At 47.0% G+C, this 60,948-nt stretch overlaps 1 protein-coding gene across 1 annotated transcript; it reads right to left on the bottom strand.

Annotated features, from left to right (window-relative positions):
• Positions 1–4,629: 4,629 nt before the first annotated feature.
• On the bottom strand, positions 4,630–60,319 carry Ak4 (adenylate kinase 4). Its single transcript, XM_028870241.2, is given in 7 exon segments — positions 4,630–4,839; positions 5,837–5,939; positions 5,942–5,954; positions 8,721–8,893; positions 24,319–24,438; positions 59,652–59,897; positions 60,237–60,319. Coding segments are annotated over 6 exon segments (669 nt in total). The 5' UTR covers positions 59,797–59,897; positions 60,237–60,319; the 3' UTR covers positions 4,630–4,724.
• Between the last annotated feature and the right edge of the window lie 629 nt (positions 60,320–60,948).

The following is a 60,948-nucleotide window of genomic DNA, read 5'->3' as shown; positions in this document are numbered from 1 at the left end:
TCAGGGGCAAAAATCTATGTACATTTGTATCCTTACAGCCTAATCAAGTTTGATAGGAGAACCAGTAATAAGTGGAAGACAAGTTGAACTCCTAGGCTCAGCTCCCTTAGGTTACGTCGTCCTATAGTAATAAACTCAACCCAGAGCCAGCAAGATTTCAACAGGCAAAAGTGTTTGCCATCAAACCTCAGAGCCCAAGTTTGATCCCTAGGACCCACAGTGTAGGAGAGAACTGACTCCCACAAGTTGTCCTCTGATATCAGTGCTGTGGGATGGTCTGTATGTCAAGTGTTGTTCTGATTGGTCAATAAATAAAACACTGATTGGCCAGTAGCTAGGCAGGAAGTATAGGCGAGACTAGTAGAAAGGAGAATTGAGAAAACAGGAAGGCAGAGGGAGACACTGCCAGCCGCCGCCAGAACAAGCAGAATGTGAAGATGCCGGTAATCCATGAGCCATTTGGCAAGGTATAGATTTATAGAAATGGATTAATTTAAGATATAAGATTAGTTAGCAAAAAGCCTGCCATGGCCATACAGTTTGTAAGCAATATAAGTCTCTGTGTTTACTTGGTTGGGTCTGAGTGGCTGTGGGACTGGCGGGTGACAGAGATTTGTCCTGACTGTGGACCAGGCAGGAAAACTCTAGCTACATATCAGTGCAATGCAACAAATAAAGTCTCTTTAGCTTTCAAAAAACCAGTTATTTTCAGCTGCTACTTGCCCACTATGGACCGGGTGGGTGTATCTCTGCTCTAAGTTTTCCCTTGAGGAAACCATGGCATTGCTCACCTCACTAGAAGGATTTCTGACTCTCCATCATCAGCTCTGAAGTGGCACAATCTGGCTACCCTCATTTCAGTGACTTCAGCATGGCAAATGTCCATGTACAAGGAAACCCAAGGAGCAGGGATGTGACCTCCTCCACAAACAGAGCATATGACAACCTACCACATAGCCATCCTATCCAGATGGCCTTCCCTGTCCCTCCTGGGGCCATGAATGAGTTTAGAACTTGCTTCCAGCTGGTTTCAGCTGCACGAAGCCCCACAGAGAGGAGGCCATACCAGGGCTGGGAAAGGCCAGGGCTTGTGCCTCCATTTTCTCAGAGTTCTTCTGAAAGAGCAGTAGGTACTTTTTTCATGGTCCCGACCTCCAGCAGACCTTACAAAGGCCTCCGGCTCCAGCTTCTGTAAAAATGGAAACTAACAGGCAAAGGGCAGGGCGACCAGAACACGAGGGTCCCCAAGCCAGGCAACAGCGGGGAAACCAACGGAACTGGGAGCGCTGCCTGGACCGCTACGTTGTTTAGGTTACATTCATGGTTCGCCTCATTTGCAAATTAGTATGAATGGAGCCACAAACAATATAAACAGACACAAAAAAACAAATGAATTGATGGCATATTAAGCAGAAAAACGTTTATTTCTATCAAATCGAATAAAAATCAATCTTCAAGCAAGATAACAGAAAAATCAATTAATACAATGAATAGTTAGGATAGCATATACAGAACACACCCAGATACTCTGAATTAAGCACATATGCCAAAATCAAGAACACCAATTATCACATTGAAGAGAAGCTGACCTGTCGGCTCCTGGGAAACTTAAGCCGCCATATTTTACAGGCCAGTGAACCAAAGACAGACAGGTGGTACTGATTTAGAAGACTGCCTTGAACTTCGGGGGTCACAGTGAAATGCCATCAGAGTTCAACATATTTCCCCCCAGAAATCTATTCATCTCAGAAACAAAAATAAAATTCAGTAGTACAAACTCTCATAAAACTAGAAAAGAGCCCGGAACTCTAACATTGCTTGTAGCTTCCCCAAAGACCAAGTTGTCCATTTTCTTCCCTGTTCCCCAGTCCCAGAGAGGTGATGATCCTTTCAAGGATTTTAAACAAGAACTTTTTGTTGACTTCCTATAGTTGTTGTCACTAGACTCTATGAATGTCACATGTGAACCTTTGCCATCTGGGCAGTGGCTCAGCCTCTCCCCTTCACACCCAGCTACATACTGAATGCTCAAACCAAGGTGTGCCCTGAGGCAGAGGTGATGGCATTTATTCTGGCAAGAACTGTGCAGTGTGCCACACCGGAAATAAGGAGCAGCATTTATGGCTGACTTTCATGGTTTAATAGGTGCAAGCTTTCTTCATATGGCTTCATGGCTTCCTGACACCTGGAACAGAGGCCAATCCGCCTGGGTCTGAATCCAGCCTGCCTCGGTGCCTTATATTTAGAGGACCCTTCTAGCAACTTCCTTTGCTTAAGCAAAGAGGGTAAAGAAAGTCTCCCACAGCCACTCTAATGATGGCTGCCACCCTTCCTGAGCCCACAAGCAGACCTCACCAGGCTGTGGTTTCTGAAGCAGGAAAACCTGGAACTGAGTCATAGCTGCACTGTTTACTTGTATCAAGACCCTGGCAAGACTTCATAACCTGGACTCCTTGTCTGCGCCCACCTCATGGGATGCTGGGAAGATTGGCCAAGATGCTTATAGAGGTCCTGAGAGTGCAGTCCACTCAGAAGGCCTCCTTCATAGCACCTTTTTGTTCAAAATACTGAAGGAACGAGCATGCAGGGTTTTCCAAGCTCTAAGCAAGAGGATTGATTGTGGGAAGCAAACTGAAGAGCCAGGCGGAGTCTGTGATTCAAGTCAGACTGGAGTCTCAGGAGCCACCCCGACTGAAGCCAAGGCATGCGTGGCATAGGAAGGAGAAGATGCCCCTTTCCCTCCACCTTTGCAACACAGTTTCAGTATGAACACTCTTTCTGCAAAATTGTTTAGAAAAGAACAGGTGAGCCTGGTACAGAAAACCAGGTCTTTTTTTAGGTCAATGGACATGACAATCAGCAGACCTTGGAAAGATGGGTTTCTGCCCCTTGCTGGTCTCACCAGAAGACAGACACTCCTGACCCCTAGTGTCCCGTGGTGGCTACCATAGTCTATTGAGCTTGAAACGCAAAGAAAAAAATGTTTCTCCTGACCCCTACCAAGTGACAACCAAGTGCAAGCTTCCAAAGTGCCCAGAATCAATGTGACAATGTCTGGATGGTCACAGACCTGGGCCAGGCAGCACCTGCACTTCAGTTAACAATCCGACTTCTCTGTGTGGAGAGCATGAGGGATGCTGGTCTGCATTGCCACTAAGGCAGACAAAGAATGTGCACATGGCAGTACAAATGAGAAGGACTACAGGAGTCCAGGCGGTACAGCGAGGAAGACGCTCAGGAGCACACAGGATATGCGGACGGCAGTGACTGGACTGCGGATTCACAGGACGCCTTCAGAATGTAACGTTTCAATACCACTAAAGTGCTAAGTCCACCCCACACCCCGCCCCCACACAGACTAGGAGATGTCACACTACATCACCAGTAATAAAGGATGCTCCCTGGGGACAGGCGGGTGCAGGACACCTTTTTAAGGCAGCGGGAAGAAATTTCCTCATTCTTCCCAAAAGAAGAGTAAGAATTATATACAAGGTGGCCAACAAGTCTGGAAACCGGGGAAGTCTTTTAACAAATGCTTTATTGACATGATGATTGACAAAATATTAGCATCTTCATTTCTGGACTTTATGGCCACCTATAGACTGCATCTTTGGAATCGGAAGAAAACAAAAAGACTCTGCGTTCCCATAATGGTAAAGCTGTCTTTCCAGTGCAGGCGCAACGTACATCTAGTGCAAGACGCTCCAAGCCCACAGGCTTGTTCCCTTTGCTGACTTCTTACCATCTGTTTGGATCACTCACAGAAGAAACACACTGTCAGCATTAATATTTAGCAGCATGTTCAATATTCATCTTGCCTTGACTAAAGAAGCCTAAACCATCTCATTAGTCCAGTGATTTCCATACGATTACTACATCTATGCAGAAGATATGATTATCCCACATTTCCTTATGTGAGCATTTCCCTTGTTTTTGAGAATTCCCCAAAGACTTTGGGAAATCTTTTTTTTTTTTTTAAACAATAAAAGGTACAGAGTAGGTTCAAGACAGTCAGAGCAGCTGTTTAACCAAGTAAGCTTTCTGCCTGGCTCAGATCCCAGGATGAAGGGACTGAATCCAGTCCCCTGGTTCTGTTTGTAGAAAGAGGAAGTTAGAGGGATAAAGGCAGAATACTATGCTGTTCCTGAATCGCCTATGGAGGAGGGAGCAAGCAGACGAGAGAAGACACAGTCAGCAGAAACGAGGGTGTCTAAGATTGGAGGGAGAAACCGTCACTGCGGAGAAGCAGTCACTGAGCGCAGTCAGCATCTATTCAATTGTCATCACGAGGGTATGATGGCAGAGGACAAGCTGGGACCACAGTCCTTCAATTTCTCAGGCTGACAGTGCCGTGGTTCAACAGCCTGTGGAAGGTGGCAGAACCAGAGATTCCTGCACCATCGCATGCAGAGGCTATGAGAGCAGCAGCACGTGGCTGTCAGCCATCTAGTGTGGGGTCAACACTGGTGGAAATCCAGTCTGTACTCACTTTCCCGTGAAGGGCGGGATGCACCTGCAGAGCTATCTCTTCTTTTCAAAGGTGGGAGGGTTCCTTCTCCATGAATTCTTTCTGCCCACTAGATTTGCCTCATGACTTCATCACTTAAACTAGAAAAGATGCTGCACGCTATCTCAGCTAGCTCCTAATTTGGCCAGGGCACCAGGACTACACGCATGATTGAGTGAACGACCATGTCTTCTTGGTTCTTCCGATGGCGGCAGGCTCAGTATGCTTCTTTGGATCGAATAGGTGCGATCTTGTTTGAGAAAAGCGTGTAAACATAAGGCCATATTTTGTTAGTCTCCGTCCCAGAAAACTGGTGGAGCACTCCGCGGCTCCTGAAAGACAACCCAATAAACATCACTGAGGTTGTTTAACATCACAGGACAGACAAAGATCCAAGGTTCTAACCACCCCCTGGTCTGTTCATAGTTTTAGAGCCAACCCTAGTCTACGTGAATCACTTATTTACATGATAGAATGTCAAAATATCTGAGGCAATTAAATAAGATACTGAGGGCCGGGGGCAGGGGTGGCGCTCAGAGATGGAACACCTGCAGAACATGCATTAAAGCCTCAACTGCCGAAACCCACCCAACCCCACCCAAAAGAGAAGTCCAAACATAATACAGACAAAGATACCTTTAAGTCTTCATGTTCTAATAGTTCCTGACTAAACAGACTGTACCTCCCATATACCACTTGTGGTGATGTATTGTGTCCCCCAATAAAATTTATCTGAGAATCAGAGGAAAAGCCAGCCACTATAAGTAAACATGGAAGTCAGGCAATGGTGGCACCTGTCTTTAATCCTATCACTTGGGTGGGAGGCAGGGTGTGAGTTCAAGGCTCATCTCTGTGAGTTCCAGGCCACACTAGGGAACAGAGCCAAATGTGGTGACACACAACTTTGATCCCAGCACTAACCATAGAGGTCTGTCTGGAGGTCTGTACAGACAGGAAGTGATGAAGCTGGGCTGAGAGAGCCAATGAGAGAACAGAATGATATAGGCGTGGGTATATATGACGTAGCTCTCTCTTTGGAGACTGAGGTGTCTTGTGAGGTGAGGTGAGGTTAGCTTGTGGCTTGTCCTATTTCCCTGATCTCTCAGGTTTTCACTCCTCTATCTGGCTCCAGGTTTTTATTTAATAAGACCACTTAGCAATTCATCTGTAACATCACTCTGTCACTTCACCCACCGTCTGGGAGGTGTGGGCCTTCAGACATGGTTAGCTGGAAGAAGCATTCATATCTAGCTCAGCCCAGCGTGCCTCCCATCAGGCCTCCGATGTCCTGGTTGGACCCGACCGTGAATACACTAGACACACACTCACTTGTACAGTTCGATGACTGGTTTCGCCGCATCCTTGTATCGCCGTAGCCTGGCAGCAACTGCTTCAGGTTTGTCGTCTTCCTGTTGGACAAGTGGCTCGCCGTGACGTCATCAACCCCCTGAAACACCAGAGGAGCCAGTTAACATGGCCGAACACCGGGCATTTCCGAGGTCAGAACTTTCTTCTTAAAAACCCACACGATCAAAGTGAACTCCAACCACACCTGCAACATGCCCGGGGTTTGTCACGCTGACCTCACGTCCCGAGAAGGGCGCTAAATCTTCCCTAACTATTCACATCCTTATAAACACGCCTCAGTGCTACCGCTAAATGGCATTTTCAACTCTAAATCCTGGGAATCCTCGCTAAACAACATATCTCCACAATGCCATGCTGGTCCCGGCTTTGTTTTCTAAATTCTGGCTTCTTATGGGGGAAAAACTGGGGAGCTAGCAAGGTGGCTCCCAGGTGAAGGCCCTGGCAGTCAAGCCTGATGACCCTGGACCCACAAGAAGGAGACTCCTGCAAAATGACCTTAGTCCTCCACACTTGTGCCATGGTACCCAAACAAGTACACATATATTTGTATATGGATGCAAACAAATATACCTGTAATAAAAGGGCAAAAAACGTTGGGGGGGGGTGGAAATTGTTTCCATACCGTCTCTGCCAGCTTTCAAACTACTATGGAGTAGTCTCTGAAACTCATGACATGTCCTAATGTATATCAAAATAGGTGTGACTCGAATACCCAGGACCATCAGAGACAAACACTCTAAAAAATGATCAATTTAAATATATAAAATTTTCAGTGGCTGTGGTTGCACATGCCTTTACTGCCAGCAGAGGCAGGTGGATCTGTGAGTTTAAGGCCAACCTGATCTACATAGTTAGTTCCAGACCAGCCAGGGCTCCAAACAATAAACTTCCTTTTTGGTACTCTGAATCCTCTGTGAATTATAGCTACCTATACACGGCACTGCAGAAGCATTAGAATTCTGCTCCCAAGCCCCCGGCTGTTCTCTCTGGGGGAAGCTGCAGAAGTGAGCCTGTCAGAGACAGGCTGGGGAGGAACCACAAGGCTCAGGCCACTCACGTGGACCAAAGAAGCTGCCCATGACTTTAAAACACAGTGAAATCCTGCTGCACCTGGGGGCTTCAGATCTTACATTGATGATGCATGATAATGCACGTCGTTATCACAGGGGAATGTCAGCACGGCAGAAGGAGAGGCCATGACTGATCTATGTTTTACTGATGGCCGCCATGCTTAGAACTCATTGTAGAGTACCAGCAAACACAGCTGATGCTTCTAGAAGTAACAGAAGGACACTCGGGCAGTATTCTATCCTGGGGAAGACACCAGTGGCTGGTGGAGCTGGCCATTCGCTCCACAGCCGTCTCTGGAAACAGCATACATTCTCATGAGGGGTTCTTTCAGGGAGAGTTGGGCTTTTGAAAGAACACACTAGCAAGTAAAGCTTTCCAGATATTGTAAGAATTGATGAGCACATCATAACAGGGCCAGAACAGGGGCCTTTGAGATAGGCTTCTGCTTTCCTGTCTGTGTTTTCAAACTCCTTTCTTCTCTCCCATTTTATTTTCCGACCCCCTATCTTGGGTTACACTTCAGCGGTAGACTGTCCACCCAGCCACTCAGAAGGCTAGGACCAGTCTGGACAACACAATGAACCTGGGTCTGTGAAATAAATGACGGGAGGAGGAAAGCAATTAGCTAGGACAGGGAAATAACAACAACAAGAAGGGGGAGAGATGGGGGGGCTGATGCTTACCACAAGTGAACTGGCATCCTTAAGGGCAGTGTTGGCACAATGGCAACCAGCAGTGGTGATACCACCCTAAAGTAACTTTTGGCTGCTTCCATCTATATTCAGATACCACGCTACCTATTCCAGTCCAGAAAGGACACACTGAGTTCTGTATGAGTTCCATCAGCCATCATCAGGGCATCAGAGGGAAAAAATGAACAGAAAGACAAATCCAAGTAGTCTGAACCAGGCATGGTGTGCACACCCATAATCTCTCAGGCATTTGGAAGACCAAGGAAGGCTAGAGAACTCTGAGTTAGAGGTAGCCTGGGCTACCTACTGGGCAGAGGAGGTGGTTTAATCTGGAAACAGAGGTGTACTTCTGTGGTAGGATACTTGATAAGTGAATACAAGCCTCAGGGGTTCTGATCCCCAACACTGGAGGGCAGAGAAACCACCATATTCATTCTTTTTAGCAATTCTGTGTAACCTAAGATCATTCGGATGTTGTCCAGTTTATCTAAACAGTCCTATTGAGGAACATTACATTTATTTGCTTTTTGGCCACTATAAGCACTGAAATATGCACAGCTTTTTCACTTGCTCAGGCTATCCTCACAAATGTACCTTGCCATACGGTTCTAAGGATCGCCTCAGTACTCTGGGCCAGCCTAGTCTAGTCTACATAGTGAGATGCAGGACAGCCAGAACTATATAAAAGGGGCCCTATCTCAATCAATCAGTCAATGACCATGAATAGCAGGGTGTGGTGAATGCCTTTAATCCCAGCACTCAGGAGGCAGAGGCAGGCAGATCTCTCTCTAAGTTCCAGACCAGCCTGGTCTATAGAATGAGTTCCAGGACAGAAGCTCTGTCTCAAAAAATGAAAATAAAATAAGGAGCCATCAATAGTTAAATGAAATTCATGAAACAAAAGGGAGAATGCAGCTTTGCCCTGGTCTCCAGCAGGGCTCCGTCTTGTTAAGCCTCAGTCTCAGATCTCCCCTTTGACTACTACTGAATTTCAACTCTTTCTGTGCTTCTTGACTGTGTAGATTTTTTTTTTCCCTGAACAGTATACCCACGTCCCCTGCCCAGCACTCAGCATGGCTTACCTGCACTTGAGGCGGGTTGAAGTCCAGGTTATAGACTCTCCCGCTAGAAGGGTGGACCCATCGCCGGCTCAGACGATCCTTAAGTGTCTCAAAAGGAATATTCAAACTGACCACAAGGTCCACATCACAGATTCTGTCCAAGGCTTCTGCCTGTACTAATGTCCTCGGGAACCCTAGAGACCGAAACAAACAAACAAACAAACAAAAAATCAACTGCAAGACATTGTCCACTGAGCATGGGGAATAAAAGTCTACATAATCCAAAAGGAGAAAACGAAGAGTCTGTAACTACCTCTGAATGCTCTTTTATGGCTCGGGTTACATGCTTGATCTAGGACTCACATGACTGAAAGCAGACTGCACTAGCCCTGCCTGGGCTAAGCTCTCTGCCTTAACCACCGCCATGTGCTGTTGGGCAAGCTGTACTTTATTTCCTCTTCCGCAGGAGAGTGCAGGCTCCTATCTGGGGCCTTTTAGCTTACAGTCTGTTATTTATTCTCAGGTTACCACAAGTAACTGCAGGCATAGCCTTGAAATCCTGAACCAATAGATGCCTTTACCTAGATATTCACCTGCATGGTCTGTATCCCGTAACCTAACAATTCCATATGGCACACTTGAAATGTGACGGGGAAAATGACAAAAAACACTCATGATTCCAGTATTTGGGAGGATATACCAAGAGTTGTGAGTTCCAGGCCAGCTTGGGAAATAAGTGAGACCCTGTCTCAATAAGGAAAAAAAAAAAGATTTCCCCGGGCAGTGGTGGCGCACGCCTTTAATCCCAGCACTAGGGAGTGCAGAGGCAGGCAGGTCTCTGAGTTCGAGGCCAGCTTGCTCTACAGAGGGAGATCCAGAAAAGGCACAAAGCTACACAGAGAAACCTGTCGGGGGTGGGTGGGGTGGGTGGGGGGGGGGGAATTCTTGTTTACCTAAAATACCTAAGCCTGACTGATGTGATGGAACACACCTCTAACCCCAACACCGGGGAAGAGAGAGGTGAGCTTTGAGGCTAGCACAGTCTACAGAGCAAGTTCTGTCAGGGCTATGTAGGGAGACTATCTTTAGTTAAGCCTGATTGAGAAGTAACTAGTCCTTTGAAAATGATTTGTTTGCTACAAAAATTACAGATCTGTCTAGTTTTCTTAATGTGGGAAATTAACAAAATATAAATCTGGGCTCATGGGCACTGCTGGTGTTGCTGTTGCCCCCCCTCTCCCCCTATAAGGTATGAGGAGACTTATGGGACAGGGAGGTCTAGCCAGCCTGCATTTTAGTTCCTGTCCAAGCATTACATAAACAGCAGCAGTGGCTAGAAGTAGCAGGCCTTGGACAGCCTCATCAGAACAGGTGTGGTATCCTAGAACAAAGGCCCTGGAAACAACAAGATTTTCATAATACCAATTCTTAGCCTCAGCTTTAGGGTTCAGGCCTAGAAGAATGCAGATTCCGAGGGTGGTAGGTGGTGTATCCTTCAATCCGGTCTGCATCACTGTCTCAAGCTGGTCTGAACACACTGAGTCATGCAGATGTAATTCTAAAATCCTAGGCTGCCAAGAACACAGCGAGGCAAAGTATGGTGAACCTGGCTCTTTCACCTCTGGTGGCACATGTATGTGTGAAATGAACGTGACGATAGTGTCAAGACCTGTCCATCAAGAACATCTACGATGAGCTATTCATATAGACAAGGGGAGGGCGATTAAAGAGATGTATGCATTCTGCTTCTCTGATCTATATAGTTAGTATTTGATATCTATTGATCCATGTTCCTGTGGTGATAGTGTTCCCCAAAATATTGTGCACCCTAATATACTTATCTGGGGTCAGAGAACAGAACAGCCACAATATTAAACATAGAGGTTAGGCAGTGGTAGCACACAACTTTAATCCTAGCATTCCAAGAGGCAGAGATCTGCCTGGATCTCTGAGTTCAAAAACCACACTGCAAACAGCCAGGCATGGTGACTCACACCTTTAATCCCAGGAGTGATGGCAGAAAGCAGAAAGGTAAATAGGTGTGAAAACCAGGAACTAGGCTGGTTAAGCTTTTAGGCTTTGAGCAGCAGTTCAGCTGAGATTCATTCTGGATGAGGAAACAGGATCAGCTGAGGAATTGGCTGTAGCTTGTTCTGCTTCTCTGATCATCCAGTGTTGACCCCAATACTTGGCTCCAGGTTTGTTTTTATTAATATGACCTTTTAAGATTCATACTACATACTCCCTTGCAACCGAATGAGACTCAAGTTCCTGGAACAATGACTGAATTGTTAGGACATTGGTTTGTGAAAAGTGCCCCCTACATAAATTCCTATTAAAAAAATATGATCCATGAAAATCTTTGAAGAGGAAAGTCCATTTACCAGCCAGGTGGTAGTGGCACACGCCTTTAATCCCAGCACTTGGAAGACAAGAGGCAGGCGGATCTGAGTTCCATAACAATCAGGACTGTTACACAGAGAAACCCTATCAAGAGAGAGAGACAGAAACAGAGACGGTGGGGGGGACGACATTTAAGAGTAACCATTTCTGGGGACGTGGAGAGCAGCTCAGTAAGAGCGAGGCTGTAAGACTCTGGATTCAAAACCCACAACTTGCATTTACAGTGCATACACATGCAAGCCAAGGGAGGGGCGATGGGGGAGACAGAGGGAAGGAGGAAGGGGAAAGTGGATGGAAAGACAGACAGAAAATATTAATCTGACTGAACAGCCTACTATTCACAACGGTAATCCCAGAGAGACTGCCAACTCAGTGTGGGACTTACCCTACTAAACTGGGTTGCTGACAGAGCCTATGAGACCCGTGTAGGGCTTACTTCTGAAGTGCCCAGGATGCAGAGACACCAGCTGGGCAGGGGGGCTGAAAGTGGATGGGATGCACGTGGACATTTGGTCAACAGGTGGCAGCATTGACAATTTTTCCCTGAGTAGAGAATTACAACTGGGCAGGGAGGTTGACCCTGTAGTCCACATTTGGGAGGCACTGAGGCAGGAGGCCTGCTGTGATTTCCAGGCCAGTTTGGCTAGAGAATAAGCCCAAACTCAGAAATAATAAATATCAGGGAAAGGGAGAGAGAATTACTTGCTAGCTGCCTCGTGTCCGATTAAGTCTCTCAGCGAAGTAGAATGAAGAACCAGGTGCTCGCTTACCTCTCTCCTCCAGCATGGCTTCACGGCTTCACAGCTTACAGGAATTGTCTACCTTGCTCTCCCACACCTATCACCACTCGCCCCTTAACCCAACCAAGAAACCATGCGCGTGCCCAGTCGAAGCAGCCACTCTAGATAGAAAGCTGAAAGTACCACACTGCACCACTAACCACAGCACCACCAGGTCTCTCGGATCCTCGGGGATTTGTGCGCCCCGGTGAAGAGTGGCTGAATACCTTCTGGCCCCTGGGCTTGGGGACCTGGCCTTCCCAACCACGCCACCGGCTGGAGGAGGGTAGTGGAGGGCAATGGAGCAGGGTGCATCAGCTTTTCTAACTTGGAGTGACCCACAGAGAGGTGCAGAGCCAGGGTCTACTGCCACATTCTCAGGAAAAACAAGACTTCTGTCTGGTGGAAAGAACTGGACATCTATCTCGGCCTTGTGGCACCTACCTTGTGACAAGTCTCCCCTACCCATCAAGTCTATGGTTACCTCTGACCACCCCAACTGTAGGCTGCTCTTAATCATGAGCCACAGGGACCAACTATGGCTGTGGGAATTTCCCCAGTCCTACCTAGTGAGGGAGTACAAACTGTTCGCATCAGTCCAGAATCCTTAGGAACCACAGTGAATCCTGTTTTGCAGAGACCCTCTCCTCTGCCCCTTATGTGACTTTCCCATGTTTACCTGCGCGTGTTCCTAACTCTGGAGTCCTTCTCATTCCATCCTTATTAACAGACAGTGAAAGAGTACGCGGCAGCTTGGCAAGTCAGCAAAAGAGCTGTGGGATTTCCGGTGCCTACTGTGCCAAGCACTCGAGAGTCCCTCAGCCCTGGCGCACTGCGAGTGTCCTGGGATACATGGAGACACTCTAGAACAGCCATTCTTATCCTGCATGTCAGATATTTACATTATGATTCCTAAGAGTAGCAAAATTACAGTTATGAAGTAGCGATGATAATTTTATGGTTGGGGTCACCACAATTGAACTGTATTAGGGCCAGAGCACTAGGAAGGTTGAGAACCACTGCTCTGGACCCTGAGGCACTGGGATATGAGAGAGGTGCGATTGGGGCCCTGCACATCTCTTATAAACCAGTGTAACTTAGCAAAGTGAGAGACAAATGCTGGGGCAGAGGTGGCTTTCAAATTCAAACACTGAGCTAGACGGGACAGTACAAACCTGAATCCCGGCACATGGGAGGGTCCTGGTTCACTTTTGAAAGCAACTTAGGATGGAAGGGGTTTATCACTTGGTTTACATATCCCATAAGAGTCCATTATTAGCTGGGCGGTGATGGCGCACACCTTTAATCCCAGCACACAGGAGGCAGAGGCAGGTTGAGTCTCTGAGTTCCAAGACAGCCAGGGCTATACAGAAAAACCCTGTGTGTGTGTGTGTGGGGTGTGTGGGGGTGGGGGGCGACCATTGAGGGAAGTCAGGGCAGGAATGGAGGCAGGAACCATGAAATGCTGCTTACTGGCTTGCTCCCAGGCCCACATTCAGCTGTCTTATACTTCGTAGGACCACCTACTCAAGAATAGGACTGTCCACAGCAATCAACCACCAAGAAATACCCCCAACGACATCATAGTCATCGAGAGACAATTACTCAACTGAGATCCCCTCTTCTCAGATACGTCTACATTTATATGTCACATTAACAAACTAACCAGCACACCAAGCAGGAGGACCAGAGCTGTATGTCATGAGGCCAGCCTGGTTATGAGACACTGTTTCAAAAAGTCTTCAAAGGGACCTTTGTCAAGTAAAGGCCAATTCTCGTTAGGCAGGAATTTTTGGAGAATGTCTGCCTTGAGATCTCCTGAAATCCTCCAGGAAGGGTTTTTGCAATATAACCAAGTCCTCAGTCTTTACTTATATTTACATGCATGAGTGGTTTGCCAGGATGTTTGTGTGTGTAGCACATGCATCCTGGTGCCTGCAGAGGCCATAAGAGGTCTTGGATACCCTGTAGTTAAAGATGGTTGTGAGCCATCATGTGGGTGCTGGATACTGAATCCCAAGTGCTCTGCTCTTAACCACTGAGCCATCTATCTACCCAGCCCCAAATCCTTGTTCTTAAACCAGTTATTCTAATACGGAACCTCTTTTCCCCTAAGGAGGGAGGATGCCCCTTGTGTGGAGGCAAGAGCTACCATCTGCAAACCTCTGTATAAAGGCTCCTCTGTTTAAGAACCCTCTGTTCTCTGTGCACAGACAAGTCGGGGAAAAACTGGTCCCACTGTGCCTCAAGACAAAGGGACAAATGATTTTACCACAGGCCTATTCATTTCTGTACAGGAACATAGCCGGCCGAGCATCCCACGAGGGCTCAGTCACTGGCTGCAGGTGAGGTCTTTTTCTGAAACGGACATGACGTTCAGAAAGAAGCCTTTGCCTCATAGAGTAACCCAGACACAGTGTCTGCCTACACTGCAGGGCAGCAAGCTGAGAAACCAAATATGCAAATGAACGTGATGCCACGTGATTCTGGCAAAGAAAGAACCAGACATGGTGACAGCCCTATATTCCTAGCACTCAGGAGGTGGAAGTAAGAAGATGAGGTGTTTAAAGTCATTCTTGGCTACATTAGGGAATCCAAAGCCTGGGCTACATGACACTGTCTCAAAAACTGAGGGGGAAAAAAAACCACAGTACAAATAATATTGATATTAATTAATGACAGTAACACCTGCCTACAATCTAACCATATTTATGTCCAGAACCCCTTAAGAGTTCCATGCTTGTGGGCCAAGTGTGGTTGTGCATGCTGGTGCACACCTTTAATAACAACATTCGCGGAGGCAGAGGCAGGCAGATCTCTTGGTTTACAAAGCAAGTTCCAGGATAATCAGGGCGGTTACAGAGAAACCCTGTCTCAAACAAACAAATGATTTCCATGCTTGTAATCAATACTTATAAAACCTATACCAAAACCAGAACTCTTTTATGAATGAGGAAAAATAATTCAAAAGCAGCTTGGCTGCCTCGCGTGGTGGTGGTGGTGGTGGTGGTGCATACACCTTTAATCCCAACAGATCCAGAAGCAGGTGGACCTCTGTGAATTCTAGGTCAGCCTGGTCCACAGAGTGAGTTCCAAGACAGCCAGGGCTAAACAGAGAAACCTTGTCTCTAAAAACCAAGAGAAAGAAGAAAGAAAAAAAAAAATTCATGGTGCACACAGACCTGCATCAGCTACTTGGAAGGCTGGCTAAGGCAGGGCAGTGGGGGGCAGCCTGAGCAACGTGACAGGTCTTGGGGGAAAGAGCATGTGGTTGAGAGGTAGTGAACTTCCCCAGCATCTCATGAATTAATTGACCATGATGGAATGTGCCTCTGTTATTCCAGCACTCAAGGGGTAGATGCAGGATCAGGAGTCAAGGCCAGCCTCTACTATTATAGGAAACTGGGAACCATCCTAGGATACAGAAGAGTCCATCTCAAAAAGGGGGATAGGAGATAAAGAGAAAAATCCAAATCAGGTATCACCACGATGTCTCTTCATGCCCCCACTGAATGTAACTCGACAATTATTGCTATTTAGAAAACCAGTATCTCGTCTCACTAAAACGAGTCTCTCGCCCCTAGTGAAGCTCTGTGCTTTCCCTCAGCATACTATTTAAATGGAAATAAAGTTATTTCTTTTGAGAATATGAACATATTTAATGACCTTGTTAGAAAGCAGAATCTTGGGGACCAAAGAGATAGTTCCACAGCTAAGAGCACTTGATGTTTTTCCAGAAGACCAGAGTTCAGTTCCTAGTACCCATATTAGAAGGCCTCCTCAGGCACATGCTCAGACATGGCACACACTTAAACATACACACACAGAAATTTGAAAGATAAATTCATTTTGTTTTGTTTTGTTTTGTTTTTCGAGACAGGGTTTCTCTGTGTAGTTTTGGTGCCTGTCCTAGATCTTGCTCTGTAGACCACGTTGGCATGAACTCGGAGATTCACCTGGCTCTGCCTCCCAAGTGCTGGGATTAAAGACATGCAACACCACCAGCCCGGCAATAAATTAAATTTTTAAAAAGAAGGACTTGGCAGCTGGGTGGTTCCAGGCCAGCCTGGTGCACAAAGCGAGATCCAGGGAAAGGTGCAAAGCTACACAGGGAAACCCTGTCTCAAAAAAAAAGAAAAAGGAACTTGGCAAAAAAATTATCTGATCAAGCCAGGTGGCAGTGGTAGCATTCACCTTTAGTTCCAGCACACAGAATGCAGAGACAGGTAGCTCTAAGTTCAATACAGAGTGAGTATCATCAGGACAGCCAGTGCTGCAGAGAAACCCTGTCTCAAACCCACTGCCCCCCCCCCCCAATTATCTGATCAACTTTAATACACAAAATAAAAGATGTACCCATCTGGGTGATAGCATCGTGGCTACCTGGTTACAAAAATCAACCAAACCCAACAAAGAAAGTCTGATGACAGTGATTGGCATGAGAAAGGTCCCTTAAAGGTTCATGAATTTGAACAGTTGGTCCCCAACTGGCAGTTTTTGGGGGAGTTTATTGAACTTTTTAGGAGGTGCAGTGAAGTATGTTCCTAGGAAGGGGTAGAATTTGAGAATAGCCTTCTCCTCCTTCCCTCTTGTTACATGCATGTGATGTGTGTCAGTCAGCTCCTGCTGCCCCACCATGCCATGCCTTCCTCTCACCATGATGTGCTCCATCGATTTGGGACCATAAGTTGCAATAAACCCTTTCTTCCTTAAGTGACCATCAATCGTGACATTTTATCACAGCAACAGAAAACAGCACTGATCCTTCAGGAAAGAAAATCAAGCCCACAGGAAGGAGACACAGGAAGGTCTACATGTGAAGAACAAGAGAGAAAAGATTGACACCACCAACAGGGTTAAAAAAAGAATGTGGCACAAAACAAAAACACCTTTCTTTTTTTCTTAATTTTCAGGGGCTGAGAACCAAACCCAGGGCCTTGTGCTTGCTAGGCAAGCGCTCTACCACTGAGCTAAATCCCCCACTCCGATATTTTTTTTATATATGGTCTCACTATGTAGCCCTGGATGGCCTGAAACTTGCTAGGTATAACCTAATTCAGAGAGAGCCGCCTGCCTCTGCACCCTGAGTGTGTGCCTGCCTCCATGCTGGCTTAGCCATAGTCAGTTAAGCACCACTGCTCAAATTCTTCACCATAGATACAGAAAAACTTTGTGTGTATGTGTGTATACACACACACACACACACACACACACACACACACACACACACTGTACTGGGGCCTCCAGAAATGTGACACTGAGACTGTTCTAAACACAAGCCCATGACTTTCCGTAATGCCAGTTCCATTTATCTCCTGAACATGGATGTCACCTCATCTAACAGGTTGGCAGCATGTCCATCTTCCGCCCCTGCTGTGTCAGAGTGCTTAAGTATGCTTCTATGCACTGTGTGTGCGCCCAGGTGTTCTTGTGTGCATATACTCCAGTGCTCACACACATATGTTATAGCAGCACATCTGCAGCGGTAAGAGGGCAACTTTTCACAATCAGCTCTCTATCCACTGTGGGTTCCAGGAACCGCACTGAGGTCATCAGGCTTTGAGTGGCAAGCACTTTCACCAATGGAGCCATATCACCAGCCATAGTCCCTCCTCAACACATGTTTTCCTCTCTCCCTCCCTCGCTGTCACCAGTTCAGTGCAGAATCAGCTACACCTGTATCCCACATACTTTAGAAATCTGCAGAATCTGGAAGCGCTCATACTCTCTCAAAGTGGGGATGTTCTCCATTCCACCCAACTGCAACTCCTCAGTAACCTTCTAAATAGGTCTATTACACATCCAGAATCACACACTATCACAAGGGCAACCCGGAAAACTGCTCCAGGCACTCACTAAGAGATGTGATGGAACGGAGTGTATTGTTCCTTCCCAGTAGACACCTGCTGCCCGGTGGGGAATGACACTCTTCAGAGGTCGGCCTCGAATAGGGAAATAGAGGAGATGAGGTCAAAGCCAGTTTAATGTGCTAAATAAAACCCACTCTGCAAAGAAAGGGCAGAAGCCTCAGCCCCAGGACCGCTGGTCCACTCTCTTCACATGCACTTCCTTCCAAGGCCCAAGTGGGTGGGCAGGCATGCTGGGATGTCTTAGGTCTGAGATCACTCGACAGGAAGACAAGCAGGCATGGCAAGACTGTGCTTTCAAAACAGCCTGACTTCTGGGCAGAAGAATGAACCGGTGAGTTCGTACTGTTGTTCACAATGAAACGCAGCCTGTTTAATATAATTCCAGCTTCTTAAAATGAGTCTCGACACATATGTAACTGATTGCGGGGTTGAAAAACATCTGGCAACAGAAAGTTTCTGAACTGAAAAGCACCTGTGTAAGGAAGCAAGCTATGGGGGTGACTTCACCGCTGCCTTGCACTCTTTGCACTGCACAGGCCACTACGCTCAAGGCCAACACCTGAAATGCCCCAGGTGTCTGGTGTAGGGCTATTTGCATCGGAATTAGTCTCGCTCAGCTATCTACATAAGGTCAGCCTAAGCTGCCAGAGACCTTGTGTCAAAAACGGGAAGGGGAAAGATGGTTACTTTGATGCACTCGAGAGTGGAGCCCGAGTGCCACCACACCCAGCACACTGCAGTGCTTTCACCCTAAGAAAGGTAATGATGCTGTTCACTGTTAATCCTACAATGCTGTGAACCGTAATCCTACAAACTCATGAGGCAGAGGCAGGAGGTTCTCTCTGAGTTAGAGACCAGCCAGCCGGTCTAAAAGAGTTCCAGGTCAGTCAAGGCTACACAGACCCTGCCCCCAAAATAAACAAAACATGTATGATTATTACTAGCAAATGTTTGGTCTGCATACCTATTTTAGAATTTCAAATTACATTTATTTATTTGGGGGTGGGGGTGGGGTTAGCAGGAAAGAGTATGCCTGTAATGGTCAGGACAACTTAGGGGGTTAGTTCTGTTCCTCCACCCTTAGGTCCAAGGGGTCAAACTCAAATAGTTAGCCTTGGTTGGTATCAAGCACCTTAACTTGATGAGCTTTGCATACCTATTTTATAAACTTATATGCCAAAGGTGATATAAAATCTTAAGAAAATGTCAGTGAAAAATGTTTAAGAAACCCCAGAGCTGGGGGGCGGTGGCGCACACCTTTAATCCCAGCACTCGGGAGGCAGAGGCAGGCGGATCTCTGTGAGTTTGAGGCCAGCCTGGTCTACAGAGTGAGATCCAGGAAAAGCACAAAGCTACACAGAGAAACCCTGTCTCGAGAAAAAAAAAAAAAAAGAGAGAGTTGTATTTATCTTGAATTAAAAGGCTTAAAATGATTTAATTGCAAGAGTGCTTGCTTCCCATGAAAACTAATGCTAGGATTTGGATGAGTTTTGCACCTTCCCCAAAGGTCCATGTCCTGAGACTTAGTAACCAGTGAGACAACGTGTGAGATGATGGGACTTGTTTAGAGGTACAGATGAACGGGAAGACATGGGGAGGGGAGAGGTGTGTGTATCTTACTTGGAAGTGATCACCACGGTTCTTGAGGACTCCGGTTGATTACCATGAGACTTGTACAACACATCAAGGAGAGTGGCACCCTACCAACTCTGGCTTCCTGAATTGCATCATGAAACCTCTTCTCCTTGTGTGTGTACCCTTACTGAGATGCAATCGATTCTGACAGGATGCAGTTGAGGGGGGCCTCACTATGCTTTTTGATCTTGTGGCTTGAATAAGAAATGTTCCCCGCACCTCAGGCATTCAAATTCTTAGTCCCAGTTGGTGTTGCTGTTTGGGGAGATGGCACGTGTGCGCCATCACACACTCTCTCTCTCTCTCTCACCTTGCCACACTTCCATTTTGTTATCTTGCTTTGTTTGTGTCTGCTGCTGAAGGTTATGACCCCTCTGCCTCTTCCTGCTCCAGCTGCCTGATGCCGGGTCTTCCCTGCCATTATGGACTCACTCTGGAGCCCTAGCAAAAATTTAACTCTTCCTTCCATAAACTACTTTTGGTCATGGTATCTCATGTAGCTAATACACCCACCCCCCCACCACACACACACAACTTCAAACTAAATAAAACTTTTTGTTCACCCATGACTCATCTTAACCATTGTCATAACAATGCAAGCTGACCAATGCACCAAATAAAAATCTTTTGAAAACCAACCATGGTAGCTCCCATCTTTAATCCCTGCATTTGGGAGGCTACAGAGAGGATTATCAGGAGTTTGAAGTCATCTGAGCTACACAGTGAGACTCTACTTCAAAAACAAAACCGGGTGTTTCTTTCCCAAGCACCATGAAGGTAGATAACACCGAACATTTTAACAAGGATGGCGCTGGCCAGAAGGAACACACACCATCCCCCACCCGACTTAGTGTTCCCTTGGCTTGTATCCACTGTGCTGATTTCCACCCACGGTTAGCAGAACGCTTTTCCAAAGCCATATGGACCAAGACGATGACTCATCTGTCATCCAGAATTCCTTCTAAGACAGGCCTGTACACATCCAATCACCTTTAGCACACTCAACAAGCACATCCTCTGCTAAGCACAAGCATGTGCCCTGCCAACATAAGGGGTCTGAAGTAGAGCACAGAACATGGGGACCAGGCAGCCCTGATACCTGCATGGTGCCAAATGGACAGATTCCAGAGCTTTGAAGAAAAATCAAAACCAAAAATGACCAGATGGGTTTTCAGAAGATGAAAACTGAAGCAGTTGGGAGACTGACGCACTTCACTAAAACAGGCTGGTGGTGATGGAAGAGGACTAGCTAGTCTCTGAGAGAACAGCTAAGACAAAAGCAAGCAGGAAAAGAGACGTAAGAAGGCTAAATCTTTAAAGCCTGTTTTCTGTTATTTTTTTTATTCTTCACAGGTTTCTGACCTCCTTGAGATCCATCTGCCTCTGCCTCCCAGTGCTGGGATTAAAGGCGTGCTTAAAGCTATTTTTGAACTTCATACTTCATGTAATAACCTACAAAAAACAAAAAACCCAGGCCCTGTACACTAGCCATGCCAAACACATAAACCCTCATGGCATTGACTCAAATGTTACACTTCTAAGCATTTTTACATCCAGTCATCTTATTTCATCCTTAATCTCTTTCCTAATCCATCGTCCACAATGAATCAAGCGCACAGAAGAGCATGGTGACCTGCCCAAGGTTACACACACACTGTCTGGAAGGAGGAGAAGAGTTAAGATTCAAGAGGAGCAGTCTGGCCCCGATACCCATTAGCCACCTCTCGAGGGAAATTTAATAGAGATAATGACCCCTAAAAGTACACAAATTTTATTCCACAAGGCATGAGCCCTTATGATTAAAGAACTTTAAAAGGAATTACTGGCAGGTATCAGCAAATCTAAAGCTCATCCCAAATACATACACATACACATACACACACACACACACACACACACACACACACACACACACCAAAGTATTTGGGAAACGAGTACAATAGTGTACACCTACATAGTGCCACTGCTGGGTGTGAAGTGTCACTCAGCTGTGAACCCTGCACGGGACTTGCCAGGCGAACTATGCCAACCAACAGATGCAATAGTGGTAGCCCTGCTTTGGGGGATAATAACCAACTGCTTTCTGATTGGATCTGAGGTTCAACCCACAGGAAGGAATTCACCTCTGGTACTGTAAACTTGTTCAAAAGCCTAGTGAGAACACAACTGCTGCTGTTCCGCTAAGTGGACATGATGATGGGTCTTGTCTGTCAAACTGACTTCTTCTAAGTATTTACGTTGACGACCACAGGTTAGTGGTGCCATCAGGTTTGCTCAAAGAGGCTTCTGTTTGCCATGGGCGGCAGTTCAAGTAGAAGCCGTTAACTGTTCAAACATACGTGACTATTTAGAATTCATTCCTAAACAGGGCATCTGTGTTACCAACCTCTCCACACCCATGACCACATCCACCGAGGCTTAGAAAACACCACAGAACTCCAGTGTGTGCTGGCTACTTTTGTGTCAACTTGACACAAGCCAGTATCTGATAGGAAGGAACCTCAATTGAGACACTGTCTCCATACGGGCTGTCGGCAGGCCTGTGGGTCATTTTCTTAATTAGTGATTGATGTGAGAGGGCCAGGTCCATTGTGAGTGGGGCCACTCCTGGCCGGGGACAATGGTCCTGGGTGCTACAAGAAAAGAGGCTGGTCGGGCACTGGTGGCGCATGCCTTTAATCCCAGCACTCGGGAGGCAGAGCCAGGCGGATCTCTGTGTGTTCGAGGCCACCCTGGGCTACCAAGTGAGTTCCAGGAAAGGTGCAAAGCTACACAGAGAAACCCTGTCTCTGTGTAGAAAGAAAACAGGCTGAATATGTAATATGGAATATGCAAGTAAATCCATAGCCTCTACATTAGCTCCTGCCTCCAGGTTCCTACCCTAACTTCCTTCTATGATGAACTGCGATGTGAGAAGTGTAAGCAAATCACTCTTGGTCATGGTTTTTAATCACAGCAATAGGAACACTAATTAAAACAGGGTGAGAAGAGGTGTGGAATGCCATCTTCTAACGAATGGCAGTTGTGATTACTTACACAAGACCTGCCTAAAACTGGGCCCACTGGCATTCTGTCCTGGAAAGGTTCACAAGGCTCTGCCACTCCCCGAAGACTCACAGGCAATTTAGTGGGGCTGCTCCAGGAGAAAAAGACATTTTCTTCAGTGGCACAGCAGCTGGGAAGTCGCCTGGTCTCCTGTAAATAAGCCCTCACCCACGCTCTTTAATTAAACTCACCGGGGCACACATAAAAAACTAAAAAATGAAACAGAAAAATAGAATGGGAACTAGTTGGGGAAAGGTGAGCTCAGCTGGAGTGAGACAACAGATGAAGAGCAAATATAAAAAAAACATTTATGTACAAAACTTCATGATGAAACTCATGTAAGTAATAAGTAGCAATAAAGATATTTTAAGTACTCTCCTAATACTAAGATGCTTTTCTTGGTTATTTGATCACAGTGACGTACAATTTGAATAACAAGACACAAAATCCAAAGGATTTTTTGCCTTTCTTTTTCTTCAAAGCTCAGAAAATGCTAGGCTGAGTCATGCCCCACTTGCTCTGTACCCACCCTCCCACTCAAATCCCTATTTTCTAAACCACATTTTCTACCTGGGGAACATCCATCTTCTCAACTACATTTTATGTGTGAATGTTTGCCTGCATGTTCGCATGTGTGCCGTGTACATGCCTGGTGCCCCAGGAGGCCAGAAGTTCCTGGATCCCCCAGAATTGGAGCTACCATGTGTGTGCTGGTAAGGAAACCCAGGTTCCCTGTAAGAACAGCAAATGTTCTTTTAACCACTGAGCAGACCACCAATCACCTCTAAAAAATTAACCTAACCCTTTCTTTCATCAGGAAAACAATGTTCTCCCTTGTCCTCGGAGAACCATAAAACTTATGTTTTCTCTTACAGTATTTATAGCTTTTTTTTTTTTTTTTAACATTTCTTTACACAGCTTACCCCTTTCCTGAGACAGCTAATAGCACCTTAAAAAAAGTGTCTTAAACTATTTACCAAAAAGGAGGTCAAATAAACATCCTTGAAGACACATCCCTGGGCAGAAATTCAGAATGGAATGTAGTTGGTTATTTTACTCTTTGCTCGTTAGGGGCCCGACACCCAGCTCCCAGATAATACATGGAGAGTTACTACTTATGAATGCCCGGCCTTGTTTCTAGCCAGCTTTTCTTAACTTAAATGAGCCTGTCTATCTTTTGCCTCTAGGCTTTTACCTTTCTCCATTCTATATACTTTCCTTTCTTTACTTTATTCCATAGCTGGCTGTGTTGGCTGGCCCCTGGTGTCCTCGCTCCTCCCCTCCCTCTCTCTCATTCTTCTCCTATTTATTCTCTCTGCCTGGCAGCCCTGCCTACTGATGATGGCCGTTCAGCTCTTTATGAGGTCAATCAGGTGTTTTAGGCAGGCAAGGTAACAACAGCTTTACATAGTTAAACAAATGCAACACATCTATGCATCCTTAAGCAAACATTCCACAGCATAAAAGAATAGAACATATCTTTTAACTAATATTTCCCAACAATGGCTGGATCCTAAGAACACACTGTACCTCACTGCCCCACAAAGGCCCTATTCACCATGATAGCCCAGGCTGGCTTACAACTTGCTGTAAATCCCCTGCCTCAGCCTTCCAAGGGCAGAGATAAGAGGTACCACCCCCCCCCACACACACACACACACACAGAGATTTGGCTAAGGCTACCATTTTTATAATCTAGGCTTTCTAGACAACCCCGGTGAATGAAAACACCTCTTAATTTAAGATGGTACACCCAGTGTAACCTCAGACACCTTGGAACTAAGGCAATGGCTGCGGACTTCCCTCAGGTCTTGGAGAGGGGCAGCTGTAAAATCTACGAGAACAATCACAGGTGCTAAAAGCCCAGCCTGCCCATGACCCACTTACCATCTAGCAGCCAGTGTTCGGAGCTCCGGGTCTCCAGTTCTGACACCATTAGGCGTGTGATCACATGATCTGGAACCAAAAGACCTTTTTCTAGGTACTGCTTTGCTGTGTCACCGACTTCTGTTTAAAAGAGAAGAGGGGGAAAAAAACCACTCAAGAAGGCTTCCAAGATGGGTGTTGGCACAGCAAGTTCTAGGTCAACCTGGGCTCTATGAGATCCGTCTCCCAAACCTTGGGAGAAGTTAAAACAGTCTTGACCACTTAGCCTTTTGGCTCATCATCCATGACATGGCAGCCAAAGTTGAAAAGAGGTGTAACAGTGTTTTAATATTGGTTCTTACAACGGGACTCTGTTGATTACTTAATGCCTGTAGATTATAAAAAGCAACTCTTAGAGATATCACAGGCAAAAATACAAGAAGAATGGCTAAGATTACAATGAGGAGACAGATGGAACGCAAAAAAAGAAGCACTGGAGGTAAGCCACAGCCTGGGCACCAAGGTCCCAACAAAGACAATAAAACAGGAACAAGTGTTCACCAAGCATAGTGCTGCACGCCTGAATCCCAGCACTTGGGAGGCAGAGGCAGGTGGATCTCTGTGAGTTGGAGGTCAGCCTGGTCTACATAGTGAGTTCCAGGACAGCCAGAGCTAAATCGTAAGACACTGTCTTGAAAAAAAGCCCCAAATCCACCCACCCAACCCTGCCCCCCCCCAAAAAAAAAGGTATTCATCAAGCAGTGCAGGAAGACTGGAGAAGGCTCAACCATTCCCTGGGTAATCAGAGGGAAAAGAAACCATTCCAGCTGGCACATGACTTTAATCCTTTAATCACAACACTTAATAGGGAGACAGAAGCAGGTAGATCTCTGAAAGTGAGGCTAGTCTGATCTACAAAACAAATTCCAGGCTGGTTAGGGCTACAGTTAGACCCTGTCTCAAACAAACAAACAAACAAAAAACACACCACATAGGTAGGCATGATAGTCCACACCTATTATCCCAACACTCAGGAGGCCAAGGTGGAAGGATCAAGGGTTTAAAATAAGGTTACGTTATAAAGACCCTGTCTCTACACTGTAACACACACACACACACACACACACACACACACGTTTCTTTGCCTGAGCCTTGATAATCAGATGATACCCAGTGACACGGTTGTAAAGGTTAATTTGGTGTTATTAGTGGAAAGGATGTGCATTTTAAAACATACTTCAGAGAAAAACAGTTTCTTATATTTAGGAACCATTACATAGGACTGGCAGACAAAGGACTGGGTTAAACCTACACATTTCTAAGAACTGAACATTTTCAACAAAAATGAAGTCCTCTGCTGACCAGGGATCTGAACCACTAACTAACAGCCACATATTCGCAGGCAGGAAGTTCTTTCAAAAACACAAAAGCAGGCAGGCAGGATGGCTCAGTGGGGAAAGGTGCCTGCTGCGAAACCCGACCACCTGAGACCCTGGGACCCACGGGGTAGAGGACAGACTCCAGCAAACTGTCCACTTACCTCCACTCAAGCTAGGGCACATACCTGCACACTAGGATGGATGGGCAGGCAGGTAGATAGATATCTAATATTAGCAGTGGGGGAAACGCCTGAGAAATACAGACATATTTATAGACAGACAGAACAAGTAAAATGGCTGAGGATTTTACAAGGAAAATGCCTGAGAAGTATGAACAGATAGACAGACAGACAGACAAAGTAGTGTATCCAAGAATATTACTAGGACAACGCCTGAGAAGTAAATATTTTGGCCCCGCTCTCCCCTCGAATTTGTGTAGACCGGTTGCCTCCCCAGCTGGAGTCTTCCTATCCTCAAGGGAAGCACCAACCACAGGCTGTGGAAATCTCCATGTCACTCAATCCTACTACTGTAGGCTGGCTAAAAACACAGGTCCGTGTGGCCTACCCAGCCCCAGTTGATACATCGACAACACAACCCCTCCACCTGAGACTCAGGGAACCTCTCAGGAGAGGGAAGACAGCTAAAAGCCAAAGGAGCAGAAGTAAGTCGGCTGTAAGATTATGCCTTCCAACATGGCAAGGAAGCCACACACCCACGAAATCTCAACAATATAGCTACCTGAACAGGACCTGAACAGTGAGATCTCCAGTCGACTAACACAGATGGGGAAAGCTTTTGGAGCCTCACACATAGATGAAGAGTTACAGGCTGATAATGACTGATGGAAGAGGGAGAATTAAATCTTCTCCAACTGTTTATCCAATACCAAGGCGTCAGTCCCAAAAGCAAATACATACAAACAACACTAAAATAGAATCAGTGGATTATATTTATATATTCACTCATTCTTGTTTTCTCCTTTTTTATTTAAAAAGGAGACAGGATGTCTCTATGCAGCCTGGCTGTCCTATAACTCACTACATAGACCAAGCTGGCCTCAACTAGAACTCAGAGATCCACCTGCCTCTGCCTCCTGAGTACACCACCAATCCTGACTGTGTATTTGTGTGCATGTGTGTGTGACAATAATAAAGAGGCCATGAATTTGAGGGGGTGATGAGAGATTAGAAGTGAGAGAGGGATGGAGTAAATGATTAAATTATATTTTAATTTAACACAGGTCCAAGCCAGCTATGGTGGCATATGTCTATAACCACCGCTGTTGGAGGATTAAGGCAAGAAGACAACATGGAGGCTACCCGGGCTGCAAAGACCCTAAGATCTGTAGCTATGGGCACCTGAGATAGCTCAGTAGGTAAAGGTACTTGCCATCAGGCTTAACCAGCAGGGAGACCTGAGGATCCTTAGGACCAAAATGGTGGGAGAAAAGAACTGATCCCCACAAGGTGTCCTCAGACACACTTCACCACAGCACATATACGCACATGTACACATACAAATTTTGAAGGAATTGCATTTATTCAACAAGTATTACTAGTAGCAAACCACATGGTGGGCAGTACTTTGGATATACAGTGATGAAGAAAGGCTCCAACATATTGAAAACAACATGGATGGAAATGTTTCCCCGAGAACAAGGACATCCGTTAGCTGAGTACCTAACACACCACAGCACTATGCTTCAGGGATTCTTCCTGCTCTCTGTCCTAAGATCCTCATGAAGGTCCTCGCCTCCAGAGAGGAGATGTATGTGAGGGCTTCGCTGGCATAATTCACACACCATACAATTTCCATTTCATGACACACCACCCAGTGACTTTTAGTACATTCTTAATGTTGTACAACTGTTACCAGAGCTGAATTAAGGCTTCTGTTGCTGTTGCTACTACTCTTTGCAACTGAACACATCCACGGCCTAGTGTCCGAAAGGAGCAATCCACAGGTATACATTGGCGGCAGTTCCTAATTTCAGAAAGCTTTATATCCCAGAAACAAGTTCTAGGCCCATTATAGCAAGCCCAACTCCCTCCCTCCCTCCAGCACTGCCTCCCTCCATAACAACTCCTTTCTGACTCCGTGTACACGCACTCACGTGCACACACGTGTGCCACACAGTGAGGAGAGAAGAGGAAGAATTAGTTGGGGAAGGAGAGGAAGGGGCAAAAAGACAAAGCAGACAGACTGAGACTTAATTCAATACTGTACCTTCATGGTGCACGTATGAATGCGCGAAAACCCTAGGAAAAGTCAATTTTACTCTAACAAAACAGAGCTCCTATCCAAAGACAAGGCTGAGGCAGGTGGATCATCATGAGTTCAAGGCCAGGGAGAGACAGTATCGAGGAAGAGATGAAGAATGAGGCTGACAGGTTGGGGGGATCAAATTCAGTTGGCAGAATGTTTGCTCAGCACACACACGTCCCTGGGTACTATCACACTGGGGTGTAACACCTAGTGTGGTGGTGCACGCAGGAGCCCCAACACTGAGTGGACAGAGACAGAAGATAAGTTCAAGGTCATCCTTGGCTATGGAAGAGATTGTAGGCCCGCCTGGGCTACCAAGACCCTCCTAAAGAGCTATTGTCACATATCCCAGATAGCATCTTGTTCAAAGGAGCTCAAACAATGAGAATGACTAAGAATAAATGGCTGGCTAGATGACTGCCATGTGTGTTAATACTGGCAGTGTTGGGGTGAACCCAGAGCCAGAAGTTTTCCTGTGTCCCACCTGGCCAACGGTTGGAACAAAAATCTCTCCCACTTGCATCCCCCAAGTAAACAGACAGAGGCTTATGTTAATTATAACTGCTTGGCCATTAGTTCAGGCTTATTACTGACTAACTTTTACACTTAAATTAACCCATAATTCTTATCTATGTTTATTTAGCCACATGGCTGGGTACCTCTTCTCAGTTCTGCCTTGCCATCTTGCTTCCACTGTGTTTGGCTGGCGACTCTTGACTCAGCTCTTCCTCTCCCCAGAATTCTCCTCTCTGTTTTCCCCACCTACTTCCTGCCTTACCTGGCTACTGGCCAATCAGGGTTTTATTTATTAACCAAATCAGAGCAGCACATATATACACAGCAGCATACAGAACGACATCCCACAGCCGAGCCTCACACATATGGGCTGAGTACACTATCACTGAGGATTTTACACCCCGGCCACTGGCCCAGTCCTAAAGAGAAGAACAGGGAAGGAACAGAGAAGGCACATGGGGGGCACACGGCAAGTATTCGAGGCACCCAGCATACACAGAGAAACTTCAAGCACCCAAAATGGAAAGGGTGTGTGTGGCATTCAAAGCGGCTTGACAAAGGTCACTCCCAGACCCAAGACCAGTGACTTCAACTGAGGGACTTGGTGCATACTTGAAGTGTGGGGAGGGCCCTCCAGAGAAAACAAAGAACTTCAAGGCAGCATGGCAGAGCCCTCAAAGAAGGTGCATGTCACACAATAGGGCAATGACAAAGGAATGGGAGGCTGTGCCAGCCAAGCATAAGACAAAGGCCTGGCACAAGATGCAGAAGCAAGGGAAGGAGCCCTGCGTCTGTCCCTTGAGAGAGTTCCTTGGCTTGATCTGAACCAAGCTTAAAATAACCCTGTGGAAGACTTCCAGCACCCACTCCAGTACGCAACTGACAGAAGGGTCCAAGTGCAGCACACTTCCCAACTATTTCAGACATTGTGGCCTCCCTCTGAAGGATGACAGGCAACATGTCCACTGCCCTGACACAACACATGACCCGTCTTCTCAACCTCCACCCACCACAAAGACCCACCACCATCAGAACCTGCCAATGAAGAAAGAAAGTACAGGAGAACAGAGCACCTTGTCACAAGACAGGTCATTCCAAGAACTGTCCCTGCACCTCCCCTAGTCAGGTAACTTAGAATAAAAAGTACTCATTAAAAGCTAATGCCAGCATGTTACATGAATTAAAACACAGTTGATCCAACTTCCCCAAGGAGTCCAAAGATTGCTTGCAGGTGCTCTCCCTCTCTCTTCCCTCCCTCCTTCCCCCCTCCCCTCCTCCACACTTGGGGGGATGCTAGATAGAGATGGGGTATCTCTAACACAGACTGGCCTCTCATGTGTCAGGATTAGAGGGTGTGTATCACCTTCCTGGCAATTTTTTTAAACTTCAAATCTACAGAGCTTAAGCCAAGTGGCTCATCCTTCCAAAGTTCATACTTCCAAGAAAATTTCGTTAGTTCAGTTGTTTGGGGTTTTAAGGCTGCCCACATTCATGGAAGCAACTAGTAGATTGTTGAGTATACCACCACACGGCCAGCTGCAAATGGGCACCATGCAGGACCCATTGTGAATATTCCTAAAATGAAAAGAAAATGCCTCTTTCTTTGGAACTAGGGAAGGCAGTGTGTAGGGGACACTCTCCAAAAGGAGCTCGAGAAACACAGAATCTCTGGAAGGCACCCCACAACTACCTTTTTAATACAGTCACCTAAAACACCGCAGAGTCACTCAGCACTCAGAGAAGAACTGGGTTCCGAATAACGGGAGTAATTTCAGAAGGATGTGGCAGTCAGAGGGAGCCTATACTGTCTGGGGCTGATTGCAGTTGTAGGTCTTATTGCTTGAATAACATGTGATTCCACTAAGAACTCATTGAGCTGGGATGTGATGGATGCCAGGCCCTGCACCAGCCTACCACTCTCTCCCAGTGCTTCAACAACAAAATGCCATGGCAATGACTGTCAATGGGCAGAAAATTAAAGCCAGTAATTACCGCAATTGAATTACAAAGGCCATATATAGTGATATACGCCTATAACCCCAATTAATACTTGTCAGGAAGGATTGCCATAAGTTCAAAGTCAGCCTAGTATACACAGTGAGTTCTAGGCACCTAAGGTTACACAGCAAACAAAACCCTGTCTCAAAAAGACAAGGACTGGCAAGATGGCTCAACCACTAAAAGCACTTGCCACTGAGAGCCTGACAACCTGAGTTAGATGCCTGGGATCCACAGAGGAGAGAAAACTGATTCCCTCTAGTTATCCTCCATCATAACCCCTCCAAACGTGGGGGTGTGGTTTTGGAAGATTTAGGTGACACAGCCTTGCTGGAGGAAAGAAGTATGTCGCAGAACACACGTGTGTGCTGGGGGTGGGGAGCAGGCATCACAAGTCGAAATGCTCACCTACTTCCAGTTTACTCTCTGAGTATGCCTGTGGCTGAGGATGTGAGTTCTCAGCTTCACGCTTCCACCACGCCTGCAGCCTACTGCCATGCCTCCTCCCCGCCATAGACTCCAATCTCAATAGAAACATTAGCTAAAATAAACCCTTCCATGAGATACCTCCGTCATGTTGTTTTCTCACAGCAACCAATACAATGCTCACCTGTCTTTTGTTGGCAAAATCTATTTTTCTTCCTAAAGAACCTGGCTAGTTACACAAAAGTTAAAAACCACACAAAATTATTGTAAAGATGAGTAACATCTGACAAAATTTTATGGAAAAATCAAGATTATAAGACATAGGGCAGTGGCTAGCTGGAACAGGGGTAGAAAGGGGACATTTAAAGTTACCAGTAATGTTCTATTTCTTGGACTAGTAAAGAATACATAACTGCTGCCCCCTCCTCTCTCTCTCTCTCTCTCTCTCTTTGTTCTGACCAAGTGAGAGCAGACTGGATTCAGAAGACAAGCTAGTCAAATGTCTACCAGGCAGCGGCAACTTCCCACGATGCCTGGCTGGGTCACGAAAGACCAACTTTCTGTGCCCATTCAATGCCTCTGGGAAAAGAATTGGCAAGGAACCAATTCCTTCCCAAGGCTGCACACCCTCTAAGTACCAAACACAATGTGGAAGGGACAAAATTAGAAGAAACTGGGGTCCCCAAACTATAGCTTTGGTCCTAAAGACTAAATTCTTTCTCTTTCCAGGTGCAAGAATATTTAAGCATTACTCGAAAAATACTGAGTCCTCCTATAAACTGTCCTTCATATCACTTTGCTAAATCTCTTCCAATAAGAAAATACACTTAGCCAAGCATGGTGACACATGCCTTTAAATCCAGCACTCAAGAGTCAGAGGCTGGAGGAGAAAGTCAGCTGGTCTACACAGAGTTTCAGGACTACACAGAGACCCTGTCTCAAAAAATTAAAAACCCCTAAAAAGGGGGTCACAAGGAGGGAAATGCTCATCATATAATAAATACATGTCTGAAAGCTTTAGAAAAAAAAAACATTTTAGAAAATCTTGAGTTAAAGGGGTTTATTGCCAAGCCTCATGGCCTGAGTGTGATCCATGGAACCCATATGATGGAGAGAACTCGCTCATATAAACTTCTGACTGAAACAGTACTCAAGTGCATACAGAACCAACCACACATAAATAATGCCAAGCTGAAGAGAAGTTCACCCATGGGAAAAAAAAAAAAACAAGCATGGCAGCATGTGTTAGTAATCTCACTGCTGAGGAGGAGGTGACCAGAGGCTCCCTGGAGTTTGCTGTTGAGCCCATTTAGTTTTAATGAAGCAGCCCTAGGTCCTCGGGAAAGATTCCATCTCACAAAACAAGGTGAACTACTCCTGTGAAATGATGCCCACACTGACCTGAAGCAGGAATCTTAGATGGTCTTATTAATTAAATGAAATCAAACCTGAGGCCAGTTATTGGGGTGAATGCTGGAAGATCAGAGAAGCAGAACAAGCCAGGCTACCTCACCTTGCCAGTTAGTTCCTCAGCTGCTCCTGTTTCCTCAGACTGGAAGCCTCTGAGTCCTCATCCAGCATCAATCTCAGCTGAACTGCTGCTCAAAAGCCTGAAAGCTTAACCAGCCAAATGCTGCTAGTTTCTGGTCTTCACACCTTATATATCTTTCTGCTTTCTGCCATCACTGCCTGGGATTAAAGGATCACTTCTTGGGATTAAAGTCACCATGCCTGGCTGTTTCCAATGTGGCATTGAACTCAGAGATCCAGAGGGATTTCTACCTCTGGAATGCTAGGGTTAAAGGTGTGAGTGCCACCATTTTCTAGCCTTTGTATCTAGTGGCTGTTCTGTCTCTGACCCCAGATAAGTTTTGGTAGGGTGCACAATATTTTGGGCAACACAATCCCACCACACTGACCCCCAACCACCCTTGTACAACACACAGAAATAATGCATGTCCAGGACCAAGGATGGACTCCATCTGTAGTGCTTGCCTGGCAGGCAGAGCCATGATTTCTATTCTATCTCCCAGGACTACACAAGCTAGACACGATGGTGCACACCTGTAGTCCCAGCTCTGTAGGTGCATGCGGGAGGATCAATCATACAAGTTCAAGGTCATACATACTTCACTACAGAATATCAGGCTAGCCAGGGCTAAATGAGCCCCTGACTGTAAGAAAGGCTGTCAAGGCTGGGAGATGAGATGGTCTAATGGATAGAGCGCTCACCATCCAAGTGTGAAGAGCAGAGTTCCGATCCAAGCATCCGAATAAATGACTGGATGTGGGGGCCAGCCTGTGACTGCCAAGCTCAGAAAGAGTCAAGGCATTTCTGGAGAATTTGGCTAGACCAACTCTCATCAGGAAGCTCTGGGTTCATTCAATTTGGAGGCCTGACTCAAGTAAAGACGACTAGAAATCAAGGGAAACTCCTTGTGACACCTTCATGCATGTCTACACACGTGAGGAGGCACACATTTTACCTACACACGCGCACACAGTCAGGTTGGGCACGGGGTGACCCATACCTCCAATTCATCACTCAGAAGGCTGAGGCAGGAGATTATCATGAGTTTGAGGACAGCCTGGACTACAAAGTAAGACCCTGTGTCAAAAACAAGAAAGATAAACAAGCCCAAGTCCTTTAGAGGTAGAAAGTCCTAAGTCATTTTGGCACTTAACCCCAAATGAGTCTTTTGCGACATCCAGGATGCAAGCTTTGGTCAGCCTCACTTAAGAGAAGGCTTCCCTTCCTTGGTACCACAAAGATGATTGATTTTAAATTGGCCCCCTGACACTTGCTACTGAAAGCTATGAAGAAAATTCTGAGTCTACTGCAATAAATAAGGAATATACACTCTTATAGCCAGACTGCCTGCGTTCAAGTCTCAGCTCTGTCAATTAAGGCTACTATAAAGGACTTGGATCACTTTTATGATAGTGGCTTTTATGGAAATGGCTGTGCCTCACTATATTCTGAGAGACCTGGAATGAAGCCTCTTTGCAAATGATTCCTTTCTGCAAACTGCATACAAGGGTATTAAGACACTTGCTAAGCCTTAACGGAGACTAGAAAAATGTCCCACTGGGCTGGGTTGTAGTAGTGCACGCCTTTAATCCCAGCACTCGGGAGGCAGAACTAGGCAGATCTCTGTGAGTTCGAGGCCAGCCTGGACTACAGAGTGAGTTCCAGGAAAGGCGCAAAGCTACACAAAGAAACCCTGTCTCGAAAAACCAAAAGAAAAAAAGAAAAAAAGAATGTCCCATTGGGCTAAGTGGGTGGGCTGTCCAAGCTGCACTACATGCCCCACCCCTCGGCCCCACATAGTTCTGTACACCCATCTGCCAGTGTCTGTGATCTGCACACTTGCCTGCCACCACGCTACACCTGCCATGGCCACAGTTGACTCAAATGTTATGACTGGCCAACAAACCCGAGGGGTCCTCCTCTCCAGCACAGGGTTGACGGTGCATGCCACCACACCTAGCTTTTCATGCAGATCCTGGGGATCCAAACTCAGGTCCCCCTGCTTACATAACACTTTATTTACACCCACCCAAACCCACAGCTGACTTACGTCAACAGTTCTCAAGTTCAGAGATGCCTCATCTGCACACAAAGAATGAAACATTTTATCTATGACAAAGCTTTCTTTAAACACTATCTTCTAACCCAATTCTTTGGCAAGCTCTGAGATTACTGAATTAAGCATTCTTTCACCCACGTACATGACATAAAAGAGCATTAAGTACATTCTGTCAACCTCACAAAAACTATTTCAGGCCTGTACAAACTGATGTGGAAGATTACCACAGGTTACCCACATCTAGAGTCTGACCACAAGAAGCTCTTCTTGGAGCTGACATTCATCAACACCCACAAAATGGTTTGTGTCCACTCTTAAATATCCTAAAAGATTCCCATGTATCATCCTAAAGATACACCTACCACTCCCAAACTGACATGTAGTTGCCCAGGGTTCTATTTGACAGCACAAAGAAAAAAATTCAGCTGCCTCTCTCCAACCTGTGCCTTCTTCTTGGTGTCTGCAAGATGACAGATAAGGTTTACCTACAAAATTCCATGCCAGGAGATTCTCAGGCTTTTCTAAAAGAACATGACAGAGGTCGATTTATAAATCACAATTTTTAAAACTTATAACTCAAGAATTTAATCCTCTTCATTCTTATGTTATGTTAAAGATACCTGTGGGACCGAGTCATGCCTCCATACCTTTCATTGAGGTACAGGCTTAGGTGACTAGGCTCACTGAGGGGGTAGGGGTAGGGTCACTGGTATTTAGTTAAAGAAAGCTATTGGACTCTGTTGTATGGTAAAATATTCTGTTATCTGAATCTGTTCAATCACTTATCTCTGGTCAAAATCAGGTCGATGATAAAAAATGTTTTTTAACCTACATTTAAGCCAAAATATATGAAATCACTATATCACTTATGATTAGAAGGGAAAGAATTTGTAATGTGATTCGCATCCCACCAATACCTTTTCAAAGATTGGGATGATTACAGAATGCTCAAAGGAGCAAAAATGACCCAAGGACTGTCCAGTTGAGAGCAGAGGCATCTGGGTACATGATTCTGATTCCAACTCTCTGCCCAAATGGTCAGAGTGGATACTGTCACTCATTAGACCCTCAGAGTTTCCCATCTGCCTGATACGTGGAAATTTTGATCTTTGGACATTGTATGAAAGTTGCAGGGCACTACCCACTTCCACCCAAATAATTCCTCAAACTACACCAGCTTCCTTTTATCCACCGAGGTTCCCAAGATGTGAGAATGATTTTAGTGACTAAAGAGAGTCTGTTTTCATGGGCAGAAACCACTGCAGCCTTCTGGATCCATGGCGTGGAGTTAGATTAGAACTCACGCCTCACACAACAACTGGTGTCTCTTTAATGTTCTTCCCGTTGTACTGTGCCTGGAGAGTTTAGGGCTGGTGCTGTACTCTTCAATCAGAAGGGATATTTTCATGCACTTGAAATAAGTATTTTGTAGTCTGGGCCCAAAAATGTGTCGGCAAAGGGTATGTTCTCTAACAGCAGGCATCAAGACACAGGGAAAACAGCCAGGATTCTGGACAGTCCATGGCAGACCATGACTGGGAAAGGAATTCAACACCCAAGCAAGCAGCACAAGAGGCTCCACTGCAGTCCCATAGCACATCAACCATTTGACCTTTCCTATCGATGTGACGAACACACCAGTACAAGCCCTCATTTTTTTAAAAAAAAATAATAAATCATAAAGATGATAGAATTTCATAAGCCAAGCAAATGCAGATGTCTATGTCCTAAGTATTTTCTTGGCCCAGGACCAGAACACATGTCTTCATAAAACACACCATGAACATCTGGTGCGGTACCACACACTGCCTCTCAGGCAGTCAAGAAAACAGAAGCAGCAGAAGACTGCAAGGAAAAAGATAAGGACAAGCACCCTGGAAGTCAGCCAGAACGTGAGGGTGCGGATGTAGGCCCAGAGTACTGAAGCATCTTTTCAGGCTCACATCCGCCCATCAGCCTGGTACCCATCACACCTGGCACGACAGTCCTGAGGAGTGGGATTATACCCTCTTCCTTCCTGGCCCTCTCGGTTCTCTGCAGAAACAAACCAAAGAACAGCCTCCTTGTGTGTAACCTGACCCAGTCCAGTGACCACCCCCATTCAGAGGACACCGAGGAATTTCATTTTTAATCTGACCCAAAGTCTTTCCTGGCCATGGCTGACCAACAGTTGGTGGGGCCGCCCCCGGGGCAGGGCGCATCTTGGCTGTGGATCAGCAAGAGGAGCCCCTGTTCTCCCAGCCATCTGCGCTGTGGTACAAGCGGCCGCAGCTGCCGGGCATGACTTTCTTACTCCTCTCCATCCTTCAATTCTCATCATGACCTAGTGGGGAACTGAAATCACAAACCAGTGTGCCCAGCACAGCCTCTCAAAGCAGGCTGAGAGGGCAGGCAAAAGCTGATGCTGAGGACTTCCCACGGCATTTCCTCCGCCACTGAGGTACTCTCACAGGCCAACCAGCAGTAATCACTGAGCACTAAGGACTTTGCTGGAGAGGTGGCCCCGAAGACAGGAGCTGTTGAGAGCTGTTGCTGGCCTTGCAGAAGACCTGGGTTCGGTTCCCAGCATTCACGTCAGGCACTTCAAATAATTCCAGCTCCAGGGAATAAATGTGAGAAATCCACAGAGTTTGCTTAAAGGCAAAGGGATTTATTAAGAAAGGAAAACAAGACAGAACAGAGAATTGTCACAGGGTCCTAGAAAAGGTGAGGCACGGTCCTACGCTGTTCTTCCACGCCTGAGACTGTCCCAGCACCCACGTCCCAAGAGGGAGCAAAGAGAGCGGCATTCATGCATCTTGGGTCTTAAGGGTGGCTGCAAGGACACGCCCCAGGGACATGTACTTCAAGGTCATAGGCAGGTAGAGCAGTTATAGTTACCTGCTGGTCTCTAGAGCTATGCTTCAGGGTCATAGAACATGCATCCACCACAGGGAATCTGATGCCCTCTTCTGGCTTCTGTAGGTACCCACATACATGTGGCACACAGCCAAACATATATACATGAATAAAATAAATATAAGATCTTTTAAAATAAATAAATTAAACAACAAAACAATACTCAAGACTGACCTGTGGCCGGCTCTCTATGGTAAAGGCTAAATTTTAGATTTTTCTAAATGTGTTAGTTGGGCATGATGGTGCACATCTGTAACCCCAACACTAAGGCAGGTGTGTTACAAGTTTGAGGCCAGCCTAGGCTACATAGTGAGATCCTATGGGGGAGGGGCAGTTTTACATAAAAACCTATAGACTTTATATTATGCTTGACTCTCCTTTTTTCTTCTTGTTTTGTTTTTCTTTGTTGAGACAGAGTCCTGGTCTTGCTGTATACCCCTGGAGGGCCTCGAACCATAGTCCATGCTTGTGTCACACTCAGCCTGCCAAATGCTGCCATCTTAATTCTAAGTGAAGCTATTTCTGTTGGGGGAGACTGTGATGCCTAGGCTGTTCTGGGTTACAGGCATGGTCAGTTCTCTAAGAGTCTTTTCCTGTTGGGCGGTGGTGACACACACCTTTGATCCCAGAGGCAGAGGCAAGTGGATCTCTGAGTTCAAGGCCAACCTGGTCTATAGAGTGAGCTCCAGAACAGTCAAGCCCATGCCACACAGAGAAACTTTTGGGGGAGGGGGGGAGGGCGTCTGCTCCTAACCCCTAAACCTGGCTCCAGTTTCCTTCCCTTCTATAAGAACTAGGCTACAGGTTACACTATTCCTAGTTTGCAGTTTCAAAAGTAGAGAACGCTTGGCTCCCACATAAGGGATCAGAGTCTACACTGCGGACATGCCACTAGAGCAAGGCTCCCGAAAGGCCTAGGTCGGCCTTGTCCTCGAACTAGCTCAGCAGCCATGTCAGGCCTTGAACTTGTCATCCTCCTGCCTCAGCCACCCAAACAGCTGATATTACAGGCATGCACCACCATGTATTTTAAAGTTTTTTAATTATGTGAGTGGGGGTGGGGAGGGGGCGTGCATGTGAGTGTCAGGAGCCCGTGGATGCCAGGTGCTAGACCCCCCCAAAGCTGGCAATAGGATATAGGCAGGTGTGATCCACTCAGTGTGGTTACAGGGAACTGAACACGGGTCCTGTGGAATAATCTGCGCTCTTAACCACTGAGTGGGCCTGACTTGCATCTTTTCAGTGTTAACAGACAATGCTGAAGGACCTGAGAACAGTCCATGCTCTGTTAGGACCAGGCTGGGTCACCACTCACATCTCTTCCCTTCATATCACTGCCTATTTATTATGCCTCGTCAGGATGACTCAACATGTGACCAGGACTTGTACTGTGATTTAATAATCTCTTGAAATCTCAGACCAAACTGGCCCGGAAGAAAAGGGAGGAAGAGGGGGGAAAAAGCACTGGACTTCATCTTGAAACTGTCAATCTCACCTCACTGACTATCTAAAGATGGATTGGGGAAACGCCCACAAAGACCCAGTAAACCCGGTGCTGGAGAGATTGCCCCGTGGTTAAGAGCACTAGGTGTTCTTGCAGAGGATACAGGTTTGATTCCAGCACCCACACAGCAGCTCACCACCAACATCTTAACTCCAGTTCCAAAGGACCCAACGCCCCCTTCTGGCTTTCTCAGGCACCCGGCATGCAAGTGGTAGACAGACAGACATGCAGATGAAACACTCATATGCATGAAATAAAATTAAACAAAAAAAAGTAACAGTCAACTGCCGGCCTGCTCTCTGAGGGACCATCCATTCCCATAGTCATGTCTATTCCAAAAGGCTCCTAGAGATCCCAAAGTGCTTCCCGCGCTAACAGATGGCCTGTGGGGTACCAGCCCCTTGACTTCAAGCCATGAGCTTACTCCAAACAAGTTTCTGGTCTCCGAATCCGCATTGCTCAAAAAGAGCACATACCTGAAGCCGCATGCTCTACCACCAGGGAGACTAACTTTAGAGACACTTCAGAGTGTTCACACTTATTCCACTGCCGAAGAAAGGAGGAGACAACACAGGCACACAATTCAGAACTGCCTGGGCGGCTCTCCAAAGGGTGTGTGAAGAGAGTGACATCGTCACTACTGTGACTTCCCCCTTTTCCTTATTATAAACCAGGACACCTAAGAGTCTCTGGAGATGACGACAGCCCAGGCAGTGCACGCACCTCACCAGCCAGGCAGCGACTGAATAAAGCTGCCAATAAAATCAGTTGTTCTAGAGCCACTGCACCTCATGGGTGCAAACAGACTCCACTGCGCTGCGGCTTAAAATGTCAAACAAGTCCCACAGCCGTCCTCTGATCACACATGTGCCGCAGCGTGCACATACATGTGCCAATGTGTACAAGTTTCATCTTAAGAGACTAAAGACATAGCTCGATGGTTAAGGGCGCTGGCTGCTTCCTGGAGAATTTGGGTTCAATTCCCAGCACCCAGCTGGAAGCAAGCTAAGAAACATCTGTAACGCCAGTCAGTTGCAGGGGATCCAATGCCGTCTTCTTATCCCTAGGGCACCTTGGCACACATGCTACAAACATACATGCAGGCAAAGCACCCATACACATAAAATAAATGACGATACCATTTTTATGAGGTTTAGTCTGTTTTTCCCTTTGTCATTTGTATGACCTTCTAAGAGCAGGTCATACTCCAAGAGCACACTTACGTTGTGGAGATATCAATAAAATAAATCTGTACTGTGAAAAGTATTGAGTTGGGTGTTAGTAGCATACATCTCCAGTCCTAGCAACTTGGGGAGGCCGAAGCAGAAGACGAAAGGGTTCTAGGCCAGCCTGGTCTACAAAGCAAGATAGATCTTGTCTCAAAGAGGAAGGGACAGTGGTCACAATGAGACAACTACAGCAGAGACTGGGTCCTCAGAGGGAGCAGCCAGGATGGAGTCCTAAACAGACCACTGGTCTGCACGGCCTAACACGTGGGCCTTGCATAGCAGAGTGTTGAGGAGCTGATTCCACACCTTCTTCCGGCCTCCCTTCAGTGGCCACTCATCACTAGACTGAAGAGATCCCCAGAAGTGCCAGCCATGGTGACAGGCTGGCATTCAACGCTAGCCTAGCCTATGCAGCTGAGTTCCGGGCCAAACTGAGCTACAGAGACGACCTCCAAATCAGTGAGGGAGCTAACAGCAGCAGGACCAGAACTACAAAAATATTCTCGGAAGGTCCAGAAACAGGCTTGCCAGCTCCAGTGCGTTCCTGGCTTCTGTCCCTAGAACATCCTGCAGCCGCCAGCAGCAGCTCCAGCTCGGGCTCAGCCACCATCTGTGAGTGCCTTTCAGAGTCCCAGCATAGAAGAGAGAGCAGTTTGAGGCAGCAGGCTGGGCTTGGCAAGGCTCCTCTGCACACCAGCCAGGATAGTGAGGGCTGCAACACGACATTCAGAACACCGCTAGTGTGAGACGAAGATTCACAGCCTCCTGCCTTAGCCCCTACCAGCCAGACAGATGGTAATGATGGGATATATATTCCAATTTTCCACTGAGGTCCGTATGACAAATACACTCTACAACCCAGACAGACCTTGAGTTCAGGTTCATTTCAAACTCCCAGCAATCCTGAGCCTCCGTAATAACTGGGCCCAGGACAGATGCCAGATGCACACTCAGCAGGCCCATTTATTGAAATACTTTTCAATACGAAAACAAATACCAAAAACTAAAATAAAAAGCTACAAAAATTCTAACTCAAAACAGGGCTTAACCTTGCATTTCAACTCAACTCTCAAGTTTCTTGGGTCTGGTCTCTACTTAAAATTATTTTAACTTCTAGAGCCTTTGAGGTGATTCGGTGGGTGAAGGTCCTTGCCCCCCACCCCGCGCCCCCCCCCCAGGCACCACATGGAGGAAGGAGGGAGAAAACTTCAAAAGTTGTTCTCTGACCTCCATACACGAGCCGTGGCTCATGCATGCTCCATAACCCAGGCTGTCCTGAACCTCCCATTTCCCTCAGGTGCCGGGGCCTCCCGACCTCAAACTGGTGTTTGGAGCTGGGTACAATGTATGCACAACAGAACCAGCTACCTGCCCCATGGGCTGACGTGAAGGATTTCTTGAGCCCTGAAGCTCAAAGGAATTGTGTACTGTACTGACCTGTGTCCATGCTAGGTACCAATGGTGCCTCTGTATCTGAAGAGCCTCCTACCTCCATGTGCCCCAGCCTGGGTGTGGCACAAGAAGACTTCTCTCTTAAAAAGTAAACAAAACTCTTGGCATTCTGCTCATAATGAGCAGAATTATGTCACTGAAGGGTTTTGTTTGTTTGTCTTTTCTTTTTTAGACAAGGTCTTACTCTGTAGTCCAAGCTGCCCTGGAGTTTATTATCTAGGCTGGAATTGTGTAATAATAAATTATATAATTTATTGTATAGGCTGAACTTTATTCTATGACAATCCTCCTGTTTCAGCTTCCCGAGTGTTTGGATTACAGGCATGAGCCACCATGCTGGCTATAAAACAAACAACAAAGCCTGTTTTATAGATGCTGAAGAGATGGCTCAGCAGTTAAGAACAAGTATTGTTCTTATAGAGGGTTCAAGTTTAGTTCCCAGCTCAAGTTAGGCAGATCACAGGTGCCTCTTAACATCAGTTCCAAATAACCTTATGCCCTCTTCTGGCCTTCTTGGGTACCTGCACTCATGTGCACATACCCTCACACAGACACATACATACATATACACATAATTTTTAAAAAGTACCAAATCATTTTTTAAAACTTTACTGGGGCCAGAGAGATAGCTCTCAGTAGTTAAGATTCTTTGCTATTCTTACAAAGATCAGATCTCAGGATCTACATCAGGCAGTTCACAACTGCCTCTCCCTCCAGAGACATAGGATCCAATACCCCTTCTTCTAACCTCTGCAGGTACCCACACACATGTATATACATGCACATATGTGCACACACAGATGAACATATATGCATGTGAGTGCAAGCACACACAAACATAAATTTAAAATGAAATATTAAAAAGAAAAACATGCGACTGGAAAGATGGCTCAGCAGTACTCTTGAGGCTCAAGATTCAATTCCTAACACCCACATGGAAGCTGCAATTAAAATTTTTTTTTAAATGATGCTAAGTGATTAAGTTTCTCAGTATCTATCACATTTCCACCAACAGTACCTGACTTGCCTCACTCTGGTCCTAGCCTTGCCAACCCAAGAAAGCCTCCAAGGTAGCTCTGCCATCTCTCTAGCTGTGCGAACACTCAAAGGTTGGCTACCTAAGGTCAGAGCTGGGGTGGGTGCCACTGAGAGCTCTACATCATAAAATGGTTAGCTTGCCAGAAGGCGGTGACACACGCCTTTAATCCCAGCACTCCGGAGGCAGAGCCAGGCAGATCTCTATGAGTTCAAGGCCAGCCTGGTCTACAGAGTGAGATCCAGAACAGGCACCAAAACAACACAGAGAAACTCCGTCTCAAAATAATAATAATAATAATAATAATAATAATGGCTAGCTTAAACAAGTACAGCTTTGGAATTTAGAGAGTTAACAATACAGGGCTTGTCATGAAGCATGAGAAACTGAGTTCAATACACAGTAGCCATGTTAAAAAAAAAACATCACCATGGTGGCTTGCACTTGCAATGCCAGCACTGGGGAGACAGGAGGACCCCTGGGCTCCATAACCAGTGAACTTAGCTTAATTGAGGAGCTTCAAGAAAGTAGGAGACTGAACCAGGCAGTGGTGGTGCACACCATTAATCCCAGCACTTACTTGGGTGGCAGAGGCAGGTAGATCTCTGTGAGTTCGGAGCCAGCCTCGTCTACACAGAGTTCCAGGACAGGCTCCAAAGCTACAAAGAAGCCTGTCTCGGAAAAAAAAAGAAAAGAAAAGAAAAGAAAGAAAGTAGGAGAGTGTCAAAAAATAACATGGAAAGCTAGAGATGGCTCCGTGTACGGTTCACTGCCTATAATCCATTACAGAGCAGCCAGCACCCTCTTCTGACCGCTAAGGGCCCCAGGAACACAGGTGGTGCTCACACACACACATGCAGGCACTCACCTATACTCATAAAGTCTCTTCAAAAGGGGGGGGGGAGCCGAGTGTGGTGGCACATGACTTTAATCCCAGCACTCGGGAGGCAGAGGCAGGTGGATCTGAGTTTGAGGCCAGCCTGGGCTACAGAACGAGTTCCAGGACAACTGGGACTGTTACACAAAAAAACCCAAACAAACAAAAAGATGGATGAAGCCTGATGCCAAGAATGACACCCAAGGCTGACTTGGCCCCCATACATAATACATGGGTTCAAACACAGATATACATACAAAAATAAAAATAATACAAAAAGTAATAATACATGTAATACAGGGAAAACAATGCAAATAAACTACAATTATAGATAACTGAGCAAATGTAACAATCTTCAGTTGTTTGTTGGTGATGAATGCTCTGCAATATATTTAAGCTGGGTGAGTGGGGGATACCCAGCACCCAGTAGTTCTTGCCATCGATTCCACACAGTCATCCTAACTCTTGACCTGGTCAAGGGGGAGGAAGGATTTCAAAGGGCAGAACAAAATGAGTACCCTGGAGTATTGTAGCTGGTGTCTTACATTTAGGTCGTGATGACTATCACAGAATACTAAAGCTCAAATACTATGAGCTTTAGTTGGGAGAGACAGGGCGTGACCTCACCATGGATCTCTTTCAGGCAGACCTAGGACTCAATCTGCAGACTAGGCTGGACTTGGATTCATTGGGCCTCTACCTCTGTTTCCTGAGTACAAAAACCCCAAGTGTGAGCCACCATATGCTAGGAGCTTTTTTACAAGGCTGCACAGGCCAGGATAATCTTCAGAATGCACTAAATAACATGAAAATTGAGAGAAAGTAGACCACAACGGAAGCCCTCAACAGCTAAATGGTCCCATTTAGCCATTGGTGGTGGTGATGGCCATCAAAATGGAGTCATAGTAAATGGGTTTAAATTTTTTAAAAACTCTAGCAGGGTATGATAGCACACATTTCACATTTGTAATCCCAGCACTCAGAGGCAGGAGTTGTTCAAGCCCAGCCACCCTAGGCTGCATAGGAGTCCCAAATCTATACAGCCAAACCATGTCTCAAAAAAACAAAAGGCAGGACTTTAGTTGATGCCAGCCTGGTCTACATAGTGAGAGCCTGTATTAAAAATCAAAAGGAAAAAAAATCTAAGAGCTAGGTAGATAATAATAGCTAGATCAGTCACCACAAGCATGAGGCCTTTGAATCAATCCCACTACATGCTTGGCATGATGACACATGCTTGCAATCACAGCACTAGAGGCAGAGACATCTGGATTCCTGAGGCTCCCTGGCCAGGCAGCCTAGCCAATTGGTGAGCCCCAGATCCCAGTGAGACCCTGTCTTAAAGACAAACAAAAACAGCTGAATAGTTCCTGAGGAACAACACCCAAAGTTGACCTCTGGAGAGCAGACACACATGCATGTGCACACATACACGACCTCTGGAGAGCACACACACATGCACACGTACACATACACAACCTCTGGAGAGCACACACACATGCATGTGCACACATACACGACCTCTGGAGAGCACACACACATGCACACGTACACATACACAGGTATACTACAGCTACGTTGGCAAACTGTCCTGTGCTGTTTGAGCTCACTGAGGAGCTATCTCTGGAAGAGAAGCTGCCCCGCCCCCCCACTCTGTGCCCATTTCAAATCCAAGACTCCTTTTCTGGGGATAGATTGGTTCCCCTAACACTAACAGGAAGGGACAAGAACACCACAGCGGCCCATGGGTAAAACATCACGTATGTGAGAACAGCCAGAAGGTGAACCATTTCCACCAGATGTTTCTGCTGTCTATTCCATAATAACGTGGTTACGGTGGGAAAGAGAAGTCAGCATGGAGAGAAAGCTCAGTAGGGAACTAACTCCCACTGACTTTCTCAGCTTCCCTGGTCGATCTCAGCTGGAGGTCTGTGAGTCTGATTTGATGGTGTTAGCTCTGTTTGCTCAATCAGGCTACACCAGGCGTCGCCAATGGATACTGAGTTTGAGCTCCTGACCTGATGTCTTGTTATCTGTCGGCTACTTCTTTGTTATTTGTTAGTTATTCCTTTGCTTTGCTACATTCTTAATGAACTCACTCATTCAAAATCCAAAGCACAGCTTTTCTACTGACTACATACAGAACACAGACCAGCACCCACATACATGTGTGTACATGTACACATACACACACAGACACACTGGGAGAAGGAAGGACAAATGGATAGAGGGATGGACAAATGTGAGGGAGGGAGGGAGGGAAGGAGGTCAGCCCAGATATATAACCACAGGAAAAACAGTGCGGGAAAGTAGGGCTATTTTTCTCAGAGGTGCCTTGAAACTATTCAATTATCGGAGGAGCCAGTGGATGTAATTTATGGGACACTGAAGACAGAACCTAGACAAATGGATGGCAGCTTCCTGATGATCATTTCAAGGACTTAGCTTTCATCTCTGTATGAGGGAGAAAAAAAAACCTCCCAACAATTAGACTTATGCAGCACTGGGAGAGCCTGGGGGATGGGCTGTCAGCTGGGCACAATGACCCAAAATCCCTTTCAATTCTAAGACATTTTAGAAACTACCAGGTTCATTGGTATGCATGGTGTTTAGTCCTAAGAACTCTGGAAAACCAAAACAAAACTGTGGAAAAGGGATTTTGTACTTCCTCAAAGCTGCAGACTTCACTTCCTTAAAACGGAGGGACTGGAGTTGGTGCGAGTCAAAAACCAACCTTTTTTTTGGAAAAAAAGAATGCATGTCCTGCGATGTATCCATAGTTACCACTGAAGGAAAAACCGGGAACTCTATCACAGGTTCCATCTACACCTGCTATTCTAACCAAGGACCAACTACTGTCTTTAAGAAGATGAATATCCAAAATAAGAACCGAATAAAAAAAGACCACCCAGGGGAGAGATCTGACCTGACGGTTTCCAGTGAAGACAGACAGACCGTCATCTGCACAGGAACCGAAGCAGCTCCACAAACTGGGACCTTTACGCCACTAGGAGTTCAAACTCAAAGTCAGCCCAAACTCACACGCTGGCACCGTGGAGTGGATGCCAGCATTCGGGAGGCAAAGGCAGAAGATCTGAGCCAGAGCCCACAAGCAGTCAAGACTGACAGAGACTAGAAGGCAGGAGAGAGACGGTGCAGGCTACCTGGTAACGGCACAGGGTCTCTCCAAGATGAGGAAAACATTATGATTAGGTGATAACAGTGGCTTTCTTTACCACCTCTGTACACGCACGGAATGCTACTTCTTTGGGAGTGATTTTCTTCTGGATTTTTGTTGTTGGTTTTGTTTTGTTTTTTTTTGTTGTTTCAAGAACAGGTCTCATATAGTCACGTTGGCCTTGAACTCACAATCTCCTCTTGCTTCAGCTTTCCAAATGCTGAGATCAGCAGAAATAGGTAGGATGCGGTGCTCAGCTGCTCTGTGTGGATTGTTTGGTGGGGAGCTAACAGAGGGCCTCAGACAGGCTAAGCAAGCCTGAGCCACATCCCCACCCTTGGATTTATTCTGAGTCTTACTAAATTACATCGGCTGAGAACTCCCCCTGTACCCCAGACTGGCCTTGAACTCATAATCCTTCTGTCTCAGTCTCTGAAGAGGCTGGATTGTAGCCTATGCCACCATGCTTAGCTTGATTTGTAGTTATTTTTGTTGGTCAGTGGTGGTGGGTACCTGGAGCATGTGGCCTTGAAAGTGACTTGGCTTATGGGTGGATGTCAGAGGTCGGTTTTCCGCTTCCATCCTGTTTTGAGGCAGGGTCTCTCTTGTTTCCTGTGCATGCGTTACAGTCCCACAAGCTCCTAGGTGAGTTCCCCACCTGTCTGTAGGAATGCTGGAACTAGAGATGCATGTCAGCCACCACGCACAGCTTTTTACCTGGCTTCCTGGGTCCCGGGAATTGAACTCAAGTCATCAAGCTTGAGTGACAACCCCACTGGAACATTTTTTAAAGGGCCAATTTTATCTCAGTAAAGCTGGTTTATGTATTAACAGCAACAGGAAAGCATTTCTCTAATAATGAATCTGACCACTCAGAAAACCCTAAGTCCACTGTTCTCCACCCGTATCACGAACAGAATGGACTAGGTTCTTCTCCCTTTTCCACTGCCGGCTCACTCTACCCAGAACACCAGACCGCACCTCCCCTCCACCTGGAGCTCAGTTCAAACATCTCCTCAGAGACCTGACTTCAGTCTGATCTCACTGTAGCTCTGAGGTAGAGAGCTTGCCCACCTTGCACCAAGTGGCCTTCCAGTGAGCAGTCATCGCTGTGGTATGCAACCTTCTTTCTTGATAGACTTACACAGGACATAAAACATAAGAAATGTCACACTTTACCCCGTTTGTTGAGCTTATGTCCAAAGCCTCTGAACTCAACTCCCATTGAATTTACTATGTAAATGGTGAGAGACTAGCTATGGTTGAAGTCATTTTAAACCAAAGGGAACCTGTCACTGAGGAGAAAATGAACGCCCAACTGAAGGTACAGATGGTACGAAGAAGTCCAGAGAAGAGCCACCTGCAGTGGGAACAGTGAGGAGCTTCAAAGCCAAGGCTGCCAACAGATTCAGAAAATGAAAGGCGCTCCAGGGGAAAGGGACATCTGAGCCATGTCCCCCACCCACCCGGGCTCTGACTTCAATGCTCCACCCACACACGGACACCTCACTGGAACATCGTGAGACCTACAACTTGAACCCTGAGCCAGAAGTGCCTCAAGGTCAGAGAACAAGCTTTGCTCGCATGCCTCCCCATGCCTCCCCTTGGCACAGAAAGTGCTTGTCAAATGCCTCCTGAAGAACACTGGGCTCCGGCAGTATTCCAGACCTCACACTGCTACAATGAAGACTCATTTCTACCTCCTTACCACCACAGATGGTTTCTATTTTCGACCTCTTCGGCCCTTTTTGGTACTGGGGGTGGTGCTTCCTCTCCATAGATGTGTTGTTAAAAAAATGTTTTGAGGGCAGAGCTTCAAAACCCAAACCCCACAAACCTCTCTAGCCTACCCAACTTGTTTCCTGTGACAACAGCCCAGACTGGCCTGGAATTCGCAGCAAGCCTCCTGCCTCAGCTCCCTGAGTGCTAGCATTTGGAGGATGTGCCGCCCTGCCCTCCCAACTTAAAAGTGTCTTTTGCACGCACCCCCGACACGCACGTGTGGGGAGCTAAGTTCCTAGGATTTTCTGCCACCTGCGATGCTCCTGTCAAATGTGGCCCTACACCTAAAGATTTCGGGTAACCGTGGTGATAGTACTAAAAGGTGAAGCTTTTAAAGGTATTAGCTCCTGAGGCCCCCTGATCTCCCTTGAGAATGAATGGGGTTATTTCCCCAATTACAAAAGGTACAAGGCGGCTAAGGTATAGCTCAGTTCTAAGTTTATAGTATAGTTCATCCGTCAGGATAGCTACAGCATAAGGGTGGGAGAAGAACTGACAAGTTGGGCATGGTAGCAAAGCCACTAATTCCAGCACTCAGTGGGAAGCCGAGGCAGAAGGATAAATCATGACTAGAAAGCTTACCTGGGGGCTACACGATCAGACAGCGCATCAAAAGGGCTGTGGTCAGCATGATGACTCAGACAGAAAAGGCACTTGCTGCCAAGCCTGATGACCTATCAGTGCTCGACGAAAGTCCCCACAGCAGAACTGACTCCTATAAATTGTCCTGCGACCTTGAGGACACAACCACCCCACATAAATGTACTTAATACATTTTCAAAACCAGCAGCAACAAAAAGCTTTAAGCAGCCCTTAACCCTCTCCCCTTTGACCTCTTTAGCTCATTGTCAGTGCTCAGGGAGCCAGCACGGAACCACAGATCCCCAGGACTGCATTGATCTTGGAGACTGCCCGTCTTCTGGAATGTGCGAAACGGCCGGGCAAGGTGGCATGCATGCACCCGTGATTCCAGCAGGAAGATCACGTTCACAGCCAGCCTGGGCTACACACTGAGTTACAGGCCAGGCCTGTCAGTCAGGACTTCACAGAAAAGATTCTATCTCTGTCTACTTGCTCCAAAAAATGTTGAAATGAATTTCTGTTGCTTTAAACCACAGTGTGAAACACTCTGTCTTGGCAGACAAACAGATTAAGATACACTATCTCAAAAGGCATTTTTAACCAGGTGAGAGATAGAAGAATCAACTAATTTCCCTGAGTTCCGGGACAGCCTGGGCTACAGACAACTTCAAACTGGCCCAGGCTATGTGGCAAGTGATCCAAAAAAAAAAAAAAGTGCTCAAGAACTTGAGGCAAACAAACACATTCTCTTAGATTCCCCCAGGGCCAGAACAGTACATGACAAAATGAGTTTGAATCCAGCTAAAGAATCCCTGGTTTGAATGTCAGTTTATCTAGCTGTCTGGCCTAGAGCAAATTGTTCAACCTCTGGGGCCATTTACTTATTTTAAAATTATACAGCAAGAACTGCTACTGTGCAGATAGGTGTGCAGATTAGACCTAACAGGAACAGAAGAGGCCATCCAGAGTCTGGCAGATGCTGCACTCACTGCAAACTTAGGGCCAAGTCCCCAAGAATTACAAAGTGCCAGGTAGGGTCCCTGGTTAGTGATGCAAATAAAAAATGTAAAAAGTGACGTCCATTAAAGTGCGAAGTCTAGAAAATAATTAATCTTTAGCTTCTTCAGAACCGATGATCGGGACTAATGCGGCAGCGTTTCCGCATGAAGCGAGTGCTTGCTGTCCGGTCATTTCCCTGGTGCAAAAGTTCTCAGGCCTGGAGGTGAGGCTGTTAAAATGTAACACAAACCACCCAAAATGGACTTTATGGTGCTGTACAAATGAGACCTTTTGTACTGTGTCTGAAAGGCCAAACAGAACTAAAAATCAGTGCAGGGGGAGGAGGGGTCAGAGTAACCCTAAAAACTCTCTAGCACCTAATACTTAAAACAAAACAAAAAGACCAAACTCAATTTGCTAAAGGAAGCTCATGTTTGAACGCCTGACCCAGGAGAAAGCCCAGAAACTTCACAAGGAAGACATTTCCAATGCTACACATCAGAGAGCGATACAGCAGAATACAGCACCATTTAATAACGTGGCCAACAGACCATCACAAACTGTCTATTTCTAGTAGTTTGAACTCAAAGTTTCATAAACCACATTATACCGCTTTTAGAGAGAGAAAGAGACAGAGAGAGAGTGTGTGTGTTTTCAAGGATCACACCCCAACAGAATGCAGGTATCAGACCCTCCCAGAGCTGAAATTAAAAAGCAGTTGCAGTTAGGAACTGTCCATGGATACTAAGGAATTGGACTCAGGTCCTCTACAAAAGTACTATGTGCTCTCACCTGCTGAGCCACCTCTCCAGCCCCTGATACAGTATTTTATGTGCATCTTAAGACATAAGCAAATGGGAGCCGGAGCAATGGGCACTGAGCAGATGTAACAACCTGCCTTAGACTTGCTACAGTTCAGCAGCCTTGCTTAGGTGTGGCCTGTGCAAAACACCATAATGCTAAAGTCACCATTTGCTTTTAACAGTAGAGATATTAATGAAGAATAAAATGATGCTCTGTATGTGTGTGTGTTCATGAGTTCTAGTGGACAACAGTTCTAGAGAGAGTATCCAGTTATGTTATAACAATTAAGCCCATCTTCTCACCTGGTAACTGATATCATCTACTAAGTTTAAGAAACACCTTGTGCTGGCTAGTTCTATGTCAACTTGACACAAGCTAGAGTCATCAGAGAGGAGGGAACCTCAATTGAGAAAACGCCTCCATAAGATCTGGCTGTAGGCAATTAGTGATTGATGTGGGAGGGAGGGCCCGGTCCATTGTGGTAGTGCAGCCCCTAGGATGGTGGGTGGTCTTGGGTGCTACAAGGAAGCCAGCTAAGCAAGCCCTGCAGAGCAAGCCAATAAGCAGCCCTCCTTCACCAGCCCCTGCCTCCAGGTTCCTGATCTGCTTGAGCCCCTGTCCTGACTTCCTTCAGGACAGGATGATGAAAAGTGATGTGGAAGTGTTAAGTCAAACAAACCTTTCCTCCTCGAGTTGCTTTAGGTCATGGTGTTTCATCCCAGCAATAGTAACCCTCTGAAAGTGCTCCCCAACAAGGGCTAGCGACATGGCCCAGGGGGTGAAGTGCCTGCCAAGCCTGACAATGAGTTTGACTCCCAGAACCCAAATTAAGTTGGAGGGAAAAAGAACAGATCTTGAAAGTTGTCCTATGACCTACACACACACACACACACACACACACACACACACACACACACACACACACACACACACACAAAAATAATAAGTAATTTTTAAAAGGTGTCCCAATACTCACAAGACTGATGCAGTGAGACTGAAGCCATCCTAGACTACATTGTGAATTATAGGCCAGTCTTACATCCAGGGCAAGCAGGACCCTGTTAAAGGGTCCCCGAGCCATCATCATCCTTTCCCTGTGGCCCCCGGAGCCAGGCATGCACTCTTGCTACTCCTCAGTCGCTTGCCTGCTTCTCTTGCAGCTCAGCAGCCCTTTCAGAGAACACACCGTGTTCACTATGCACTTCACAAGCCGCACTGCCCAGATCATAACACTCACTGCAAGACACTACAGCATTCAGTGCCGACTGCTTGCCTGCAAGAAGACTCTAAATAACCCCAACTACAGAAGACTAGCTATAGCCACAGGTCTCAAAGTGCAGCCTGAGGAGAGCTGAGCACCCAGGAGATGTCTCGAGGGTCCATGAGGTCCTCCTTCAACTACTTATATGTGTGAAGTCAGAGCTTTCAAACACTGTACCACAAATTGAAAGAGCCAAAGACAGGGGGCTGGAGAGATGGCTCAGAGGTTAAGAGCACTGCTTGCTCTTCCAAAGGTCCTGAGTTCAATTCCCAGCAACCACGTGGTGGCTCACAGCCATCTGTAATGAGATCTGGTACTCTCTTCTGACCTGCAGGGACACATGCAGACAGAACACTATATACATAATAAATAAATCTTAAAAAAAAAAAGAAAGAGCCAAAGACAATCTTGTGTTCTTCCACAAAGACATTAAAGACTGGAGAGCTGGGTCTCGAAGCCAAGCATGATGGCACACACCTATAATCCCAGCATGCAAAAGGCTGAAACAGAAGAGTCAGCAATTCAAGGCCAGAATGGGCTATACAAGCAGGCCCTGTCTCAAAAAAAAAAAAAGAAAAAAGAAAAAAAAAAAAAGAAAAAAGTTGTGAAAGATTTAATAAAATTAAGGGAAAAAAAGAAAAGAAAAAAAGGAAACTGAACTCTGAGATTAGAGGTGACAAAGAAGATTTAATGACTCAATAAAATGTGCACTTAATTAAACTGGATCTTAGAAAATGCATGAACAGACAAGCAAATGGTATTCAGAGAATATCTGCAAATTAGGTGATGACACCATCAATGTTAATTTTACTACGATGTTTGCTTATGGAAATAACCTGTGGAAACAACTTAAACCATATACCTCAGCTGCTCCACAGCTTGCCTGGCTCTGACTTCGATCCCAAGCAACACATGAAACTGGGCATGGGGCTGGAAAGCTGGCTCAGCAGTTAAGAGCACTGGTTGCTCTTCCAGAGGACCTGAGTTCATTTCCCAGCACCCACATGGCAGTTCACACCTGTCTGAAACTCTAGTTCCAGAGCTTCTGACATCCTCACACAGACATGCATGCAGGCAAAATACTAATAAACGGAAAAAACAAAAAACAAAAAACTGGGCATCCGATGGTGGTGACGCACACCTTTAAACCCAGCATTCAATCCTACCTGCAGAGAGGCAGGTGGATCTCGTGAGTTCCAGGACAGCCTGGTCTACAGAGTTGACCATGTAGGCTCCAAAGCTACATAAAAGAAACCCTGTTTCATAAAAACAAAAAATTAGGCATGGTGGCCCCTGCTTACAATGCCAGCACACTCAGGAGGTTACAGCAAGACCAGAAGAAGACCATGGGGGTTTGGGAGAGGGCTCATTGGGTCAAGTACCTGCTGTGCAAGAGTATAAAAGAAAGCCTTGAGTTTAGAGGCCCAGAACCCAGGCTAGACTCAATGAGATGTCTAACTCTCCTGTGTCCACAGAGCACAGATCAAATCAAGGGCTTCCTCCATGCTAGGCAGGCTACCAACTAATCCACAGCCCAAAAGACTGTCCAGCCCTTCATTGACTTGGGCTTGTTCCTGGGTCTCACCAAACGGGAAACCAGAATGTAGCATACCCTAGAAATCCTGGAATGAGCCAAGACCCTGGATGAACCAGGGAAGGTTAACCATTTAAAGATGCTTTAGATGGAATACTGAACTCTGACTCAGGCCTCCAAACCCCTCTATCCTCAACCCTCAGAAAATTTCTTACATAAGTTGCACATTTATACTTAATGAGTACCGAAAAGCATGAGCCCTTTGAACGAGGTCATCTTCTCAGAGAGGATCAGCTCATAGCCTCATTTGAAATGCTAGTCCATCTGTAAAACCCTGGCAAGAACGGCAGTTAATATTAATTAAGAGTAGAAACAGGTTCCTTCTTGAACATCTTTTCTGTAGTCAAGTCCAAGATGCTTCCACATGGAACTTCTCCAATACTCCTACCCTTGAGCTCTGATATTAAAGGGGCCTGTTCTCTGATACCACTATCTGTCTGACCCTTAAAATGGCATCTTTATGTCTTTCAAATAAAACCTAGCAAAGAAAGCTATCACAAAATATCAGAGTTCTGGGGGCTTTTCTGTTGTTCCTTCTGAGACATATTTTCCTTATGTAGCCCTCGTCCAGGTTAATCTTGGCCTACCTACTTCAACCTTCCACGTACTAACATTACTGGTGTGCACCACCAGGCACTCATGTGCTACGATTCTGTCATTGCTGGGCAAGCACTCTACCAACTGAACTGCACTCCCACCACAAACAGAATTTTTGATGGGACATACTCTATCTATAGCAGACCACCTTTCTATGTACACATATACACATACATGTATGGGGGGGGGGCTAACGTTCCCTGTAAGAGAATGTAAGACTCAGCTCCTTGCAATTTAAGGCAAGTCTTTCTATTTCTTCACAGTGGGTGCTAAGAAAATACAAGCCGAGACCTGGAGGCGGGTCCTGAAATAAGGTATTTGATAAGCCTCAGCCTGCATGGCTCCAGGCAGCCAAGGAAAAGCCAAGGGAAAAAAACACCTATCACGAAGCTAATCTCAAGTCCTTTGTAAGCCTCGCTCTCACCATAATTCAAAACTAATCAAACTGAAGCAGGCTGCGTGTGCAACTGCTGTACAATACACACACACACACACAACACACACACACACACAATTTATGACTGGACGTGTCCCTTTAACATAGACAACATGAACCCTTTTTGCTGCGTTACAATTTGCCAGACCCAATTTCAGGGGTAAAGCACATGCTATCTGTAGGGAGAAGATACAGTAAGAGGCACACCTAAGTTCCTCCTACTGGCACATGCCTATCATCCTAGCACCTGGTCCCTGGGCAGAGACTGGAGTTCAAGAGTTCAAGTTCAGCCTAGGCTACTTAGGGAGTTAAAGACCAACACAGTTCACACACAGCCTCGTCTCAAAAAGATAACTTTTTAGGAAAAAGAAAATTGAAGGCACATCCTTTTCTTAAGCAATGTGATCACCCCCAGCACCAGGGGTACAGGCACAGTGGATATGCAGCCAGCGGATGAGGCAGACAGCTACCGGCCTTCACTGTACTGTATTCACCAAACAGCTGATATAATCAACACGGTAAGTGCAGAGGCGGGAGATGGATTCGGCAGGGCAGTGAGAAGACTTCCTTCTCCAGAGCAGTGAGGTCACATAGGCCCTTTTCCTGCGTGGCAGCTTTTCGCCAGACTGTGGCTGCAGGAGGCCAAGCCATGTAGTCAAGAGCCTGGCCAAATCCAGGCTGGAGCAGATGGCCTGAGCTACTTTCCAATTGAAATTGCTACTGACTTCCTGGGTTTGTGGTGTTTCACCGTCACCTTCAAACTTAACTCTAAACTTTATTTTCAGAAGGGTTCCTGCCTTCACTAGGAGGTTCAAAGCAAGCAGCAGGTGACAGGAAAATACTCTGTTCTTACAAGACAGTGGCCCCTAAGACTCTCACATAGACAGACCTCTCTCTAGAGAGTGACATCATGCCATGTCCACTAGGAACAAGCCACTCTCAAAACAAATCAGTCTTTTTTATTTCTCTTCTTTCCCTGGTCAAGCTTTTGAATTAGTTCATGGGAGGGGGAAGAAAAGGGGGGGGGGTGTCCAAAAACATTTAAGTCACTTTTATTAGGGGAGAATAGAGTGGAGGAAAGAAGGCATTTCATCCCAGCACTCAGGAGGCAGAGGCAGGCGGCAGATCTGAGCTAGTCTACAGAGTGAGTTCCAGGACAGTAAGGGCTACACAGAGAAACCCTGTCTCAAAGAAAAAATTATAGAAACCAAACTTCAGAACAGGGCAGAGTGTGGTGGAGCACGCCTTAATCCCAGCCCTAAGCAGGCGGAAGTAGATAGATCTGCATTCCGGGCCAGTCTGGTCTACACAGTGAGACGCTGTCTTAAAAAAATTAAAAATATAAATAAAAAATGATAAGGGGTTGGACAGGTGGCTCAGTGGTTAAGAGCACTGGGTGCTCAAGAGGACCTGGATCCAGTTTCCAGTATCCAGTATCCATGTCTCAATCATCTGTTAATGCTAGTTTAATGGGATCTGATGCCCTCATTTGACCATTGTGGGTACCAGGCATGAACATGGTTCATATACAGATAAAATATTCATTGATTTTAAGTCTAGTAGGTGCAATAAGTTAAGGATGTCACTTAGCAGGAACCTTACTCATGAATTGACACACACACACACACAGCAGAGGGTGGATATGATAAATCCATGTCTTCTAAGCTAACTGGTATGTTTATAAGGAGGCCATAAACTATGCATGCATGCAGATTCCCTTTACACCCGATGTGGGTTTTTTTTGGGGGGTGGGTCCCGAGACAGGGGTTTTTTTTTGTGCCTGCCCTGGATCTCACTCTGTAGACCAGGTTGGCCTTGAACTCAGAGATCCGCCTGGCTCTGCCTCCCGAGTGCTGGAATTAAAGGCGTACGCCACCGCCCGCCGCCCGACCCTCTGGTGAGGTTTTTATGGATAAGTCTTAAGCTGCTGATAGACAATGGTGGTAATGCCCTGGGGCAAACAGTGACTGATGTTCTATACTACTGAAAACCCAGCAGCCTTCTATGCTTTTGATAGTTGTTTCAGCCCCCCAGTGGACCAGAGGGGAGCAGAGAAGTGACCTTGAAACTGCTGGATCCCCCGCCAATCTGATGGGTGTAAAAGTGGAAGAGATGTGTGAGGCCAAAGAATGGAGTCCAAGATTGCTGACTTCCGAGAACCGCCATATTCTCTACCTTGGGAAAAAAGAGCATGACACGCTGTCTCAGCTCCAGACAGCCTTAGATGTCTCCATTTCAGAGACTGTCAGTCCAAGTAAGGCAACTCTAGAGACTAGAGGTGACCAGGCTGACCTCACTGAAGAAGTTACGACTGTGTGAGGTTCAGGAAGAAGTGGCAAGAAAAAAAAAAAAGAGAAAAGTCTTTGGGGCTTGTTAGCGGAATAATTGCATATTAGGGTAAAAGCTCTTGCTGGGCATTGTGGCACACACCTTTCCCCCAGCACCTTTGAGGTGAATCGAGTTCCAGGCCAGCCAGGGCTATATAGTGAGACTGTCTCAAATAAATAAAAATTAAAAAAGGAAAAAACTCATACATATAAAATAACAAATTAATCTTTTTTAAAAAATGAGAACAAAAGACAGCCAAGGAAAAAGTTCTCACAACTCCTAAGAAAAAAAAGCTATCTCCTCTTCCCCCCCCCCCCCCAGACAGGGTTTCTCTGTGGTGTTTTGGAGCCTGTCCTGGATCTCACTTGGTAGACCAGGCTGGCCTCGAACTCAGGAGATTCGCCTGGCTCTGCCTCCCCAGTGCTGGGATTAAAGGCGTGTGCCACCACCGCCCCGCTATCTCCTCTCTTAATGCTCTTTTAAAAGGTAGAAAATGAGCCAGGTGTGAAGGGAGGTACAGGCCTTTAAACCCAGCTCTCAGGAGGCAGAGGCAGCTGGATCTGCGTTCGAGGACTACACTTATACAATGATGAGACTCAAGAGCTGACTGAAGAGCAAACAGACGTCTTTGCCCTCATGTGCAAAAGCAAGGCCAGCAGAGCCTGGGAGACAGAGCACCAGGAGCTTGCCTTCCTTCTCCAACCTGAGAGGAGCATCATGGAGGAGGTATGCATCTCAACCAGGCTGACCTGACCAGCAAGCTGCCAAATTTCCCCCAACCACCTCAGCATGAAGGCCATCAACTATCCGGCAGTAAATGGTGACTTCGGAGTCAAGTGCATGGCCTTTGAGTGAAGCCAGGCAGTCTCAAGCCCCCAGTAACGGTGGCTACCCCTACTGCCCATTGAAAAGAAAAAGGGTCACTAGTCCAGCCAGAGGCCAGGTGTAACTCCTCCACTCCAGAAGTAAAGGGCAGAGGATGTTATGAAACGGGCTGGGTATTATGCTGGCGTTGTCTCTGCCAGCTTTCTCCATAGCCTCACCTGGAAGAAGCCGGATCCTACACACAAACCCTCAGGTTGCCCCCCTCCCAAACTGTATTCCAAATATGGGAAGAGTACATTAGAGAAGAGGGCCCAGGATGTATGTAGCGGAGGAGTACTGGGCTTGCCTAGCCTTCAAATCGGCGCGAAGTTCGACCCTAACAGGGGTGCACCTACAACCCCAGACAGAGGAATGACTAGTAACTTAATAAAGCCCTGTCTCAAGGCACTTGACACACTGAGGACCTGAACTCCACATGCACAATGATAGGACCATACTCACATACAAAAAGATTTTAAATTTTAATTTTTAATTTAAAACCGGTGTTGAGTGACGTTCCTTGGTGCGATACCTGCCTAGCCTTTTCGAAGGCCTAGGTTTCAATCCCCAGTGGTGGGCCAAGAGGCGCGCCCCCGCGCCTGAGGTAACAAAATACAATCTGGTACACATAAACGCTTCTGTATCAGACACAGGTGTGAGGAAAGAATCCAAAGAAAAGCTGGCTTTTATTAACCGGCTTCAGAAGAATAAGCAGCCTTTCAGATGCTTAAAGGCTTTCCAACATTGTCCGCCACCCACCTGTTCACACTTGCAGATGCTTCTGAAATGCAGATTCGTGAACAATTAGCCCACAAGAAGCAATAACCACTTGGACACAGATGACAACAGAAATAGGGAGGGACCTCACGGGTAACATTTCATGAGCGAGTTGCTAATTACCCTCATCTGCATCCTAGAAGGGTATGCGCCCCGCATTCCTCGCAGTGGCTTCGCCTTCTCATGCTCATTTATTCCTTTGGAACCGGGAGCCAAGGAAGAGGGAAGAAGGGAGGAATTTGCCATACTAGGGAGATGGGGCAATCTAGATCCCCAACTTTACCGCACCCATCGAGAGACAGTCTCAAGAGGCCATCTGCAGAAAGGCTGAACTCATAATGCAATTTATCAGAACGAGTCTCCGGGTCTCCAGGCGGCCAAGCCGGGCTGGAGGAGAAGGGGAGTTGGCGGGGACAGTTTGCCGCGGACGCCGGCAGCGACCACAGGCCTTTCACCGCCATGCAGCGCTCGGCTCCAGGCCGGAGCGCGCCGCAGAGTCCCAGCGCGCCGGCGGCCGCGACTCCCACAGGTGGGAGGCGAGCGGTCCCCAGCTCCCCGCCGGGGAAGGGGACGCACGGTTCGGCAGGACCGCCACAGGGGACCCAGGGACTCTGCATTACGGGAGGCGCGGCGGGAGAGGCCAGTTCGGGTTCCCGCCGAGCGGCTCGCTTAGGTTCCCTGGGCCCGGAGCGCAAGGTCCCCCCACCCCCACCCCTTACGCGCGAGCGACCGGTGCAGTGGGAGACGCTGCCCGCCAGCCTCGGCCTCCTCCGGGCGCGGTTAAGCCGCGCGGGCGGGCAGCTGGTTGCATGCGCCGCGGCACGTACGAGCCCGCACGGGCACACGCGGGCGGGGGCAGGGCGCCGAGCGCCGGAGCCGAGGGGACCCGTGCCCGCGACCGCCCCCCTCCCGGCCCTAGTACCCCCACCGGGCTCGTCTCCACCCTCACTCACTCCCCTGTCCCCCCGGGGCCCCTCACCGGTGCTGGCCTTGAGGTTCTCCCGCAAGAAGTGGCCGCTGGAGAGATGCTGGAGGCCAAAGTTCTGGGCGATCCTCTGGCATACCGTGCCCTTACCCGAGCCGGGCGGCCCGAGGATGACCGCGCGCAGGAGTTTGGAAGCCATGGCTTTGGCGGGGAAGGGGTGGCCTGGACCGCAGCCCGCGCGCACTTTGCCCGACAGCCCTGCCTCGGCACCCTCCGCAAGCGGGGATTCGCCTGCCACCCCTATAGGGGGAAGGAGAGGCTTTTTAAGACGGCCCCGCCCCTCAGCCCCGCCCTCCGCCACCTCCTCGCCCCGGGCCACGCCGGTGCAGCGCTGCGGGAGCCCCCGCCCTGCGAGCTCGGCCCTCTGGGGTCAGAGGTCAGTTAGACCCACCGGGGTCCTGCCCTGCACCCCAGCCCGGGCGCGCGATCCCGGGGATCCCCTGCTGGTCCCCGCACGTGGGCTGAGCGGGAGCCGTTCGCCGGGCGCTTCTCGGTGACTGTCGCATCCCCAGAGTGGCCGCCGCCTGAAACTAGGGGGGGGGGCCCACCTCCGCCCCGAGCAGCCGAAGAGAGACACACCTCGGCGGAAAGGAGCGCGGCCAGACTTAGCCAGGATCTCCCTGGGCGGCGCCGCCTCTACCCGGCCGGCCGCGCCGGACTCGCTTCTTACGTAAGCCGGGAGCCGGCTCCCCGCTACAGCCGCGGCGCCCCCTCCTCCCATCCCCTCCCCTCCCGGCGCGTCCGGGGCCAGGCTGAAGCTGCGGGGGCGAACGGAGATGGAGACGCCCTGAGAGAAAGGAACCGCCTGGGGACCCAGTCTATTGTCAAGGGGACGGAAAAACACAACTTGTTGAGCGCCTACTCGGCGTCCAATTCTAGGCTGTGTGGTGTTATTATGCAACCTTTGCAGGTACGGATGGAGAAAGGCTTGGTATAGGAACCATTCGTTTATATACTTAGCAATGTTATTTGTTTTCATCCATGGGGGGGGGGTCGAACCCCCTGAGACTATCCCTTAAACCAGGGTATCCACAGCAGGTCCTGGCAAGAGAATAAAAAGTTGTGGGCGGGCCTGAACTACCTATTGACACCCGCTTTAAAAAAAGGAAACACCAAAGCTGGGTTGTGGTGGCGCACACCTTCAAACCCAGCAGAGGCAGGTAGGGATCTCAGAGTTCCAGGCCAGCAATGTCTACAGAGCGAGTTCCAGGACAGTTAGGGCTACACAAAGAAACCTGTCTCGAAAAACCGAAAAGAAAGAAACACTTTACTCTGTGCGCAACGCTGTTTT

This window comes from Peromyscus leucopus, chromosome 2 (assembly GCF_004664715.2).
Source record: "Peromyscus leucopus breed LL Stock chromosome 2, UCI_PerLeu_2.1, whole genome shotgun sequence".
NCBI classification, from domain to species: Eukaryota; Metazoa; Chordata; class Mammalia; order Rodentia; family Cricetidae; genus Peromyscus; species Peromyscus leucopus.
The sequence above is the reverse complement of the archived record's forward strand: the minus strand, read 5'-3'. Positions and strand labels throughout refer to the sequence as shown.